General features: G+C 36.6%; 4 protein-coding genes and 2 long non-coding RNA genes across 6 annotated transcripts in view; 5 read left to right on the top strand and 1 right to left on the bottom strand.

Annotated features, from left to right (window-relative positions):
* LOC123923957 overlaps positions 1-19,486 on the top strand; it is a 22,641-nt gene extending 3,155 nt beyond the window's left edge. The window contains exon 2 of the long non-coding RNA XR_006814532.1: positions 19,219-19,486. This is a non-coding gene — a long non-coding RNA (uncharacterized LOC123923957). The remainder of the gene's footprint in view (positions 1-19,218) is intronic.
* A 6,417-nt stretch (positions 19,487-25,903) lies between these two features.
* LOC123919675 (protein starmaker-like) lies at positions 25,904-31,486 on the top strand. Its single transcript, XM_045971645.1, has 3 exons — positions 25,904-25,989; positions 28,269-28,618; positions 29,976-31,486. Exons 2-3 carry the CDS (start codon positions 28,287-28,289, stop codon positions 31,147-31,149), a joined length of 1,506 nt encoding a protein of 501 aa, XP_045827601.1. The 5' UTR covers positions 25,904-25,989; positions 28,269-28,286; the 3' UTR covers positions 31,150-31,486.
* Positions 31,487-34,889: 3,403 nt separating this feature from the next.
* LOC123922934 (protein arginine N-methyltransferase 1.5-like) lies at positions 34,890-37,343 on the bottom strand. The gene is made up of 7 exons (XM_045975591.1): positions 37,308-37,343; positions 37,156-37,248; positions 36,968-37,071; positions 36,230-36,278; positions 36,063-36,149; positions 35,717-35,822; positions 34,890-34,984 (listed from the first exon to the last, which is right to left on the bottom strand). The coding sequence occupies exons 1-7, from the start codon at positions 37,341-37,343 to the stop codon at positions 34,890-34,892; spliced, it is 570 nt and encodes a 189-aa protein (XP_045831547.1).
* A 481-nt stretch (positions 37,344-37,824) lies between these two features.
* On the top strand, positions 37,825-53,085 carry LOC123922933 (protein starmaker-like). The gene is made up of 4 exons (XM_045975590.1): positions 37,825-38,171; positions 40,673-40,747; positions 50,654-52,510; positions 52,547-53,085. Exons 1-4 carry the CDS (start codon positions 37,840-37,842, stop codon positions 52,878-52,880), a joined length of 2,598 nt encoding a protein of 865 aa, XP_045831546.1. The 5' UTR covers positions 37,825-37,839; the 3' UTR covers positions 52,881-53,085.
* Positions 53,086-54,292: 1,207 nt separating this feature from the next.
* Positions 54,293-54,994, top strand: LOC123919676. The gene is made up of 2 exons (XR_006813298.1): positions 54,293-54,518; positions 54,619-54,994. It is a non-coding gene; the product is annotated as an uncharacterized LOC123919676 (long non-coding RNA).
* Positions 54,995-57,058: 2,064 nt separating this feature from the next.
* Positions 57,059-64,970, top strand: LOC123922932 (serine/arginine repetitive matrix protein 2-like). Its single transcript, XM_045975589.1, has 3 exons — positions 57,059-57,097; positions 57,335-57,684; positions 63,353-64,970. The coding sequence occupies exons 2-3, from the start codon at positions 57,353-57,355 to the stop codon at positions 64,968-64,970; spliced, it is 1,950 nt and encodes a 649-aa protein (XP_045831545.1). The 5' UTR covers positions 57,059-57,097; positions 57,335-57,352.
* The last annotated feature ends 7,119 nt before the right edge of the window (positions 64,971-72,089 follow it).

Raw genomic sequence — 72,089 nt, 5'->3', positions numbered from 1 at the left:
TAATAGGTGAGAATTTCACACACTTCCCACGAACAAACACTTGCCTGTATTCAGGACTTGCTGGATCATTACAGTCTGAAGCCACATTAATCAAAAATTCCTTGACAAGTCTGTCATAGCACTTGTCCAGTCCAACAACAGTTTTCATCAAACCAGCATACTCAAGAGCTTCAACAAGACTTGGACATTCAAGAATATCATTCTTCAAATTCCTTTCTAGAGCTAACCTCCTATGATACACAAATTTCCATCTTGCAGATCCATTCTCCAGATGGAATGAGACATTATCTAAAGGAGCATAGGGAACAGTTTGAGGAACCTTCTTCCTTCCTATACTCTTTCTAGATGTGCTGCCAGATGCAGCAACATCTGTCTCAGGTTCAAAATCAGAATCACTTGTTGGAGGAGCTTTTCTTTTCTTGGTCTCTGACCTAGGGATCACTTTACTGACAGGTTTTGGAGGTCCATACACAGGCTTTTTACCAGTAGCCTTTCCAGCCTTAGAGGGTTTTGGTGTTTGGACAGGTGTACTAGCAGTCTCTACACCTTTATTAACCCTACTTCTAGTCCTCCTAGCCACACTAGTCTCAGAGTTTGTAGGGACAGCCTTATCACTAACAGTAGTTTCATTTTCATTAACAATTATTACCTCAGGAGCTTCATTCACAACTTTATCAGAAACAGCTTCTTTATCAGTATCCTTAGGTGGGGGACTCTCATCAGACTCAGAATAGTCCACCAGATTTTCTTGTGCCAAAGATGTGGGAACATCTGGCACCACATTTGGCGCAGCGCCATGTGTTGCAACATTTGGCGCAACATGAGTCTCAGGAGCAGTTTTCTGGAGAGACTCATCAGCAACAGCCTCATTGGTCTCAGTGGAAGCACCAATATTAGCATCAACAACAGTAGGGGGGTTAGGAACAGTTTTCCCCAATTTTTCAGATATAGCAGGGTCCTTTAAGCCTAGGGTTTCAGCAGGATTTTCAACATTAAGACCTAAATTAACAGAAGTCTTACCAGATGTGTCAACATTTTCTTCTGCAGTATCAACGACAGGAGTAGGAGCATTACTTGATGGCAGAGGATCAACATGCAGTTCTGACATTGTGTAACGACCCGTTTTTCGTATTCGTATATTTTATTAAATGTTATTTTATTTATTAATTGGCTTTTATTATTTTAGTGAGCGACGAATAATTATTTAGCCGATCGTAAGTTATTAGGCGCGAGAACCTTGTTTTGGGCTTAATGGGGCGTGAGGGGCATGGGCCTAAGCCACTTGGGCTTGGTTCATGACACATGAGAAGTAGTATAAGTAGCAAGTCCAACTTATGAATAGTATCATAAATTCATTTCTTGAGTTTGAGTGAGTAGAAGCAAGTTAGAGCAAGAGCTAGGGTTTGGCTAAGAGAAAGCTTGAGCAAGAGAAGGCTTGGATCATCATCTTTGCTTAAGGTAAGAGATTAGAATTCATGATTCTTGAGTGACAAGGAGGGAGGAGATTGTCTATGTCTCCGTTCCCGAACTCTCCCACTCAATTTCTTTTAGACTTTGATTAATCTTTTGCATGTGAGTATGATGTTTTTCATCATCACTTTGTATGTGTTAATCACTAGTTTGATTCCATGAAGAATATGTATGTGTTTGGATCATTTTTGGAAAGTTTGAGAAAGTTACTTAAAACTCAAGTAATTGCCATGATTTTGATTATTAGAGGTATTTGGATGTTTGGAAGGGATGATTAATGTTCCTTGATACCATATATGTTTGGAATGGCTGTTTATATGAATTTATAACATGTTTGGATGAATTTTTGAGTTGATTTGGTGTTAAACCGCCTTAGATAACTCAAGAACAGATTTTCTTTCTGGTGTTGTTCGCTTAGCGAATAGGAGTTCGCTGCAGCGAATGAGTTCGCTACGAGTTCGCTACCTGTTCGCCATGTACCTGTAATCCTCTGACGTAGTTCGCTACAGCGAATTGAGATTCGCTTAGCGAATGAGTTCGCTACCTGTTCGCTTTGGATTCGCTTAGCGAACAGTACTGAACCTGCAACTTTGGTTAATGTTTGTAAGTGTGATTTGGCACTTGTAAGATGGTTTAAAAGTATCCTTACATGATTGTTGATACATGTTGATGCTGTTAATGCTTATTGTTAATCGTTATATGAATGATAAACGTGTATGCAATAAGTTGTAGCTTAAAGTGAGCAATGTTATGTTTTGGCATTAATTTGCAATGTTAAGTGAATGTGTTAGGATTGTGTTCCCGCATTCATGATGAGTAGCTTCGAGCTAGAAATATCATATTGATGATATGTGCAAACATACATGCATTCATGTATATATATGTTGAAATTGGAAACTTGGGTTCCAATAGTTTTAAATGGATTTTTGAGTCCATAAGGAGGCCGAGGATCGGATTAGATGAATCCATAAGATCTAGAGCTGCTATCCAGCAGGATATAAAACTGTTTAACTTATCCATGAGGGATATGAAGGTTTGGTAAGTTCCGAACAATCCGGCAAGATGTAAAACTGTTTAACTTATCCATGAGGGGTAAAAGGCAATTGGTACCACATGCATTAGTCGTGTCTAGGGATGGCATGACATAGAATGATTGGCATTAGATACATTAGGGTAAATGCGCATATATTTGATAAATGGTATGTGACATTATCTGGTTGAACTGTGCTAAACTTTATTAATTGATAACTGTTTGGTACGATGATTTGGCGTGAGTTAGAATATGTATGATGTAGTTCGAAAGTGTGAGACCTTTCTTATACTCGTATGATATGCGGTTATGTTTTCTAACTCTCTGCTTTGTGTTATTTGCTGGACCTTTGGGGGTTCAGATATTCAGGCTGAGGACTGTGCCGACGTTTAGACTGCGGTTTTAGCGTGGCGTTGAAGTACCTTTTGGTGAGGAGACTTAGAATAGATTACTCCTCTTAGTACTAGCTTTTGACTAGGGTTTGTAAATAGTAAATGCTCTGGTAATGTAACATCGAGTCGGGGTTACGCTTGGATTTCATCGTATATCGGTGTTACCTTTTGATATGCTAGTTCTTGTATAAGTGACATCCTTAGGGATGAATTTGGCTTATGTATATATATATGTATATATATATGCATGCTTGGTTTGAAATGAATCCGCTGTTGCTTTTCATGTTAAATTTCATGATGCTCTGTGTGTATGCTTGTGTTTTAATTACCGCGTGGCACTCTGCCTTTACACTTGTTGAAAAGTTTTTAAAATTACGTTTTTAAGGGTAGTATGGGTTAGGGTGTTACAATAGTGGTATCAGAGCAGGTCGGTTCGTGTGAACCAATTAGGACTTTTCTTTTCCCCGTATGAGCATGTGTAGGGAACACTGTTAGTACTTTCTAACGTCTAGTTGTGATTCGTTCAGGAATCATGGCTGCTGCGAGAACGAATGCTCAGATTGCGGAGGCTTTGGCCGCACTCACCAACATTGTGGTTAGAGATCATCAACCTGGAAGAGAGGTAGAGATGAGGTTGGAAAGGTTCATGAAGCAGAAACCGCCAACATTTATCGGAGGTTACAACCCGGATGGAGCTCACAAGTGGCTGGAGGAACTTGAGATAATTTTTGAAGCAATGGATTGTTCCGAGGAAGGGAAGACAACCCTTGGAACATATGTGTTGCGTGAGGAAGCGAATGTGTGGTGGAAGAATGCTAAGTTGAGGCTAGGACCCGGTGGTATGGCTATACCATGGGCAATGTTTAAAAGAGAATTTTTGGTTAAGTATTTTCCTGTGGATGTGAGGAATAAGAAAGTGGTGGAATTCATAGAGTTGAAACAGGGAAATATGACGGTAGCTGACTATGCCGTCAAGTTTGAGACTTTGTGTGCGTTTAGTCCGCATTACAACACTTTGGAAGCGGAGAACGACAAGTGTGTGAAGTTTGAAAGTGGTCTACGTCCAGACATCAAGCATATGATTGGATTTTCACAGATAAGGGACTTTGCGACCCTTGTGAACAAGAGTAGGATTTGTGATGAAGATGGTATGGCAAAGGTGAACTACTACAAGGCTGTGAATGACCGAAAAGGGAAAGGACAAGAGCGCGGGAAACCTTATGATAACCGCGGTAGGGGTAATACAAGTGGTGGTAAGAGGCCGGTGAATGGGAATTGTTACAAATGTGGAGAGAGGGGTCATATGTCGTATGATTGCCAGAAGAAATTGGACAAGTGTTTGAATTGTGGGAAGTTAGGTCACAAAACTGAAGCGTGTAGAACAAGAGTGTTTTGTTTCAACTGTGGTGAGGAGGGCCACAAGAGTATAATCTGCAAGAAGCCCAAGAAGGTGATGGGCAAGGTGTTTGCTTTGAGTGGAGAGGATGCTAGCCTTGAGGACAATCTCATTAGAGGTACGTGTTTCATCTATGACACTCCTTTAATTGCGATTATAGATACGGGAGCGACGCATTCTTTTATTTCTTTGGATTGTGCGAAGCGTCTTAGTATTCCTTTAACGGATATGATGGGTAGGATGGAAATAGAAACTCCTGCTAATGGTTCAGTGATTACCCGACAAGTATGTCGTAACTGCCCCGTAACCATTTTTGGTAGGCATTTTGGTATGGATTTAGTGTGTATTCCACTTAGTGGTATGGATGTGATTTTTGGTATGAATTGGTTAATCTTCAACCGAATTCATATCAACTGTCGTGAGAAGGCCGTTGTTTTTCCGAAGCCGGAGGAGAACTTGCATTTGATGAGCGGGAAGGAAGTATCGAAAGCGTTGAGAGAACATGCCGAGATGTTCATGATGTTTGCATCATTGAAACTCGAAGGAGGAGTTAAGATAGAAGAGTTACCGATCGTTTGTGAATTCCCAGATGTGTTTCCGGATGACATATCTGACGTGCCTCCAAAGCGAGAGGTAGAGTTTTCTATCGACCTAGTACCTGGAACTAGTCCGATATCGATGGCGCCGTATCGAATGTCAGCGTCAGAGTTGAATGAATTGAAGAAACAACTTGAAGAGCTGCTTGAGAAGAGGTTTGTTCGACCGAGTGTTTCGCCATGGGGAGCGCCGGTATTGCTTGTAAAGAAGAAAGATGGAAGCATGAGATTATGTATAGACTATCGTCAGTTGAACAAAGTGACGATCAAGAATAAATATCCACTTCCGAGGATAGATGATTTGATGGATCAACTAGTTGGAGCTTGTGTGTTTAGTAAGATCGATTTGAGATCGGGATACCATCAGATTAGAGTGAAGACGGAAGACATACCTAAGACTGCATTTAGGACGAGGTATGGGCACTACGAGTATTCAGTTATGCCGTTTGGTGTGATCAATGCACCTGGAGTTTTCATGGAGTATATGAACCGAATTTTCCATTCATTTTTGGATAGATTCGTGGTGGTGTTCATTGACGACATTTTGATTTACTCAAGATCCGAGGAAGAGCACGAAGAGCACTTGAGGATTGTTTTACAAGTCTTGAAGGAGAAGAAGTTGTATGCCAAGTTGTCGAAGTGTGAATTTTGGATGAAAGAGGTGAGTTTCCTAGGGCATATAATTTCAAGTGGAGGAATCGCGGTAGATCCTGCGAAGGTTGACGCTGTGTCACAGTGGGGAACGCCGGAGTCTGTTTCAGAGATTAGAAGTTTCCTTGGTTTGGCCGGTTATTATAGAAGATTCATCGAAGGTTTTTCGAAGTTGGCTTTACCGTTAACCAAGTTGACGAGGAAAGATCAAGCGTTTGTTTGGGATGGTATTTGTGAGAAGAGTTTCCAAGAGCTCAAGAGAAGATTGACTACTGCACCCGTGTTGATTTTACCTGATGCCAAAGAGTCGTTCGTCGTGTATTGCGATGCTTCGAAGTTAGGACTTGGTGGAGTGCTTATGCAAGGGGGTAATGTGGTAGCATATGCTTCAAGGCAACTGAAGGTTCACGAGAGGAACTATCCAACGCATGATTTGGAGTTAGCCGCAGTGGTGTTTGCTTTGAAAGCGTGGAGACACTACTTGTATGGATCGAGGTTTGAAGTGTTTAGCGATCACAAGAGTCTGAAATACTTATTCGACCAGAAGGAGTTGAATATGAGGCAACGTAGATGGCTCGAATTCTTAAAGGACTACGATTTTGAATTGAGTTATCACCCTGGAAAAGCCAATGTGGTGGCCGATGCACTAAGTAGGAAAACTTTGCATATGTCATCATTGATGGTGAGAGAGTTGGAGTTGATTGAAGAATTCCGAGACTTGAGTCTTGTGTGCGAGGTTACTTCTACAAGTGTGAAGCTAGGAATGTTAAAGTTGACGAATCCTTTTCTTGAAGATATTAAAGAACGTCAGAAATCGGATAAGAGATTGATGGAGAAGATGGTACTCATCAATGAAGGTAAGGAGACCAATATCAAGATTGACGAAAGTGGAGTCATGAGATTTCAAGGAAGAGTTTGTGTACCGGATGTACCCGAATTAAAGAGAATGATCATGGAAGAAGGTCACAGAAGTGGTTTGAGTATACATCCTGGAGTAACCAAGATGTATCAGGATTTGAGGAAGTTATTTTGGTGGCCGGGAATGAAGAGGCAAATTTCTGAATTTGTTTATTCATGCTTAACTTGTCAGAAATCGAAGATTGAACATCAGAAGCCGTTTGGTTTGTTGCAACCAATGTTTATACCCGAATGGAAATGGGATAGCATTGCAATGGATTTTGTGGGAGGTTTACCGAAGACCAAGAAAAGTAACGAGGTGATTTGGGTAGTGGTAGATCGTCTGACGAAGTGTGCTCACTTCATTGCTATCAGGAAAGGTACTTTGGTGCCTAAGTTGGCCGAGATTTATGTGGAGCAGATTGTGAAGCTACATGGTATTCCAACAAGTATTATTTCGGATAGAGATCCGAGATTTACTTCCAGATTTTGGGAAAGCTTGCAAGAAGCTTTAGGAACGAAGTTGAGGTTGAGTTCAGCTTATCATCCTCAGACAGATGGTCAGTCGGAGAGGACGATACAATCCTTAGAGGATTTGTTGAGGGCTTGTGTTTTGGAGCAAAACGTGAATTGGGATTCTTGTTTGCCGTTGGTAGAGTTTACATACAACAACAGTTACCATTCTAGTATCGGAATGGCACCGTTTGAGGCTTTGTATGGGAGAAGGTGTAGGACACCTCTGTGTTGGTATGAAACTGGAGAAGGTGCAATTCTTGGACCAGAGATTGTACAAGAAACAACAGAGAAGATTCGGATGATTCGTGAGAAGATGAAAGCATCTCAGAGTCGACAGAAGAGTTATCATGATAAGAGGAGGAAGGACATTGAATTCCAAGAGGGGGATCATGTATTCCTACGAGTTAAATCGACTACTGGAGTAGGACGTGCGTTGAAGTCGCGAAAGTTGACGTCGAGGTTTATTGGGCCGTTTGAGATTTTGAAGCGAGTTGGGAAAGTTGCGTATAGGATTGCATTACCGCCATCATTGGCGAATTTGCACGATGTTTTCCATGTATCACAGTTGCGCAAGTATGTGTCTGATCCGACACACGTGATTGAATCGGACGATGTTCAAGTGAGGGATGACTTGACCATTGAGACTGTGCCTTTGAGAATCGAAGGTAGAGAAGTGAAGAGGTTGAGAAACAAAGAGATTGCATCCGTGAAAGTCGTGTGGGGAGGACCGGCTGGTGAGAATGCGACGTGGGAGCTGGAAAGCAAGATGAGAGATTCTTATCCCGATCTGTTTCTAGGTAATTTCGAGGGCGAAATTCTTTTAAGGGGGGTAGGATTGTAACGACCCGTTTTTCGTATTCGTATATTTTATTAAATGTTATTTTATTTATTAATTGGCTTTTATTATTTTAGTGAGCGACGAATAATTATTTAGCCGATCGTAAGTTATTAGGCGCGAGAACCTTGTTTTGGGCTTAATGGGGCGTGAGGGGCATGGGCCTAAGCCACTTGGGCTTGGTTCATGACACATGAGAAGTAGTATAAGTAGCAAGTCCAACTTATGAATAGTATCATAAATTCATTTCTTGAGTTTGAGTGAGTAGAAGCAAGTTAGAGCAAGAGCTAGGGTTTGGCTAAGAGAAAGCTTGAGCAAGAGAAGGCTTGGATCATCATCTTTGCTTAAGGTAAGAGATTAGAATTCATGATTCTTGAGTGACAAGGAGGGGGGAGATTGTCTATGTCTCCGTTCCCGAACTCTCCCACTCAATTTCTTTTAGACTTTGATTAATCTTTTGCATGTGAGTATGATGTTTTTCATCATCACTTTGTATGTGTTAATCACTAGTTTGATTCCATGAAGAATATGTATGTGTTTGGATCATTTTTGGAAAGTTTGAGAAAGTTACTTAAAACTCAAGTAATTGCCATGATTTTGATTATTAGAGGTATTTGGATGTTTGGAAGGGATGATTAATGTTCCTTGATACCATATATGTTTGGAATGGCTGTTTATATGAATTTATAACATGTTTGGATGAATTTTTGAGTTGATTTGGTGTTAAACCGCCTTAGATAACTCAAGAACAGATTTTCTTTCTGGTGTTGTTCGCTTAGCGAATAGGAGTTCGCTGCAGCGAATGAGTTCGCTACGAGTTCGCTACCTGTTCGCCATGTACCTGTAATCCTCTGACGTAGTTCGCTACAGCGAATTGAGATTCGCTTAGCGAATGAGTTCGCTACCTGTTCGCTTTGGATTCGCTTAGCGAACAGTACTGAACCTGCAACTTTGGTTAATGTTTGTAAGTGTGATTTGGCACTTGTAAGATGGTTTAAAAGTATCCTTACATGATTGTTGATACATGTTGATGCTGTTAATGCTTATTGTTAATCGTTATATGAATGATAAACGTGTATGCAATAAGTTGTAGCTTAAAGTGAGCAATGTTATGTTTTGGCATTAATTTGCAATGTTAAGTGAATGTGTTAGGATTGTGTTCCCGCATTCATGATGAGTAGCTTCGAGCTAGAAATATCATATTGATGATATGTGCAAACATACATGCATTCATGTATATATATGTTGAAATTGGAAACTTGGGTTCCAATAGTTTTAAATGGATTTTTGAGTCCATAAGGAGGCCGAGGATCGGATTAGATGAATCCATAAGATCTAGAGCTGCTATCCAGCAGGATATAAAACTGTTTAACTTATCCATGAGGGATATGAAGGTTTGGTAAGTTCCGAACAATCCGGCAAGATGTAAAACTGTTTAACTTATCCATGAGGGGTAAAAGGCAATTGGTACCACATGCATTAGTCGTGTCTAGGGATGGCATGACATAGAATGATTGGCATTAGATACATTAGGGTAAATGCGCATATATTTGATAAATGGTATGTGACATTATCTGGTTGAACTGTGCTAAACTTTATTAATTGATAACTGTTTGGTACGATGATTTGGCGTGAGTTAGAATATGTATGATGTAGTTCGAAAGTGTGAGACCTTTCTTATACTCGTATGATATGCGGTTATGTTTTCTAACTCTCTGCTTTGTGTTATTTGCTGGACCTTTGGGGGTTCAGATATTCAGGCTGAGGACTGTGCCGACGTTTAGACTGCGGTTTTAGCGTGGCGTTGAAGTACCTTTTGGTGAGGAGACTTAGAATAGATTACTCCTCTTAGTACTAGCTTTTGACTAGGGTTTGTAAATAGTAAATGCTCTGGTAATGTAACATCGAGTCGGGGTTACGCTTGGATTTCATCGTATATCGGTGTTACCTTTTGATATGCTAGTTCTTGTATAAGTGACATCCTTAGGGATGAATTTGGCTTATGTATATATATATGTATATATATATGCATGCTTGGTTTGAAATGAATCCGCTGTTGCTTTTCATGTTAAATTTCATGATGCTCTGTGTGTATGCTTGTGTTTTAATTACCGCGTGGCACTCTGCCTTTACACTTGTTGAAAAGTTTTTAAAATTACGTTTTTAAGGGTAGTATGGGTTAGGGTGTTACACATTGTATAGGACCTTCTCGATTCAGTTCGCGATTTCTTGCTCTTCTTCTTCGTTTTCTTAATTGAAGATGAGGGAGATGAAGGATTTATACTTGTTCGTGATGACCTTTCCTTCTTCGCAACTGACTTTCTTCGCATCTTTGGACTTGTGGCAGGTATGGTGTTGAGAGGAATAGCATTTATCGCCACTTGTGGTGATGGAGCATCATCATTCTTCGTTGGTGAGGACTTTCCAGAATCAGACATGATTATTGGGTAAGATTTTCTGAGAAATGTAAAGATTGGAGAAATGTTGATGAGGAAGTTGGAGAGGTTTTGAGCGTGAGAGAGAAGATGGATGAAAAGTAATGATTGTGGTGGATAGAAGTTATGGGAAGTTGAATGAAAACTCCCTTGATTAGCGTGTAACTTTAAATGAAGAGAGGTAGTTACACGCATTACATGCTGTAACTGCTATTTGTCTTCAAAAAGGCAAATTCCAAGTTTGCCTCTTAAATTTTCAAATTGACTTGCATCCAACGCTTTAGTAAAAATGTCTGCTAATTGTTCTTCCGATGCAATGTGCTCAAGTGTAACAATTTTTTCTTCTACAAGCTCTCTTATAAAATGATGACGTATATCAATATGCTTAGTCCTACTATGTTGAATAGGATTTTTAGAAATGTTTATAGCACTAAGATTGTCACAATAAAGTGTCATGACATCTTGCTCCACACTATACTCCTTCAACATTTGTCTCATCCATAGCAATTGAGAACAACTACTTCCAGCTGCTATATATTCTGCCTCAGCTGTTGATAGAGACACGCTATTTTGCTTCTTACTAAACCAAGATACTAGATTGTTTCCCAAGAAGAAACATGCACCAGAGGTGCTCTTTCTATCATCAGCACTTCCAGCCCAATCTGCATCACAATATCCAATTAAAGTAGAATCATTACCATGAGTGTAAAGAATTCCATAGCCACATGTGCCATTGACATATTTGAAGATCCTCTTTACTTGAGTCAGATGACTCATCTTGGGTTCAGATTGGTATCTAGCACAAACTCCAACCGCAAACATGATATCAGGCCTGCTAGCTGTGAGATATAGTAAGCTCCCAATCATACTTCTATAGAGACTTTGATCCACATCAACCCCTTTCTCATCTTTGGTAAGCTTCAAGTGTGTAGGTGCAGGTGTCCTTTTGTGACTACCACCTTCCATTCCAAATTTCTTCACAATGTTTCTTGCATATTTTTCTTGAGAGATAAATATGGTGTCTTCCATTTGTTTGACCTGAAGACCTAAAAAATAAGTTAGCTCACCTACAAGACTCATTTCAAATTCAGATTGCATTTGATGCACAAAGTGTTCCACCATTTGTCGCGACATTCCACCAAATACAATATCATCCACATATATCTGAGCTATCATTAGCTTCCCTTTCTCTTCTCTTACAAACAAGGTTTTATCATTTCCACCCTTCTTGTATCCATGGCTGACAAGAAATTCAGTCAATCTTTCATACCATGCTCTAGGGGCTTGTTTCAATCCATAAAGTGCTTTCTTTAGTTTGTAAACATGGTTAGGAAAGCTTGGATCTACAAACCCTTTTGGTTGCTCAACATATACCTCTTCATTTAGGTAGCCATTTAGGAATGCACTTTTTACATCCATTTGATATAGCTTGAATTTCAAAATGCATGCCACAGCCAAGAGTAATCTTATGGACTCCAAGCGAGCAACTGGAGCAAAAGTCTCATCAAAATCTACTCCTTCTATCTGGGTGTATCCTTGTGCTACAAGTCTGGCTTTATTTCTAGTAATATCACCATTTTCATCAGTTTTGTTTTTGTACACCCACTTTGTACCAATAACATTTATACCATCTGGTCTAGGTACTAGATCCCATACCTCACTTCTTTTGAACTGAGTTAGTTCCTCCTGCATAGCATTGATCCAGTATTCATCAGTCAAAGCTTCTTTAACATTCTTTGGTTCAATCTTTGATATGAAACATGAATTGGAGATTGCTTCTTTTGATCTTCTTGTTGCAATTCCTTGATTTGGATTTCCAATGACAAGTTCCAGAGGATGATTCTTCTGTGTTCTAGTAGATGGTCCCTTGGTTGGTCTAGGAACCTCTGTAGTAGACTCAGAATGTTGATCAGGTTCAGGTTCAGTTTGATCATCATCAGGTGTTGGGACAGGTGTTATGACATCTGTCTCTTCAGCTGGATCTGCACTTGTTGTATCACTGTCATCAACAACAACATTAATTGATTCCATCATAGTTCTTGTTCTGGAGTTAAAAACCCTGTACGCTCTGCTGTTGGTTGAGTAACCTAAAAATATCCCCTCATCACTTTTGGGATCCAATTTTCTCCTAGGTTCTCTATCTGCCAAAATATAACATTTTGACCCAAACACATGGAAGTACTTCACAGTAGGCTTCCTATTCTTCCATAGTTCATACAATGTTGTAGCAGTACCTTTCCTCAATGTTACTCTATTGTGAATGTAACATGCTGTATTCATGGCTTCAGCCCAGAACTTGTAAGGAACATTTTTGGCATGCAACATTACTCTAGCAGATTCTTGTAAGGTTCTATTCTTTCTTTCAACCACACCATTTTGTTGAGGTGTAATTGGTGAAGAGAATTCATGAATTATTCCTTCAGCAGCACAAAAATCAGCAAATTTAGAGTTTTCAAATTCCTTACCATGGTCACTTCTGATTCTTACAATACCACAGTCTTTCTCTTTTTGAAGTTGTACACAAAGATTTTTGAATTCTTCAAAAGTCTCAGATTTTTCCCTAATGAAATTCACCCAAGTATACCTAGAGAAGTCATCAACAATAACAAGAACATATTTCTTACCTCCAAGACTCTCAACTTGTATGGGCCCCATCAGATCCATATGTAGTAACTCAAGAACTCTAGAGGTGGACAAGTGTTGCAACTTTTGGTGCGACACTTTGGTTTGCTTCCCAATCTGACATTCACCACAGATATTGCCTTCCTGTATCTGTAAGATTGGTAGTCCTCTGACAGCTTCTTCTGATATGACTCTCTTCATGCTCTTCAGGTTAAGGTGTCCCAATTTTTGATGCCACAGCTTAACCTCTTCATTTTTAGTTAAGAGACATGTAGATACATTACCTTCTTCAAAGGGGATCCACAAGTAGCAGTTGTCCTTTGATCTAACACCCCTCATAAGGATGTCTCCTTCATTATTGCTGACCAGACATTCATTTTTTGTAAAGTTGACTTTCATGCCTTGATCACATAGTTGGCTTATACTGATTAGATTGGCAGTTAGTCCTTTTACAAGGAGAACATTTTCAAGTTTTGGTAGACCATGGTCAACAAGTCTTCCAATACCTTTGATTTCTCCCTTTGCTCCATCTCCAAATGTCACAAAACTTGTGGCATAAGATTTTACTTCCTTTAAATATTTTTCAACACCAGTCATGTGTCTGGAACAGCCACTATCAAAGTACCAATCTTCTTTTGATGATGCTCTGAGAGATGTATGGGCAATCATACTTTTCCCACTGCTTTCAGCTGTATACTCCTTGGTATTGGTTGCCTCATCTTTTTGCTTCCATTCCATCTTTGTTTTAGTGATGGATTGATCAGATTCTTGTGGAATTTCACTTGGATAACCATACAGTTTGTAGCAATAAGGCCTTATGTGCCCCTTTCTTCCACAGTGATGACATCTCCATGAATGGTACCTGCTTCTTGGTCTAGGTATAAACCTAGGTCTCTGCCATCTTTGCTGATGTGGTGCCACATGTGGCAACACTTGTCTCTGCTGTCTATGAGACAGGTGTGGCGACATCCTGTCATGCATTTTTGGAGACGGTTGTTTACTTATCTCAGGCATAAATTTCCCTTCTTTGTTGTAATCCATGATCCTATTAACATTTTTGTATTCATACCCAATGCCTGTTTTGGATCTACTAGGGATAGGCAAAGTTTCCAGGATTTCATCTAGATCACTTCCTTTGAATAGCCTAAGAACATGCTTCTTTAAATTCTCAAGATGAGTGTTTAATTCAGTTACCTCTTCATTCAGATGGGCTATCTCAGTCAGTTGTTTGATCTTGTCAGCTTCTAAGTTGATGATAGTTGCCTTCTGTTGCTCAATGATCTTTAAACTATCTTCCCATTTAGTACCAAATTCAGAGATTCTTGACAAATTAGCAGCTTTCTCAGTTTGCAACTTAGTGATTGTCTCTTTTTGCTCTTCAGAGACTCTGCAGACTTCTGCACTTTTCAGACACAGCTTTTTATATGATTCAGCAAGCTCATCAAAGGTTAGTTCTTCTTCACATGATTCAGTGTCAGATGTGCAAACACTTGTTAATACATGTATAGCTTTTGCAGTATCGGCTTCTCCTTCAGAATCTTCATCTGACCAGGTTACAGTTAACCCCTTTTTTTGTTTCTTCAGAAAGGTTCCACATTCACTTCTGATGTGACCAAACCCCTCACATTCATGGCATTGAACACCTTTATTTGAAGCTGATTTCTCATCTGTTACAGGTTTTCTGAAATTCCTGTAAGTGTTGCGACCAATGTCAGCTGCACCTGTCTTAGAGCGTTTGTCCATTCTCTTTAGCACCTTATTAAATTGTTTTCCCAAAAGAACCATTGCATTAGAGATGCTTTGTTCAGATTCTGTGTCACTCAGTTGATCTTCTTCCTCAGCATTTGAAACAAAAGCAATACTTTTGTTTTTCTTATCCATCTTTTCATTTGTGGCTACTTCATAGGTTTGTAGTGAACCAACCAGTTCATCTAACTTCATATCTGTGATATCCTTTGCTTCTTCTATAGCTGTGACTTTCATGTCAAACTTCTTAGGTAGAGACCTGAGCATTTTTCTTACCAGCTTTTCTTCAGGTATCTTTTCACCCAAGGCATCAAATTGGTTGTCAAAATCAAGTATGGTCATGTGAAAATCCTGAATGGTTTCATCATCATTCATTCTTAGATTCTCAAACTTAGTTGTTAGGAGTTGTAGCTTAGACATCTTCACTTTAGAGGTACCTTCATGAACAGTCTCAAGAATTGTCCAGGCTTCCTTAGCACAGACACACTTTTTGATGAGTCTGAATATGTGCTTGTCAACACCATTATATAGCGCATATAATGCTTTTGAGTTTGCAAGAGCAAGCTCATCTTCTTCTTTGGACCATTCTTCAGCAGATTTCAACTCAAGAGTTGGTTTACCATCTTTGTCCATCTTCACAGGTGGAGTCCATCCTCTCAGAATTGCCTTCCATGTCTTGCTATCAATTTGTTTTAGAAAGGCCATCATGCGGGACTTCCAATAGTCATAGTTTGAAGCGCCAACCAAGAGTGGTGGTCTGGTAACAAAACCTCCTTCTTTGTCCATCCTTGCCAGAAACGATTTCCCTGGAGCTCACCCTAAAATTCAGAACAGGGTGCCTGCTCTGATGCCAATTGAAATTCCTGGCACACAGTGGACAGGTGTTGCTCAAGGTGTAGCAACACTTGTCTGTTGTAGACAGATGTTGTCACTGGTGCGCCAACACTTGTCTATAGACAGAGTAAATAACATAAAACAATACAAACAGTAAAGTAAATAACACACGAGAGTTGTTAACCCAGTTCAGCCTAAAGCCTACTCTGGGGGATACCAATCCAGGAATGAAGTCCACTATCAGCAGTATTACTTCGAAGCTAAACTCACCCGTTTACAACTTCTCACTTAATCACTACCCAATGACCCTTCTACCTAGGAACTCCTAGATATGAGACCCCGTCCCAATTCCCACCTTAGCAACACAGACAGCGCTGCTATTCAATTCCACAAACACAACAGGTGGAGACACACTCCTAAGAAACTAGGATTCACTCTTGCTTAAAAGCTTGCGAGTAAACCACACAACACAATAGAACAATCTCCGTACTTCAAAGCTTAGGAGAAGTTCACACTTACAACTCAATAACACTCAGGTCCTAAGCTTGCATCAATGAGACACAAGATAGGCTCACAATTAACACTCTAAAATCCCTAAAACACACGCTTTGTAAGAACACGATTTTAGATGCTTGAAACCATATGCTTGCCTTCGTATTTATAGTAGTAGAACGACTTGGGCTTCAAGACAAAATTAGGGCTTCTAGAATTGCGGCAGCAGTGATATATTTTTGAAAACAATAGTTATATTTTTGAAACCGCAAAAATATATTTTCCAAAAATATAATTCTTTTGGAAAATAAAACTAGGGTTTAGCTGCCTCATGAAACACATTAAACACGTGCGCCTTCCTCTGTAAGAAACCTTGACATAATTCTTCAAACAGATCTTCACAAGATTGAGTAGAAAATAATAACATCCAGCTGGCGCGCGCAGAACAGAGTCAGGTGTTGTTCCAAAGTGTCACAACATTTGTCACAACACTTGGGGTCAGCCCACTTGTCTCAACACTTGGCTAAAATATGTTTTTGCAAAATGTAGCCAATATACAAAAACCCAACAATTATGGATACGGGGAAAAAGGTTTTGTTTTTTATTATTGTGCCCGACAAGATGTTGAATCCTGCTCCTACGTATTCCCAGGTGCAATGGGAAAATCAGGGTTTCGTAGTTCAAGGTAAAAAATGTTTGTGGGTTGGTTGCTTTTAGACGCATGACGTCTAAGTCGCATTCTCGTAGTTAAACGCTGCTTGTATGCTCGCACTTCGGAGGCTTAAGCGTGGTTTGTATTACGGAGAATGTCGCATTCTCGTATTTAAACGCTGCTTGTATGCTCGCACGGAGGAGGCTTAAGCGTTGTTTGTGTTACGGAGAAAGGACAAAAACGTCACCCGTTTTGTGAAAAGGGTTTTACTTTTACTGCGCGCGTGGGCAGAGAAAAGGTTTGAGTGTGTTGTGTTGATTTTAGGAGTTTTAATGAAAACGTCCGAGAATGAGGATAATCCGAGTCACGAGCCATACGTCAGGGCCTCGAATTATCCGGGGAAGAAAGCCATACGTCAGACTAACCCCTTTTCACTTTAATTATGCTTAAGTTCTTTTATTTGATTTAAGAAAATCAAAAGGAAAGATAAAGCGGATGATAAAGTGTTTTAATGTTTTTTAGCGTTGGGGAATGAGAATGATTCAAGTCACGAGCCATACGTCAGGGTCTCGAATCATTCGGGGAGAGAAAGCCATACGTCAGACTAACCCTTTTTCATTCCATTTATTTTAATTGTGAGGTTTTTTCAAGTAAAGAAGTGTTTTTGAGAAACAAACTTGAGATGAAAGTATTAAATCGAGTAAGTAAACCAAACATTAAATATGAACTTATTAAAATAAGCCTAAGAGGTTTTGATTAATTAATCACTTAACTAATAATCACTTATTTATGTGTTTAGCCATTTAAGCACCTAGTAATTTAAGCACTTTTAATCAAACAACTTAAATGGTTACTCACTTAATCAAGTGTTTAATTAATTGACTAATTAATCAATAACTCAAACAATCATTTCCAATGGATAAGCACTTATCTAAATAAGCACTTATGTGAATAAGCTCTTATTTGAATAAGCACTTATATAAATAAGCACGTAAAAGTAAATAAAACGCTTCTGGGGGTGCAAGAATGGGTTCTGGGGGTGAAGCAATAGCAATCTGCAACACCAGGCCCAGCCCAAGATCCAATTCGTCCAAACAAAAAAAACAGAAAAATAATCCAGTGTGGCATGAGAACAGAGGCGCACAGTAGGCGTCATGGATCTGAGCCTTTTGATTAAATCATGTGGCTGTGATTTAAAAACCACATAACAGATCTCAGCCCTTGGATCTTTAAAATAAAATCAAACGGTTTAAGGATCCAGTGTGGCATGAGAACAGAGGCGCACAGTAGACGTCATGGATCTGAGCCTTTTGATTACATCATGTGGCTGTGATTTAAATATCACATAACAGATCGTAGCCCTTGGATCTATCTAACAGTCACATTTTAAAATAAAATGAACCACTCACGGGATGACACGTGGTCATCCCTAACCTCCTTCTTCTTCCTCTTCGCGAAGAACAGGTACAGAGCGGCCATGGAAGAGCTTCTTGAAGCTCACGGCCAAACAACAACTTCGTCAAAACATCATCAAAAATTATAAATGAGTATACTATTTTGCTCAGTTTTTCGCGTAAATCACGAATATAAACCTAGATTTTTCAAAAGATGTTTATATCTCAAAAAAAGTTCGAAACTTTAAAACCCCCAAAAATTTGAAAATCTACATTTGTGCGATTTAGACAAAATGAAAGGTTGGAAAAGCTTCAGTAGGTACTCATGAGTAGAAAACGTTTAGAAACCTACTTGTTTTGTGCTTTGTTTCGGTGGGTTAACTCTCACTCTTTTATTGGCTATTTTTGAACCTTGTGTAAGCTTTTGTTGATGGTTTTTCTTCGTTTTCCTTGTGGTTTCAAGCTTAGGGAGGTGTTTGGAGTGATTTGGGTGAAGAAAATTGAAGTTTGAGGGTGGTTTGAATGGATTTCGAAAAATGGAAGAAAGTGATGAAAATGTGAGATTTTTGATCGTTTTTTCTTCTCTCTCCCTCTGATTTTTCACCTCTCTTCCTTCCCCTCTCCTGCGTGTGTTTTGGCTCTATTTATAGAGCTCTCAAGATCAAAGTTGACCTTTGATCTAGAGTGTGTGAGTGAACAAAGTTTATGGAAAATTACAAAAGCAAAATGTTTGGTCTGCTACTGTTTGAACTTGTTGATTAAAGTGGGATTTTTGCAGGAGAAGGATGGGTTGTTGCTTGTTGTGGTTAAAGTTGCAGCAAAAAGGTGAAGAGAAAGAAGAGGCAAGGAGGCGCAGCAGCTTGCTGTTGTTGCTTTTTTTTTTTTTTTTTGTCATTTTCTGTTTGACTTTTCTATTTTTTGTTTTGAAATAATAATAATAATAATAATAATAAAATAAAAATAAAAAAAAATAAAAAAAGGGGGTGGGGGACGCCAGCAACAGCTTTTGCTGTTGTTGTGTTATATTTTTTTTTAATAATAAAGAACATATTTTTGGATTTTTTTAATAAAATAATGGAATGTGGGAATAATGAAGAAAAAATAAAAATGAGATGGATAGTGTGTATTTGAAATGGGTAGGACAAAATTAGGGTATGACAGTATGAGTGGGGTGTTACATCTCCTTCTACATCTCTAGTTCACAACTGTAATGCACGTGCAGACTGTGTATGGCATTGAATTTACCTCAATAATTTGCAGTCTGCAAACAAGTAGTCATAGCATCCTCAGTCCTCACAGCTGACAATAAATTGATTTTTGGAACTAGTATCGGTATCAATTCAATTTGGGAAATCATGTATCTGCTTTTCAGAACTAGCATAGCATCTGAGTTAGTTCTCTTATTGTCAGTACATTTTATAAAATCATGCCGCATTATAAGATTGTCGAGATGATCATTCTATGTACGCTGTGTAAAGTTGTAAATAAATATGGATTTTTCTAGGAAAGTTTGGTGAGTTTTCTTTTAGTTTGATCTTTTACTCCTGAATTTTTTAACTATTTTAAGGTGATCTGTGTCTGTGTGTGTTACATCAACTGATAGATATTGTGAGCATTGAGTTACATCAGCTTGTTTGCCTTCATTTCTACAGTTTTTCGGGTCTTCTTCTTAGCATGGTAAACCACAGTAGATTGTTTAAAAACTATTGGTTGCTCTAATGCCAAATACAAGATAGCAAGAAAGTAAAGCAAGTAGCTCATGGTCCCAGGTTTTGAACCCAAACTACACATTCCAAAGTTCCTTGAAATGTTGCGAATGTGTCATGATGTGCATAGTAGTCTCATGGATCCCGCATAACTCTGATGTTATCACCACTTTTGATACGCCACCTTGCCTTAATTAGCTTTGCAACCAAAGTATTAGGATTTTGAACAATATTACAGCCTAGTTTCGCCACCATAGCCTAATTAAAACCTGGAAAATTAAGGAACCTCATACCACTGTTAGCCTTGGGACATGCAAGCCTCTCGCATGACAACCAAATAATCCCTTTATTATTATTATTACTTCCACTATCCCACAAGAACACATTAACCATTCTTTTTTAATTGGTTAAAATTTATGAATTCCACCAACCCATAATCAAGTGGTAAAAGGCATATGCTAACCAAGTGTTAAAAATGATAACATAAAACTTCAAATTTTAAACTTCTTTGACAAATACTTAAAAGGCTGCATGTTAGCATGCAGAATCTTTTTAAAATAGTACACGGTACATCAGATTGATTAAAAAAATGTTCTATTTGAAAATAAAATTTAGGAGGGTGTATTGAATTAAGATTTTAAATTTTTTTAAAAAACTTTGATTAAAAAAATCTTGTGATATTGACTTTTAAAAAATATAAATAAATTTTGTGGTATTTAATTGATATTTCTATTGTCAAAAAAATTGAAATTTCTCACAACTTATAAAATATCTCTTATGGCCCGTTAAGTAGGTTGTTAGGGGATTCGATTTTTTGCTCCTACATACATATGGAAAGAATTTTGTTAGAGAACTCACCTTGTCATTTTTATATTTGAGCGTTGTTATAATTTAGTGAACAAAACAATGGACATGATGAAGATGAGGATGAACCAGATATATGTTCATTACTAATTTACTACCTCCGTTTTTTTTATAGATATTTAATTTCATCAGATTTAACGTTTCTAATCAACTGTTCATTTAATGTTTTAAGGATAAAATTTGTCAATTGTACTATTTGTCAATTACTCTTATATTTAGTCAAAAAAAAAAATTACACTTATATTTTTCAATAGTTTTCAATAGGAAAATGTTAAATAGTGTACTATTTAACGTGAACCATAAATAAGTATAGGCTTAATTAGTATTTTGGTCCCTTAAAGATATTTTTGGTTTCATATTGGTCCCTTAAAGAAAAAAAGTTCTGTCTAGGTCCCTTAAAGACATCTCCGTTAATCAAAATGGTCATTTCCGTCAATTAAAAAAAAACTGTTAATTTTGGACAAGTCCACTGTTACTAATGGTGTACCACCAACATCCAATTTTTTTCCTTCCTTCATCTTCTCCCCTTCCTTTGTTCTTCACTTCATCATTATCCTCATACAAAAATCTCAGAAAATAAAAAAATCTGAATTAAAACCAATAAAATCTGATAATGAAGAAAATTTCTGGAAATTTTAAACCCATAACTATTCAACTTCACATGAACAATTTATGGGTTTTTTGCTATTTGTTCCCGGTGTTTCCAACACTTTCTCAATTTCTGACAAATCAAATTCAAATCAAGCTATTCACAAACCATAGTTTTGAACGATGGGTCGGATCCAATGCCCTGGGAAGTATTTCGATGATACTTATGAGTATAGGTATGTTGTTCTTCCTCCTGAAGTCATTAAATTGCTTCCTAAGAATTGGCTTCTCTCTGAAAAATGAGTGGCGTGCAATAGGAGTTCTGCAGAGCCGTAGTGAAGTAGCAATAAATGTCACAAGAAAGGGGGGGTTTGAATTGTGACCCTTTTTAAAATTATTTTATGTGAGTTTAAAATAACTCAAGACAATATTTCTTTTAATTGGTTAGTTAACAATTAACAAAGAAATATAGTTAGCAACAATAAAATAAACAATATATAAATGAACAAAATAAATACTGAGTTAGTTGCTGAATAAGTAAAAGTTTAAGGCCCAGAGCACTCTGGTATTACTCAGTTAGTTAGTTTAGTATGTTTTAAGGATTTTAGAGTCCAAGAGAAAAACACACAAAAGTTATCCTGGTTCACCCAACTTGGGCTAGTCCAGTCCTCACAGTCCTTGTGAGATTGTCCACTAAAAATGCTCAGATCAGAACCTTCTGCTTCGCATCAAAAACTTGATCACAACTGGATCAATACAAACTGCTTTTCTTCACTCGAAAAGACTTTTACACAAATGCTTTTCTTCACTTGAAAAGACTTTCACTCAAAATGCTTTTCTTCACTCGAAAAGACTTTCACTCAAAATGCTTTTCTTCACTCGAAAAGACTTTCTCTCAAAATGCTTTTCTTCACTCGAAAAGACTTTCTCACAAACACTCAATCTAACATAAAAGAAAGACTTGAGAGGGTTACAATATTTGTGGGGAATATGGGTTAAATCAACTCAAGTGAGAGATTGATAATAGCAAGCTTTGTCTATTTGTTTTTCACAAATTTATGATATATCTTTGATGATTTGCTTTGCTTTTGAAGAGTTTATAACTTGTTGATTTTTGCTTCAACTAAGTATATGATTTGATTCTTTTTGCAAACTCTTAATCTTCTCTTCATGTAGCTCCATTGTATTTATAGGCAAATATAACCTTGGAGGAGCGTATGAGAGAGGGATTTGAATTTCAAATCCAACTTGACATGTCACAATGTTGTGCTGTCAATTTGCTGTGAATAGTGCGTTATCGTTGCTTCAGTAACATTACCGTTATGGCAATCTGCACTACACTTTTAATCCAATGACAACCACTGCATTTACGTGGCCCATATATGTCCATAAGAAGGAATCTTTCCTAATTTAGGGTTGGACAACTTGTATGCAAGTGGGAAAAAATATCATGTAATTATTGTACTTTGTTTTGGTGACTCATTGTCCTTTGTTGTTTCCTTGTCCCCTCTATGTTCCCTTGAAGAGAATGAGGCATGCTACAACTTGGCTTATGGTGTGACTTCACCTTGTTGGCCAATTTTCGTCCAAGCCATCATTGTATGATGTGGCTTTCATTTGAATTTCAAATCTTCTTCAATCATTGATGGAAACTTCTTTTGTTTGTTCATGGGGCTTTTATTACTTTAGTCCAAAAAGGCTTTATGGCCCATGATTCAATTTATGCCATGTTTGGCATATTCCTTACATATGTGTTTCCTTAAAATACTACCACTTTTGATGAGGCAAAGGAATAATATCTTTGTGAAGCACTTCATCATTTAAGCCAAGACTTTAAGATGCTTCTGTTGTTTCTACTCATTGCTTATATGTTTTGCTTGTCCATTGGTTGTTCATCCATAACGTTACCGTTGACAGATGATATCATTATCGTTGAAACATTTCTCACAAAACACATTAGTAGATAACAAGATAATCATAATTAAAATTAATTAATATGTTTGTTATCTTTAAAACATCAAATAAGGATTTTGTCCTCAACACGTAGTTGGTTCCTAAGCATGATAGTTTCAATCAAATTTTTGGGTTTTAATATTTTAGGTTTTAATTTCTAAGTTTTTTGAATAATTATGAATGAAAGAAAATTTCTAAGTTCCGATTTTATTGATTTTTTCTGGATTTTTAAGATGGTGATTTTCATGAATTTGAAGAAAAAATTCTAGGTTTCTATGAATACGTCGGTGATGAAGATGAAGGAGAAGGGGAAGAAGATGAAGAAAAGTAAAACAAATCTAGTGTGGGTGGTTCATTATTAGATGTCATAGATTTGCAAGATCTAAAGGTCTAGATTTAAAGAAAAAGATCAAATGGTTATAATTAAAAATGTTAATGAGGTCTATGGTGGACCATTTACAGTGTTAGTCCACCTTATACATTTGGGGTTAAGTTTAACGGAAAGGACCTTTTTGGCTAACGGAGATGTCTTTAAGGGACCAATCCGAACCTTTTTTTCTTTAAAGAACCATTATGAAACCTAAAATATCTTTAACAGTGCGTTTGGATAAATCAATTTAGGGTGGGAAAGTAATTTCCCAGAGTAATTAAATTGATTTGGGTCAAAATCCACCGTTTGGATAAAAAAAGGAGAGAATTTTTAAATTGACAGAATTTTAAGGGGTAATTTTAAAAGACCAATTCCAGAGAATTTACAATTCCACCCAAAATAAGAAAATTTTGCAAATTCCTCGTCATTCTTCACACGCGTTCTCTCTCTCTCTCTCTCTCTCTCTCTCTCTCTCTCTCTCTCTCTCTCACGAAAATCTTCGTGTGTGTTTGGTTTGGCGGTGACAAGAATTGAGTTTGAGAGAATTGAGTTTGACAAAATTGAGTTAAACCAAACATGATTTATGTTTGGATACATTTACTAAAAGTGATTCTCACAAATTCATGTTGTTTGGATAGTTTAAATTAAAATTGCTTTTGAATATGTAATTACCAAAATGGGTTTTAAATGTATTTAAAATAAATGAATAACAAATCAATAAAAAAATAGTTTGGGTCTTCATAATAAAATAAATAAATAATCATTTTAAATGCAGTCTGGGCCATGTTTTACCAGCACTTGTTTTGTTTGTGGCTTTAATATTTTTTCAAAAGAAACTAATAGTCACAGCTCCACAATAATAAAAATATAATAACATATAAATAAATAAATAAATAAGACAAAAAAAAAGATATATATACACAATTTAATTGGGCCGGGTGTGGCAAAAACAATTAGCCCATATACTTGTTGTGTATGTTTGGTTTGACGGCGAAGATAATTGAGTTTGACAGAATTGAGTTTGAGAGAATTGAGTTTGGTTAAAAGTGAGTTGAACATAATTGATTTATGTTTGGATACAGAAATTTTAAAGTGATTCTCAACTTTATGTTGTTTGGATAGTTTGACCTAAAATTGATTTTGAATACATATTTAACAAAATGAACTTACACATGTGCATTTTTTTTTACACAAACTTACACATGTGTATTTAAAATCATGTTTAATTTAATTTTTGTAATATTAAATTTAATTATTTATATGTTTTTTTATTAAAATGCATATTGTATTATAGTTATGATTTTTTAATAAAAAAAACCAAACCATTTCTTTGCACACCAGTGTAAAAATAAAATAAAAAACCTAAGAGCAAAATGGGCCACTACCGGGTCAAAGTTGAGCCCAACTGCTTGCTTTTCTTCATCAACCTAGAATAAAGTACTGTAGCAGCCGCACCACAACAAAGAAACCAGTAGAAAATCAGTGAAGGGTAACATAAGAAGAAGAGAAATAATTATACCCGACACACCATTTTTCCATTTCTAAATACTTGTTTGATGACCTCAAGCTTTCAAAGGGGAAAGACAGATCCATATGACTTTGAATCTGAGTGATGTGAAGAAGAAGAAGTTTAAGGGTAAATAGGTAAGTTTCCATGTAACTAAAAATTAATCGCTTAGAATCAGTGTTTTAAAAATCGGATCGGACATCGAACCAGAGAGGATACTGGTTCACTGGTTCATTGGTCGAACCACTGAGTCACTGGTCGAACCGCACGACAAACCGGATTAAACTGGTAGAATGAATCGGTCTCTATAATAAAACTATATAGGTATCGAACTAGATGAATCTGTCTCTAATAAAATCATGACACCTAAAAATGTGAAAATTTTGAAACTATATAGTAATTATAAAAAAAAATTGATAGGAATTAATTTTTTTTTTGGCACAGATAGGTAATTACTATTATTATACATTATTATTATTTTTTTTTTAAGCAAAATACAGTATTATTATTATTAGTAGCAAAAATTGTGAAAAGTAATAATATATGGACTTTGCTTCAAAAATAAAATATGGGCTTATACAACCCAATACCCATCTCATAAAATAAGAATATCCAATTGTTACGACCCTAATCTCTCTCTTTCCTGTCAGCCAGTGGCGAGTATACCGCCGGGCATGCCTGACACGTGCCTGGGCTGCCATTCTTATATATATATATATATATATATATATATATATATATATATATATATATATATATATATATATATATATATATATATATATTTAAATGAAAACAAAAACAGAAAAAGGAAGAGTTAGAATTTGCTTTCGCTTTCTCGATCCCTCTCTCTCAAAATCGCTGATCCTCTCTCACCCACCGCCACCGGCCGCCGCTCTCAATCCCTCTCTCACTGCTCTCAATCTCTCTCCCTCACCTCGCCGTAACGCCGTTCAATCTTCCGCCGCAGCCGCACCACTGCTCAGCTCACCGCGCCGCACCACACCGCACCGCACTCACTCTTTCTCTTCGTCTCGTTTCAGGTAAGCAAACTAACATACTGCAATTAATTTTTAACAACCTAACCTTCTCAATCTAGAATCTTTGTTTGATGATTTGGTGTTGTTTTGAATTTTAAATTTATTAAGCTGTTTTGATTGTTAAGTGATTATATAAATAAGCTGTTTTGGTTATATAAATAAGTAGTTTTGGTTGGTTCTGCAATAGTGTTTTTGTTCTAAAATAGTGAGAATGAAGGGTTTTTGTTCTAAAAACTATTTGATTTCATGATGCCTCTTGTTGTAAACTAAGTTGGTGATTTTCTACTTTGTGATATTATTGTCATCGTAACTGCAACTAAAACTTTGTTTAATTGTGGACATTTGTGTTGTGTTCACTTTGATGGATCAAAATCACCTTTGTTGATGAAGCACTTTCTTTCTTTTATAAGCTGATGACAAACCTTGTATTCTTGATCTCAGTTTGATCTTATACACAATATTAAATAAGAATAAGATAGTCTTGTGATATTTGTATTCAGTTTGAAATGTAGTCTCGTTGATCAGATATCAGTTTCTTTCTCACAGTTGTTTGTTATGGATTTCTTTCATTAGGGGAAATTACATTATATTATGTTGATTTCATAATTGACCAAGCCTTACAATAGGCATACTACAAGTGTATATTGTGAAGAATATTTTCTTTTGCATAAAAAGAGAAGTACTAATGTAATTTAAATATGTTTTTGAATTGCAGAAACAACTTTGTCTTTTAAATATTATTGTATCTAGAAATTTGGTTGATAAAATTCCCTCCAAAATTTTGCCTAGGCTCTCTAATATTACTGAAATCGCCACTGCTGTCAGCCAGCCGCTACTTCTTTCTTCTTCTACTTCTTCAGAATTTTTTCCACCACTTTTCCCTTCTCTGTTTCTACTTTCTTCACAATTTTTTCCTCACTTCTCCCTTGTTTACTTCTTTTATTCCCATATATAAACATACATCTTTAATACTAAGTTAGAATTGATTTTCCTTTGACGCGAAGCTCCAATTTGTGGCTTTAAGGTGACTCGCGTTTGAGGCAGAATTCACTTTCCAGAGAATTTATTTTGCAAGTTATCCAAACATGTGAGAATTGGTTCAAATAGCTTCTGCAGTTGGTAACTTGCGTTTGGGGCTTGAAAACGCCAAACCAAACAGACACTTCATCGCTCTCTCTCAACAACTCCAACTTCATCGCTTTATCTCCATCGATCTCTCTAACTCCAAATCGATCTCTCTCTCCCTCTCTCTGAAGATTGTTTTCTGACTCGATTTTACTCTCTCCAAACTTGATCTATCTCTGGTAAATTCTACTCTCCCTTTTCCGATTTATCTCATTTTTGTGTGTTGTCAATTTCTCTGGGTTGATTTTGCATTTTGTGATTTCATCGGTTTTTGATTTTAAGCAATTATAATGATCAATTTGTATTTTCAGTGTTGTAAATGCATAATTTCATATGGTTTTTGCATTTTGCTTTCAGGCATATGTTTATTGTATGTTTTGGATGAGATTATAATTATCAATTTGTATATAAGTTCTGTACATACAATCTATATATCTATAAGACGCCAATGTGCCCTGAAAAAACCTAAAATACCCATATCTAAAAATTTGACACCACATCAAAAAACCTAAAATGCCCCTAACTAACAAAAATCAGAAAACAAAGTCTCTCCTAAATTTGGTCCAAGGTAAATTTGCAAGTTTTGGTTAGGTTTAGGGTTTGCAAGAGTTGATGCAAGCTTAATTAAATATTCTTAATAAAAATTTATCCAAACAATTTCATCGCTTTATCCAAACAATAAAATTTGAAAATGAAGGGAATTTAATTGAATCAATTGAATTGTCTTTTATTTTAAATCCCTTGAATTTCTAGAATTCCTCATCCAAACACACTCTAAGGGACCATTTAACTAATTAAGCCATAAGTATATGATAAAATATCAAATCAAATATCATCATCATCATAAATAAAGTATCAACAACATTGTGGCTTCTCTATTTCTTTGAGTCGCGATAATTCTTCTTCCACATCGATAACAGGTATTACTACTCTTCGTTTTCTTGTCTCGGATCACAGATTCAGACATATTCTTCTTTTTCTTCTACGCTCAGCTTTTTATCCGTTAATTGCCGTCGTTTAAATTAGGGTTTCTCATCTTTTTTCATTTTGCCGTTCAATTTGTTAATTGCATCAGATATATATTTATTTATTTAAGATCTGTGAATTTAAGTTGATATTAGGGTTTCTTATATGATTTTTTGGGTTTTCAATTGCAGTTGTTGCTTTGTCACAATATGTATAACGGAATAGGGTTACAAACTCCAAGAGGGTCTGGTACCAATGGCTACATTCAGAGCAACAAGTTCTTCGTCAAGCCGAGAACTTCCAAGGTTGCTGAGAATATGAAGGGCTTTGAAGGAGATCAGGGTACTGCTGGTGTTTCCAGAAAGGCTAACAAAGAGATTCTTGAGCATGATCGTAAGCGTCAGATTCAACTCAAACTTGTTATTCTTGAAGACAAGTTAATTGATCAGGGTTATACTGATGCTGAGATCGCTGAGAAACTCGAGGAGGCTCGCAATAGCTTGGAGGCTGCAGCTGACGAAAATGATTCTAATTTGGACAAGTGAGTTTTTGGATTTTAGATATTTGTGTATGAGTATGACATATGATTCCAATTGATGAATTTGTTGGTTCTGTCATTGCTTTACCAAAATTTTTGAAGTGTATTAATTGTTAATTGGTTTTTGTTGTGCATAGTTTTTTGTTTTTGATTATGGAGAAATTATTTTTATTGGTGTTATTGTTGTTGTAGGAGATTATATATATGATTATAATTATTAATTAAAGTTGAATAGTATGCACCCCCTAGAGCAGGATCCTAGGTACACCACAGCTGTTGTTATTGACATGATAATAGACTCTAGAAGGATGGAAAGCTCAAGATAGAATTACTGTTATATAATATCTGAATATTAAGTGTCAACTTCTTACAATAGCTATATAATATTAAGACAATGGATGGAGTAATCACTCCCTGCAGTGATGACAATTACATGAAATAGGAAAACAATATTCCCAAGATGAGAATACCACTACTGGTGTGAGGAAGGTTCTCACTCCTAGTCCCTGCTACCACTCCAATCCAATCCCCCTTGCATCATGCGTGACCTCCTCCTTTAAACACCTCTCTTTCACTCACTCCCATGCTTCCCTCCACTTCTTGACTGCCATGTGTGCTGTTAGTTATTCCCTCTGTCCCCACCAGCTCCTCATTCCCTTTTTTACCCCTCCTCCTATAAACAAACTTCACAGACCTATCATTGACATGATAATCTTTTGCTAAACCTGGATGATGGCTTATTAGGTTGTGATTTCTTTATGTAGATTTTGAAGAAAAGGTTTTGTAGTCAGAATACAGTTACAGATAAATAATAACCTATGTTCAGGAAATTATGAGCTAAAAAAGGAAGGACAATTTTTCTACTCTTAATTTTGCTGGAAAGCCTAGACTGCCCAAACATGAGGGATCTGCTTTAGATGTAAATTACCTAAACTGATGGAATAGGTTGTACATGATTATTAGCTGATAGAAATGAGTCAAATTGCAATCCTAATTGAGTTAAATTTCTCGCTCTTTCTTCTGTGTGTATATCAGCTATCCAGTCTTTCTTATTCCATATGATTATAGAAACTTGTGTCTTAATCTTGAATATTTGGCAAAACTGATTACTGATTGTTTTAGTTCATGTATGAGTATGACTGATGATTTGATCTTTACACTGCTTGTTGAATTGTCCATTCTCTCTGAATTGTTGGTCAGCATGACATTGTTTTTGTCCATGGGTTTGAATTAAGTGGTTCATATTCATTTTTGGGGCAGTTTATGAATTAATGAATTAATTATTTTCATGACAAAAAACTGAAATATACATATCCTCATTGAAAGCTGAACAATAATTTTTTTTTTTGTGGATTTTCAGGGTTTCTGATACACAGACTCATCAAATTGCTGCTAGAAAGGAAAGGCAGATGGAAACATTGAAAGCTGCTCTTGGCATAGTTTCATCTGAAGCTAATGAATTAAATGCAGAAGGGAATGATGAGGGGCCTGACAATGAAGGGAAAGATGTTTCTTTTGCTGATGCAAAACATATTCTGAAACCTGAACATTCCTTTTTGGACAGAGATTTCAGTCGGAAGAAACAACTGGAGGTAATTCAAAAAGAAGAAACTACTAAGAAAAAGGGTGTTAAAGACACAAAGCACCACAAGAAGGGTGGGACTCTCAAGAAAAAGTACAAGGATGATTCATCCGATTCAGATAGCAGTACGGATGATGAGAAGACAGGTAGAAGGAAGCACAGTAGGGTTGATACTGACAGTAGTGATCGAGCTGATTCTGATAGTGATGCTAAGAGGAAGGTCAAGGCCAAAAAGAAGCAAAAGACATCTAAGCACCACAAGAAAGGCAGGGTGGAGGACAGTGATGATACTGATTTTAGTTCTGATACTGATGACAGCATCCGTGCAAGAAAAAGTAATAAAAAACCAGAAAAGGGTAGTAAGAGGCATGATTCATATGGTGATTCTGATCATCATGAAGTCTTACCTAGGCATAAGACTAAAGAAGTGGAGGGACATATGAAGATGAGCAAACGTTATGATTCCGAAGAGGAATCTGATGCTGATAGTGGAGAGAAAAAGAGCTCTAGAGATGGGGAGGATCATAGAGAAACAAAGATCAGAAGGATTGAGGATGATCGCACGGGAAGAAAGACCTTGAGGAATGAAGATGATTATGAAGAAAGAAAGCACTTAAGGGATGAGGGTCGTCATAGAGAAGCACAAAGCAAAAGGGATGGGGATGGTCGCAAAGAAAGAAAGAAGTCAAGGGATGAGGATGATCGCAAAGAAAGAAAGAACTCGAGGGATGAGGATGATCGCAGAGAAAGAAAGAACTCGAGGGATGAGGATGATCGCAAAGAAAGAAAGAGCTCAAGGGATGAGGATGTTCGTGGGGAAAGAAAGCACAGAGGGGATGATGATTATCCTGGAGAAAGAAAGCGCAGAAGGGATGATGATGATCATGGAGAAAGAAGGCATTATCGAAGGGATGATGATGATCGTGGAGAAAGAAGGCACAGAAGGGAGTAGGAAGATGGATAGCCATGAGGGTTACTCCGAGAAAACCAAATACTATGTTTCTAGTTCAAGGGAGAGGCATGGAAACCGAATACTGCAGTCATGGATTCAGAATGCTTCTTTACTACTTTATTAGCCTTTGAATGTGGACCTGAGTATTATTTGTTGTCTTACGTTTCTGTTGCTTAAAGCATGTAATTTTTTTAGTGTGTTTGAACTATTTATTATTCATGTTTTGCCCAGATTTCAAGTTGAGTTCCATCCAACTAGTCAATTTTGTTGGTGTTTTTCCTCTTAAGAGTTAAATGAATTTTCAAGAGTGGAATACTGAACGTGCTATTTTCATGAATGATAGTAGACATTTTGCTTAATGAAATGTTGTCAGTCAGGTAAGGCCACCATAGTAGGATGGTGGTTAAATGTTCATAAATTCCATAATGATAAATAAATGTGTTCCACTCAAGCAATCAGGTTTTTGTATTTAGTCATTGTTGTTGGGTAGCTGTTCTACAGGAATGCTGATGGACTGTGACAGTGAATCAAAACAATGGGTTGAACCTTTGTCTTATGCAGAAAATGAAAACAAGCCTAATATGATTGTCTACTTAGGTTCAAATATAAAATAATGAAAACTGTTGGTTAAAAGAAATGTTAAATAAAATTTCTTCTTTAAGTTAATTTTAGGTTTCTTCTTTAAATTATAAACATTAGATAATTTGGTGTCTTAAATTTTTTTTGTTTCATTTTGATTACTTAAGTTGTGATTTTATTTTTTTTGTTTTCACCACCCGTTTAATCTGGTTCGGGGGTCAGTTCTGACATCAAGTGGTTCCAATCCCCTTCCGATCGCAACTTAAAAGATCAAAGTTACTAATATTCATAACTTAAACGATCAAAATGTAACAAAAAAAATGTCAAGTTGTATAATATTTATAATTTAAGGGATACTAAGATGAAAGGAAAAAAAAATAATAGTATTTATAACTTAAGGGACACTAAGATGAAAGAAAAAAATTGAGTACAAAGTAAAACTTAAAATTAACTTAAACAACTTTTTTAGAGAATTATTAATATTGTTTAAAATCACAGTATGATTAATATAACTAAAACAATTTTTTTTAGAATGATTAATATAAGAAATAATTAAGTTCATAGTTTTTACTCTTTGTTCTTTAATATAAGAGAAATTTTACTTTTTAGATAGATCGAGTAACTAATGTATTTGGACTATAATGTTCAAACAATGATGATATGATATTGGCAAAATTATCATCTTGAATTCCTCTTGAAAATCTTCCAGCAAGTAGCATAAATAGATATGATGAATTTGCTCTTGGTCATTTCAGCCACACTCTCTGAATTCTGTTTGCCAGATATTCACTAACAACTACAAATGATCCATCTCTGCTTACTGCCACACCAAATGGCACTGCAAGATTCCTTAGCAACATTGTTGTAGAAAAATCTACTAATTATAGGGAATTACCAATATAACTCTATCCGCTGCTTAAGTAACAAATTATATGTAGAAGAATGTTTTTTATAACATCCGTTACTTAAATAGCGGATGTTATAAAAATGAAATTTTTGAGAAAAAAAAACACCTATCAAGATTTTTATAACATCCGCTACTTAAGTAGCGTGCTAATAAAAATGAGAAATTTCAAGATTTTTATAATGTCAGCTAGTTAGCGGATTCTGTACGCTACTTAAGTAACATACGTTATAAAAATGAGAAATTTTGAGAAAAAACACCCTACCAAAATTTTTATAACGTTTGCTGCTTAAGTAGCATAAAAGTAAAATGAAAAATACGTAACTGGTAGGATGACATAAGTAATTCTCAACTTGTAAACCAGAGCTCTCAAAAGTATAGATGGTTTCGGGCCACCCTAAACTATGCTGCCTTCGACATTTATGAGGTGTACTTTCATCTTTTTACCTTTTCCGTTTTAAAATGAGTAATATTTATTGGAAACTGTTAAACGGTGACCTCGGAACACTTGTTAAACATACTAATATTAAAGTTTTGCCTCGAAACTTGTGCATTTAACACATTAAAAACATAAAAAGTCATCTTTTGAACATTAATTTTATCTATTATTTTTCTTTTTTAATATGCTTAACAAGTGTCATCGGCATATGACGGGAAGGGATTGTCTCCCATGAAGTTTTTGTCCAGTAAAATCTGGACCATTCATTACTTTTTTGGTGCTGGCAGACTTTGTATTTAAAAAATTATTGATGGTGTGGATTTGCACTGCAGGGCCTCCCGTGGAATTTGCACCGGAGAGGACCCTTGTCCGCAGATGACCCATATTTATTTAATATATCCACACCGCTGATTCAATCCAGCATATGAGTTAATTATATCGGTTTAGTTTGAACCAATTTTTTTTATGTGAAGCGTGATGCTAATGTTATGACTCATCGTTTAGCTAAATTTGCAATTCCTTTTGATGTTATGTGGATTCAGGATTATTGGAGTGATATAACGTCTTAGATAAAAATAGCAGTACTTTGAATTAAAAATCTGATCTTCTCAAGTGTTTCATTAGTATCAATGTCCATGCCCTTTGTATCTCTCCTATTGACCAATCAATGGTACAGTCAACTTTTTATTTTATTTTTGTGTAAATTAGGTATCATCTGCGCATAATTGTGGAGACTGAATTTCATGTCACATATATAAGAAGATCTATTCTCCCAAATTATCTTCTTGTGTAAAGTAGTCCTAAATTTTTTCATCGCAGGTGGAAAAATGTTGACATATTTCGAAATTGATAGTTGTGGGGATTGTAAAATACATATCCTCCAAGTTTCAGACATTATGGTAAAATAAATCTTGTGTCATGAATGTCAATATAAGCAACATAAGTAGTTATGTTCCTAAGTTACAATGTGAGGTTCAATAACTCAGATCCAATGCAGTCACTGACTGCATGCGGTCGTGCCGTCACACGTTTTTTACCGTCCGATCTTGTTCGGATGATATATAATAAACATATGTTTTGATTTTATAAAACGTAAAGTTTTAGTGTTTAAATTTTAAACCGTCTGATTAAGACCATATAGACTGCACAAGATCCAGATAGACCTCGCGCGAGCCGCTAATCAGTCTTTAAATTTCAAAGTTTTGACCGCCTGATTGAAAATGCCATTTGCATGTCTCAAAATCACAATTCTAAGAATCTTATACTCAATGACAGGATAGTAAACAGAGAAATCATCTCAACATCATTTTGTAAAGACTTCCAAAAATGATTTCATATTAATGATCTACTGAAATACTGAAATGACTTCCAAAAATGATTTTGTAAATGGTAACTACTGAAATACTATTTCACAAAATATCAGTATGAGGACTGTACGGTGTAGTTTTTCAGACATCATTTGCATTCTATTAAAGATCCATCCAGCATGAGCGACCATTACAATTGTGAATTGGAGATGAAGAAGGAGATGTAACACACCACTCATACCAAACCTGTTTCAGATTTTCAATATCCAAATCAATAATATGAAATGAAAAGAAAAATAAATCTATGAAGATAATGCAGGAAATGATATGGCACATAATCAACCTTTCTATAACCAACACAGCGCCAGAAATGAACTTCAAGGAGAGAGCCACTCTCCACACAAATTGGAGTCCTTAATGGAAAAAACATGGGAAACCTGCGAAAAAACCCCAAAATTTAAATTTCTTCTTTTATCCCAGACGAGTAAATCACTAAAGAGGGTAACAATGATCAATACCAAGTTTTCAACTTTGACGTCGCAGTTGACGATTCAGTTCTAAGAAACACATCCTTATAAAGTGTCGCATTAAAATATCCAGCAAATCCTACAAAGTGCACAAAAGATCAGTATCAAAATAACAAACATGGTTTACCAGATGATATTTTCACACAAGTAGCTAATTATACAAATGACTTGCACTATAACACAGCATAGAGAATTTGATAGATATAATTTGGAAGTTTGTATATTACTGGCATCCTGAAACTAAGATATGTGAATGCCCGGGTCCCAAACAATCCAGTATGTTACTTTTACACATCAGATCCCTACTCATCTGAAATCTAATTGGACAGACAACAGCAAAGGCATTCTACTTACACAACATTAAAAAAGGTTAATCAAAAGATTCATTTCAAGGAAACAAAACACTTCAAAAATATTTCCATTCTCGTGTACTTTTTTATGTTATTTCCAGTTTGAAACACCCATAAAATACCTATATCTTAAAGGTATATGCGTGCATCATCATTTACCTTCCCCCTTTATCCTTTATATCCAAATTAAAACACTGAGATTGTTATATTTTAAAGTTTCCACTTTCCCATGAAACAAATAGACCCCAAGGTCTTCATACATCTCAAACAAGGACAACATCAGTATATACAACTTCTGCTTCACTGAGATCATCAACAACCTTTAGGTGTGCAGAGTGCCCATATATAAGAAAATATTGGACCTCAGAAATGGCATGATATTAAGAGTAAAAAAATAGACTATAATTTATCATTTTTATGAAGACTTATTCACTCAATAGGAGTAGAAAGACCCTACATACCATGAACCATTGCTGACCCAGTGTCATTAGGTATCATGAAACACAACTTCTGATACCGCTGATTGCTTTCTCCAACAAAGGACTTTGGATGAGTAAAGGTAAAAACCTAAAAAAATTAATCAAAGCCGAACAGAATCAGCAGAAGCTAGTTGATCACAACATTCTGAAGCTATTTAAATCTAACAGAAATACTACTAAAAAAGCATTGTCAAACAGCAATACTGAAGTTATATAGGATCTTAGATAAAGATACCTAATTCTGGTCAAATGGGAAAAAATTGTGATAATACCAAAGAAATATGAAAAGGAAAATCAAGGATAGCAAACTGAATGGGAAGTTCCTCACCTCCTGAGATGGTGCAAGCCGGTCCACATTGTACATATTCACAACACAAGCAGATTCTGAATGTAAAATTTCTTTTATTTCCTTAGCCTGAAGTTTAACCAATAAAAGCCTGTTAAACGTACTGAATTTACAACGTAAATTTGATAGAGGGAGAACTAGAAATTTACATCTTTATATAACTTTGAAGCTGTCAATGGTTGGAGGAAACTTGTGTACCTATAAATTATTCGAATAATCAAAGCCTCAAATATACATGTGACTATGCGAGCAATGGAGTTAAACAGTATGAAAACTTAAAAGCACGAATGGGTATGAATACATGGAGGCGATATCTTACTTTTTGAAAAAAAAATAAAATCAAAACTAATAAAAATGAAAGCATAATTCTACTGTTGGCGTGATTTCATCATTTTTCGGTAAGTATTATGACGATCTATCTAGTCTTTTTTAATAATAGAACTCCATTTTATCTAAAATTCAAGCACTTTCTTTTTTCCTTTCAGGCTTTCACTGACTACAAACAGAACTATACCAGATAAATTTAACTCAAACATCTACCAAAACTATTAAGCTAATAATTGTATACGAAATGCATTCAATCATAGAGCGGGCATAAATGTATTACTCCTATAAATCACTTATACATATTTGGGGATATTACATTCTTAGAGGATCAAACCCCTTTCCAAAATGCATCGGTGAGCTAATATTCAGAAAATTGTATGTATTATACTCTCAAAACCATGTGACTCAAATTCACTAGTCATTCATATTAAATTAAGGCGAACCTATCAGAAGTTAGTCTTTATTTATACTAAAAGATAAAAGAAAAGACCATGCAAAAATTAGAAAACCTGTTAACAAACATAAATATAAAACTTGTGAAATGAAAAGAATTTACATACGAAGATGGTATTGAAATTCCATCTTTCTTTAGGAACCTCTGGGCGCCATCAAGGCTTTCAGGAGACAGCTCATTGTCACCAAAAGAACCTAACAAATCACTAACCTAAAATCAAGATAACAGCAATCAGTCAGCTTAAAGAAAACTTTAAACATGTGACTAAGTATTAAGTATGATTATACGAATTACCAATATGTCAGCTCTTTCAGGGGCCTTCCAGTCACGCACATCACTTGAGACTATGTAAACAAAACTAGACCAGTTGTTTGTCCTAATCAGTTCCTGTTCCAACAAATAAAAAATGGTCAAGCCGGTGATTATTCAAAAGATTGGAAGCTTACATTAGCAATGTAAAAACGTAAACGATAAAATAACATCTACCCCCTACTTTCGAGGAAGCTTACAGTGCGTTTGGATGCTAAAATCGACAAAATAACCTAAGTATATGATAAAATCCTCATCCAAACACACTCTAAGGGACCATTTAACTAATTAAGCCATAAGTATATGATAAAATATCAAATCAAATATCATCATCATCATAAATAAAGTATCAACAACATTGTGGCTTCTCTATTTCTTTGAGTCGCGATAATTCTTCTTCCACATCGATAACAGGTATTACTACTCTTCATTTTCTTGTCTCGGATCACAGATTCAGACATATTCTTCTTTTTCTTCTATGCTCAGCTTTTTATCCGTTAATTGCCGTCGTTTAAATTAGGGTTTCTCATCTTTTTTCATTTTGCCGTTCAATTTGTTAATTGCATCAGATATATATTTATTTATTTAAGATCTGTGAATTTAAGTTGATATTAGGGTTTCTTATATGATTTTTTGGGTTTTCAATTGCAGTTGTTGCTTTGTCACAATATGTATAACGGAATAGGGTTACAAACTCCAAGAGGGTCTGGTACCAATGACTACATTCAGAGCAACAAGTTCTTCGTCAAGCCGAGAACTTCCAAGGTTGCTGAGAATATGAAGGGCTTTGAAGGAGATCAGGGTACTGCTGGTGTTTCCAGAAAGGCTAACAAAGAGATTCTTGAGCATGATCGTAAGCGTCAGATTCAGCTCAAACTTGTTATTCTTGAAGACAAGTTAATTGATCAGGGTTATACTGATGCTGAGATCGCTGAGAAACTCGAGGAGGCTCGCAATAGCTTGGAGGCTGCAGCTGACGAAAATGATTCTAATTTGGACAAGTGAGTTTTTGGATTTTAGATATTTGTGTATGAGTATGACATATGATTCCAATTGATGAATTTGTTGGTTCTGTCATTGCTTTACCAAAATTTTTGAAGTGTATTAATTGTTAATTGGTTTTTGTTGTGCATAGCTTTTTGTTTTTGATTATGGAGAAATTATTTTTATTGGTGTTATTGTTGTTGTAGGAGATTATATATATGATTATAATTATTAATTAAAGTTGAATAGTATGTGATCACGGTCGTTTCGTGGTCAAATAATAATTTAAATAAAAAGTAATACAAGGCAGTTAACCTTGGTCGTCTCCGAAGACTCACAATCGGCTTATCTATATTAGAAACAATTCAAAAACTGTAAATTATGGGGGGGTTTGGTTTGTTAACAGAACGTAAGAAAAATGTGAAATTTAATTGATTTAAAACGATCAATTCATTGGCTTAGGTAACTCGTTCTTGATTCTATCATATGGTTCACAAAGAATAAATTCGTTATATGCTTATGTTCTGGTTGATTTATAAAACCGAATTAAACAAGCGTTACCAATTTTATACGAATTCCATTCAAACAAGCGTCAAATGCGTTCAACTAATCATAGGCAATAGTAAACAAGCGCTACTAATGACAGAATAATATCCTTACTGAATTCAATCAACACTTTTTGCTAAGCGCTCAAAGTTTATGTCAATTCATATTCAATGTAATCTATGCAAGCGATAAACTAATTGAATAACACGGTGCGAATCGAATTAAAGTGATTAAGCATCATTATAATTCAACTTCATACTGAAATAAAGAACATGAAAATTGCATAACAGAACATAAATATAAAACAGAATTTGCTATTAAAACAGACCTCAAGAATTTAAAACGAGTTCCTTGCACCAACGAATTGAAAGAAAGATTTAGTTCTCCATGTAAGTGGTGGCTGCTCTAGGGTTTTCTAATTTCCGTGAACAGTGAATGAATAACCCTAGCTGCCTTTTTTCGGTTTAAATAATACATGGAACGGGCCTTAAAACAATTGGGCCGAAAAATATAAAGTTGTGCTGAAATTAAATTCGTCTGGAACATAAACGCAATTGTTTGACACACTTGCGCTCCGAACTGGGTTTTGGCCTCAACATGAAAGTCGTAGCTCTTGATCTCAGCTTTCCAACGCATCTTCCCGCGTCTCAATCCGATATTTGTAACTCCAGTTATGTCCTGCGGACCGGAAGGGTGTCAAAGTGCTATCTATTCATAAATTAAGTGCGAAAATAAAATAGAGTTAGAAATAAACTTAAATATAAAAACACCTTAAAATAGTGAAAATAGTAAATTAAACCATAGGAATACACTAGTACAATAGTAGAAGAATGTGCATTAAAATGCACTGATTAGTATGCACCCCCTAGAGCAGGATCCTAGGTACACCACAGCTGTTGTTATTGACATGATAATAGACTCTAGAAGGATGGAAAGCTCAAGATAGAATTACTGTTATATAATATCTGAATATTAAGTGTCAACTTCTTACAATAGCTATATAATATTAAGACAATGGATGGAGTAATCACTCCCTGCATTGATGACAATTACATGAAATAGGAAAACAATATTCCCAAGATGAGAATACCACTACTGGTGTGAGAAAGGTTCTCACTCCCAGTCCCTGCTACCACTCCAATCCAATCCCCCTTGCATCATGCGTGACCTCCTCCTTTAAACACCTCTCTTTCATTCACTCCCATGCTTCCCTCCACTTCTTGACTGCCATGTGTGTTGTTAGTTATTCCCTCTGTCCCCACCAGCTCCTCATTCCCTTTTTTAACCCTCCTCCTATAAACAAACTTCACAGACCTATCATTGACATGATAATCTTTTGCTAAACCTGGATGATGGCTTATTAGGTTGTGATTTCTTTATGTAGATTTTGAAGAAAAGGTTTTGTAGTCAGAATACAGTTACAGATAAATAATAACCTATGTTCAGGAAATTATGAGCTAAAAAAGGAAGGACAATTTTTCTACTCTTAATTTTGCTGGAAAGCCTAGACTGCCCAAACATGAGGGATCTGCTTTAGATGTAAATTACCTAAACTGATGGAATAGGTTGTACATGATTATTAGCTGATAGAAATGAGTCAAATTGCAATCCTAATTGAGTTAAATTTCTCGCTCTTTCTTCTGTGTGTATATCAGCTATCTAGTCTTTCCATATGATTATAGAAACTTGTGTCTTAATCTTGAATATTTGGCAAAACTGATTACTGATTGTTTTAGTTCATGTATGAGTATGACTGATGATTTGATCTTTACACTGCTTGTTGAATTGTCCATTCTCTCTGAATTGTTGGTCAACATGACATTGTTTTTGTCCATGGGTTTGAATTAAGTGGTTCATATTCATTTTTGGGGCAGTTTATGAATTAATGAATTAATTATTTTCATGACAAAAAACTGAAATATACATATCCTCATTGAAAGCTGAACAATAATTTTTTTTTGTGGATTTTCAGGGTTTCTGATACACAGACTCATCAAATTGCTGCTAGAAAGGAAAGGCAGATGGAAACTGTTGGATATTTGAATTGGCTTAATTTTGCTAAAACAAATATACTAACAAGATGTTGGAAAACATGTTACAACATCATATTTATTCAAGGAAATCTCGCGCATTTATGAGAGCATCTGCTATTTATGGAAATCCACTTAAAGAGCACGCTCAATGGAGATTTGATCTGATCAGGAGCTTTAAGGATAAAACAAACTTAATGAAATAGCTGGATGACTTATCCTATCATATAAAGTCCTTTAAACACTTTTGGAAAGTCTTGATATATCCTTAATGAAGATTGAAAAAGTATCAGATCATCCTTTATGATTCTCAAGGAGCGTCTGAGCATTTGTGAAGAAAGAGGAGCGTGCCTAATCATTATATATATGAAGACCAAGCTCAAGACTAAGTATCTCATTTGAAAAATATTAGTTACACATATTGAGTCTTTGTTGAGTCTTTTATTGTTTGATTGTAATTCTTGCTTGTGGATTCTATAACACGAGTTAAGAAGTAAGTTTATTATTTTAAGGTGGCTCCTAAGCTTTGAAGTACGGAGTTTACCGTGTGTGATTCACTTGAAGCTTTTAAGCAAAAGTGAAGTGTTGTCTTGGCAAGTTGTCGCCACATCATTCCTAACATTGTTTAAACAACACAGGTTGTGTTGTGTGAGTGGAAGTGAGATGGGATCTCATGTCTAGGAGTTCCTAGGCAGAAGTTGCATGAGTAGTGTCGAGGTTATAAGGCGTAAACCAGGGGTTTGCTGAAGGTCTTAGTTTAAGGCGTAAATCCTAGGGTTTGCTGGAGGTCTTAGTAACTAGAGCTATTAGTGGATTTCCTTCCTGGATTGGTATCCCCCAGAGTAGGCAGTTGGCTGAACTGGGTTAACAATTACTTGTGTCATTTATTTATTCTCTGTCAGTTTTTATATGTTATATAAGATGTGCCAACAATAGAAAACCACATTATTCACAAAGTAGTTGTTGGGACATCTTAGGCAACATCATTCTAGTGATACCAGAATTTCAATTGGCATCAGAGCAGGCACCCTGTTCTGTTATTTTGGGTGAGCTCCAGGGAGAGTACTTTCTGGTACAATGGATAAAGAAGGAGGGTCAGTGTCTAAACCCCCTTTACTGACAGGTCCTGAGAACTATGATTATTGGAAATCTCGTATGGAGGCTTTCATAAAATCAATTGACAGCAGAACATGGAAGGCTGTGTTACGTGGATGGGAACCACCAATGGTTCTTGACAAAGATGGCAATAAAACTGATGTTAAGAAGCCATATGATGAATGGACAAAAGATGAGGATGATCTGGCACTTGGAAACTCCAAAGCCTTGTATGCTATTTTCAATGGTGTGGATGCTAACATGTTCAGGCTTGTAAAGAGATGTATTACTGCTAAGCATGCCTGGGAAATTTTGAGAAAGGCTCATGAAGGAACATCAAAAGTAAAGCTATCTAAGCTTCAGATGCTCAAAACTAATTTTGAGAATCTCAGAATGAAGGAGGAAGAAACCATTCATGACTTTCAAATGAATGTGCTTGATTTCGCAAATTCATTTGATGCGCTTGGAAAACCTATCTCAGATGAGGAGTTAGTTGGAAAAATACTCAGATCTTTGCCTAAAAGATTTGATATGAAGGTGACAGCCATTGAGGAGGCTCGTGATCTCTCCAGCCTAAACTTAGATGAACTCATAGGATCACTTCAGACCTATGAAATTGGCTTGAACAGGAGGAATGAAAAGAAAGATAAGAATCTAGCTTTTTCCTCAAAAAGCAATGTTGCTGACTTACAAGTTGAATCTGAAGGAGAAGAAAGCTTAGCTGAGTCTATGGCTATGCTAGGGAGACAATTCAACAAGTTGATGAAGAAAGTAGATCAAAGGTCCAAGCCAAATGGTCGATTCAACAACAACAAACAGTCCAGTTCTCAGAAAAAGGCAAATGAAGATGAAAGAGGAGTTAGATGTCATGAATGTGAAGGTTTTGGCCATATCAGACCTGAATGTCCAACCTTTCTAAAAAGGCAAAAGAAAAGTCTTGTGGTTTCATGGTCTGATACAGATTCAGAGGAGGAAGAATCTGCCAAATTTGTTAATGCTTTAACAGGGGTTTGTGTATCTGACTCAGAATCATGTGATGAGGAGGTAACTTATGAAGAACTAGCTGCTACTTATAAAGATCTTCATAATAGAAGTATAGAAGTTTGCAAAGCATTAGAGAAACAAAAGAAGATCAATGGTAAACTACAAGCTGAGAAAAATGACTTACTCATGAACATTGATAATCTCAACATTAAGGTTGAAGATCAGAGTAGTCAAATTCAACAGTTGGAAATGGAGAAGTCTAACCTCCTGTGTAAAGTTGCTGAACAGAATGAAGAAGTAACCAAATTAAATGCTGATTTGGATCAAGTCACAAAAGTGGCTAAAATGATGACCAAAGGTACTGATGCCTTTGAGGAAATGTTACAGAGACAAAACTATGGGAAACCTAAGCCCATTGGTTTTGAACATGAAAGAGTAAAGCAGCAGATGAAGTTCAACAATGCTACTATACATACTCCAATCAGCAGCACGTTTGTGTCAGGAGGATTGTCGCAACATCTGATGGGACATCCTATGCCCAGGTTCTATAACTGGACATGTCATCATTGTGGCAGGAAAGGACACATTAGGCCTTTCTGCTATAGGTTGCACGGATATCCAAGGAGAGTTCATCAAGAAAGCTATACACCTGCTTTCCCTAATGTTACAACCAGAATGGAATGGAGAGAAAAGAAGAAAATCACAGGTCTAATAGCTCATACATCCTTGAGAGCTTCATCAAGAGAAACCTGGTACTTTGATAGTGGCTGTTCTAGACACATGACAGGTGTTGAACACTATCTTGAAGACTTGAAGTCATATGCTACCAGCTTTGTGACCTTTGGAGATGGAGCCAAAGGAGAGATCAAGGGAGTTGGTAAACTTGCAAACCATGGCTTACCAAAGCTAGATAATGTGCTGCTTGTAAAAGGGCTTAAAGCTAATCTAATCAGCATAAGTCAACTTTGTGATCAAGGCATGAAAGTTAACTTCACAAAAGCTGAATGCCTAGTTACAAATGAGCAAGGAGAGCTGTTGATGAAAGGAGTAAGGTCAAGAGACAACTGCTATCTCTGGATTCCTAAAGAAGAAGATGTACCAACATGTCTTATTAGCAAAGAAGATGAGGTAAAGTTGTGGCACCAAAAACTTGGCCACCTGCACCTCAAAGGCATGAAGAAGGCAATAGCTAAAGAGGCTATCAGAGGACTTCCAAAGCTCAAAATAGAGGAAGGAAGTATATATGGAGAATGTCAAATAGGGAAGCAGACAAAGATGTCGCATCCAAAGTTGCAACATCTTACCACAACAAGGGTACTAGAATTGCTGCACATAGACCTGATGGGGCCAATGCAAGTGGAGAGCCTTGGAGGAAAAAGATACGCGTTCGTCATGGTAGATGATTTTTCAAGGTTCACATGGATTGAATTTCTAAAAGACAAATCTGAAAGTTTTGATGCATTCAAAGAACTTTGTCTTCAACTCCAAAGAGAAAAGAACTCTGCTATTGTAAGGATACGAAGTGATCATGGTAAAGAGTTTGAGAATGCAAGCTTTCTGAATTCTGCATCTCTGAAGGAATCAAGCATGAATTCTCAGCTCCAATCACACCTCAACAAAATGGTGTTGTTGAGAGGAAGAACAGGACAATACAAGAGTCAGCCAGAGTGATGTTGCATGCAAAACATCTTCCATATCAATTCTGGGCTGAGGCCATGCATACTGCTTGTTATATTCACAATCGTGTCACACTCAGAACTGGAACTTCTACTACACTATATGAACTGTGGAAAGGCAGAAAACCAACTGTCAAACACTTTCATGTGTTTGGAAGTAAGTGCTATATCCTATCTGATAGAGAGCACAGAAGAAAAATGGATCCTAAAAGTGAAGAAGGATTGTTTCTTGGATACTCAACAAACAGCAGGGCCTATAGAGTTTACAACCAGAGAACCAAGGTAATAGTAGAATCTATCAATGTTGTGATAGATGATTTGACATCTGCTAAAACATCTGATACTGCAACAACTTTGCCAACATCTGAAGAAGCTGTAGCAGAGAAAGAATCTGATTCAGATGATGAATCAATAATTCCTACACCTGGTCCTGTGAGAAAAGTTCCTTCAATAAGAATACAGAAGAACCATCCCAAGGATCTCATCATAGGAAATCCTGACCAGGGAATTGCTACAAGAAGGACAAATGAAGTGGTTACTAATTCATGTTTTGTCTCAAAGGTTGAGCCTAAAAATGTAAAAGAGGCTCTCACTGATGAGTTTTGGATAGAAGCCATGCAAGATGAACTAACTCAGTTTAGAAGAAGTGATGTGTGGGATCTTGTTCCTAGACCCAATGATGTTAATGTCATAGGCACAAAATGGGTGTTCAAGAACAAGTCAGATGAAAATGGTGTTGTAACAAGAAACAAGGCAAGATTAGTGGCTCAAGGGTATACTCAGGTTGAAGGACTTGATTTTGATGAAACATTTGCGCCAGTAGCAAGACTGGAATCTATTAGGCTACTTCTTGGTATAGCATGCATCTTCAAATTTAAGCTGTACCAAATGGATGTCAAGAGTGCCTTTCTTAATGGGTACCTACATGAAGAAGTTTATGTGGAGCAGCCAAAAGGTTTTGTGGATCCTGCTAATCCTGATCATGTGTACAAGCTGAAGAAGGCTCTTTATGGACTGAAACAGGCTCCAAGGGCCTGGTATGAAAGGCTGACAAATTTTCTTGTTAGTCAAGGATACAGAAAAGGAGGCCATGACAAAACCCTGTTTGTTAAAGAACAAGAAAAGAAGCTGATGATTGCCCAGATTTATGTTGATGACATAGTATTTGGTGGAATGTCTGAAAAGATGGTGCAACATTTTGTACAACAAATGCAATCAGAGTTTGAAATGAGTTTGGTAGGTGAGCTGACATATTTCCTTGGTCTGCAAGTCAAACAAATGGAAGACACCATATTTGTTTCTCAAAGCAAGTATGCGAAGAATATGATCAAGAAGTTTGGAATGGACACTGCAGCACACAAGAGAACTCCAGCTGCTACACATCTGAAGCTAACCAAAGATGAGAATGGCATTGATGTTGACCAAAGACTATACAGGAGCATGATTGGCAGTCTCTTGTATCTTACAGCTAGTAGACCAGACATCACCTTTGTTGTGGGTGTTTGTGCAAGATATCAAGCCAAGCCAAAGATGAGCCATCTTGTACAAGTCAAAAGGATTCTGAAATATATAAAGGGCACCAGTGATTATGGGATTCTGTACTCCCAGACAAAGAATTCTACTTTGGTAGGGTATTGTGATGCAGATTGGGCTGGAAGTGCTGATGATAGGAAGAGTACCTCAGGAGGATGCTTCTTTTTGGGTGACAACTTGATCTCATGGTTCAGCAAGAAGCAGAATTGTGTGTCTCTATCCACTGCAGAGGCTGAATACATAGCTGCAGGTAGCAGTTGTTCACAGTTGATGTGGATGAAACAGATGCTGAAAGAATATAATGTCGACCAAGATGTCATGACATTATATTGTGACAACTTGAGTGCAATCAATATATCAAAGAATCCAGTTCAACACTCAAGAACCAAACACATAGACATCAGGCATCATTTCATCAGAGACCTTGTTGAAGAAAATTGTGTGGAACTCAAGCACATTGGTACAAGTGAACAGCTAGCTGACATTTTTACAAAGGCGCTTGATGCTAATCAGTTTGAATTTTTAAGGGGCAAATTGGGAATTTGCCTGCATGAAGAAGCATAGCAGTTACAGCAGTTGAGGCGTGCAAAAGGAAACCATTTTCTCTCCCATCAATCAATGCACGCTAATTTAGGGAAATCATTACAAACTTCCCTTAAATGTGTCTGTACACGCAATCAATACACTTCCACTCAAATCCTAATTTTTTATCGTGAACCCTATTCTTCCACTTCCAACTTCAACTTTCATCCATTCAACTTCCTAAACCTCAAAAATCATCATCCAAACATGTCTGAATCTTCCCAAACTACAAAGTCCGGTCGTTCTACTCGATCAAAAGCAAAGATCGAACCCTCAAAAATCATCAAGGATGCTGTACCGGTTACAACTGTTCGTGCTTCCAAACCCAAAGTTCAATCAAGTGTTGCTGAGAAGAAAGGGAAGGGAAAATCGGTTGAAAAGAAGAAAACTTCAAAAGTAAGTGATGCTATCTCTCCATCTGATAATAAATCTGAGAAAGGAACTTCTAAAAGGAATAGAAGGGATTATAAATCTAAGTTTGCTCTTTCTATGTCTGATTTGGTTTTTGAATCAAATGTTAACACATCTGAGAAAGCAACTGAAGTAGAACCTCAAAACCCTAAACCTGTGTCTGAAGTTGTTGAAACAATTATTTCTACTGCTGGTAACCCTAGCCAAGAAAATTTGGGATCTGAAGCTGAAAAGAGAGATCTTAATTCTATGCCTGTTGAAACCGAGATGGAAGACACCCCTACAGAGGTTGAGCCTCATATTGCTGATAAATCACCAACTATTGCTGAGATGGTGGCTGAAAAATCAACCCATGAGGTAACTGAAGAGGTTGTCATGAAAGATGTTGAGACATCCTTGAATGAAAATGAAGAAGTTGAAACTGCTGAGGAAGAACCTGTGAAGGAAGCTGCTGCTGAAAAAGATGTTGAGACAACTGTCACAACATCTGAGACCTCAGATGAAGAAACTGGAACTGCTGGTGAAGGTACTTCTGATGATGAAGGGGACACTCAATCTGAAGAGAGCAACCAGTCCATCCCCACAGAAGAACCAGAGATTGAAGCTGACAAATCTGCAGAAGCTGAGAAGGAAAAAGAAAAGGATGTAGTAGATGTTGATGATTATGTCACCACCAAGACTGCTGTAAAACCAACTGGTGGTATAACAAAAAGGTTGAGAAGCTGTACAGGGAAGGCTGTGGCCACTGCAAGCAAGACTCCTGCACCAAGAGTGAAAACAAAAGGTGTTGGACCAGTCAAAGGTTGGAGTAAGGTTCTCTCCCCTCCTGCCAAGAAAAAGGAGACACTGAAGAGAAAGAAGGAGTCATCCAGTGACTCAGATTATGATGCTGCTGAAGATGTTGCTAACATCTCATCTCCCAATCCTAAGAAGGCTACTGCAAAGAAGGTTCCTCAAGGTATTGAAGAAGCCCCCTGTGATAACATCTCCTTCCATCGTGCTGCCTTTGCACTGAGATGGGACTACATTTACCAAAGGAGATTGGCTGTTGAAAGGGAACTGACCAAAGATGCTCTCAAATGTCAAGACATCTTTGACTACATCAAGGAAGCTGGTCTGATGAAGACAGTCTGTGACTTCAGTCCCTGCTATGAGCTGCTGGTGAAAGAGTTTCTTGTAAACATCCCTGAAGAATGTGATAATCCACTGAGCAAGGACTACCACAAAGTTTTTGTCAGAGGTAAATGTATCAATTTTTCTCCTGTTGTGATCAATAATTACTTATGAAGATCTGTAGAACCTAAGGCTGAATTAGAGGTTGCTAATGATGTTGTGAGTGCTGAAATAACTGCTGGTAAGGTTAAGGTCTGGCCCACAAAGAAGCTGATACCCACTAGTAAATTGAATGTCAAATATGCCATCCTCAATAGGATAGGGTCAACAAATTGGGTGCCAACCAAGCATGCAACCAATGTTGCTACAAACCTGGGTAGATTTATATATGCTGTAGGAACCAAGTTTGACTATGACTATGGAACCTTTATTTTTGATCAAACTATTAAGCATATTAGATCAACTGCTGTGAAGATGCCAATAGCATTTCCATCTTTGCTATGTGGAATTATCTTGGCCCAATATCCAGACATCAAGGTTGTGACTGACACACCTAAGAAGAGGGAATCTGGCTTTACTTTTCATCACAAACTCTTTGGTAATCACAATGTTACTAATCATGTTGGGACATCTGCTGCTGGAGCTGGTGTTATGACCAAAAAGGAGATTATTGCTGGTTTAAAGGTTCAATGTCAGGAGATAGATAAACAGCAGGCTGAGCTTGAGGAAAGAAAGAAAGTGTTCCTGAAAATGATTGAAGGATTGGAAGCTGATGAAATACCTGTCAAAGCTAGTGCAAATGTGGCTGCTGCAGATGAACAAAACAATGCAGATGAGGATGAAGGTTATGATACTGCTACAGATGAGGATGAAGACTCTGATAGCAGTGATGATGAATGATTTTGTAATCTTTTTAATGTTTTTACAGTACTTTGTTTTGTGGGTGTTTTTGCCCTGGATTTTAGCACCTTCTGAGTGCATGGTCTGTACTTTGTTTTAATTCTGCACTTTGGATACTTAACTTTCCTGTTTTGGCACATTTTGTGGCTAAAAAGGGGGAGTAGTACTTTGATTTGTTTGTTTCTGCTACATGTTGTTGTGTCTTTTGTGATGACATGTTTTACGTAGCAGTAAGCAAGTATTCAGGTGGAGTAAAATTTTTTTTACCCTGAGATGATGCACAAGCTGATGAAGTCAGGGGGAGTTTGCTACTGAATGGATGCTGCCCTGATTGGACGAACAGGTGCTAGAAGATGTGCTCCCATATGTCACAACACCTTTGATGACATATGACATATGATATGATTAATCATTTGCTCTGATACCACGTTTTATTTTTGCTCGAGGCTTTTTGATGATAACTCCGCTGCTGCTGCCTCTGATGCATATATTTTCACCTATGTGAAATTTTGTTTAAATGATGCTCTAACATTCCTTCTTTTGTGTGACCATGGTGATTTGAAGGATTGCGCTTTTTAATCTCTCAAAGGTAATGGCCTGAAATTGTTTTAGCCAAAAATTGCCAAAGGGGGAGATTGTTGGATATTTGAATTGGCTTAATTTTGCTAAAACAAATATACTAACAAGATGTTGGAAAACATGTTACAACATCATATTTATTCAAGGAAATCTCGCGCATTTATGAGAGCATCTGCTATTTATGGAAATCCACTTAAAGAGCACGCTCAATGGAGATTTGATCTGATCAGGAGCTTTAAGGATAAGACAAACTTAATGAAATAGCTGGATGACTTATCCTATCATATAAAGTCCTTTAAACACTTTTGGAAAGTCTTGATATATCCTTAATGAAGATTGAAAAAGTATCAGATCATCCTTTATGATTCTCAAGGAGCGTCTGAGCATTTGTGAAGAAAGAGGAGCGTGCCTAATCATTATATATATGAAGACCAAGCTCAAGACTAAGTATCTCATTTGAAAAATATTAGTTACACATATTGAGTCTTTGTTGAGTCTTTTATTGTTTGATTGTAATTCTTGCTTGTGGATTCTATAACACGAGTTAAGAAGTAAGTTTATTATTTTAAGGTGGCTCCTAAGCTTTGAAGTACGGAGTTTACCGTGTGTGATTCACTTGAAGCTTTTAAGCAAAAGTGAAGTGTTGTCTTGGCAAGTTGTCGCCACATCATTCCTAACATTGTTTAAACAACACAGGTTGTGTTGTGTGAGTGGAAGTGAGATGGGATCTCATGTCTAGGAGTTCCTAGGCAGAAGTTGCATGAGTAGTGTCGAGGTTATAAGGCGTAAACCAGGGGTTTGCTGGAGGTCTTAGTTTAAGGCGTAAATCCTAGGGTTTGCTGGAGGTCTTAGTAACTAGAGCTATTAGTGGATTTCCTTCCTGGATTGGTATCCCCCAGAGTAGGCAGTTGGCTGAACTGGGTTAACAATTACTTGTGTCATTTATTTATTCTCTGTCAGTTTTTATATGTTATATAAGATGTGCCAACAATAGAAAACCACATTATTCACAAAGTAGTTGTTGGGACATCTTAGGCAACATCATTCTAGTGATACCAGAATTTCAGAAACATTGAAAGCTGCTCTTGGCATAGTTTCATCTGAAGCTAATGAATTAAATGCAGAAGGGAATGATGAGGAGCCTGACAATGAAGGGAAAGATGTTTCTTTTGCTGATGCAAAACATATTCTGAAACCTGAACATTCCTTTTTGGACAGAGATTTCAGTCGGAAGAAACAACTGGAGGTAATTCAAAAAGAAGAAACTACTAAGAAAAAGGGTGTTAAAGACACAAAGCACCACAAGAAGGGTGGGACTCTCAAGAAAAAGTACAAGGATGATTCATCCGATTCAGATAGCAGTACGGATGATGAGAAGACAAGTAGAAGGAAGCACAGTAGGGTTGATACTGACAGTAGTGATCGATCTGATTCTGATAGTGATGCTAAGAGGAAGGTCAAGGCCAAAAAGAAGCAAAAGACATCTAAGCACCACAAGAAAGGCAGGGTGGAGGACAGTGATGATACTGATTTTAGTTCTGATACTGATGACAGCATCCGTGCAAGAAAAAGTAATAAAAAACCAGAAAAGTGTAGTAAGAGGCATGATTCAGATGGTGATTCTGATCATCATGAAGTCTTACCTAGGCATAAGACTAAAGAAGTGGAGGGACATATGAAGATGAGCAAACGTTATGATTCCGAAGAGGAATCTGATGCTGATAGTGAGGAAGAGAAACATGGTAGACTTGAGAAGCAGAAAACGAGAAGGTATGGTTCTATTAATGAGGACTCTGGTAGAGTCGGTGTTAAGCATGCTTCAGGACAAGACAAACGTGTTAAAAGGCGATCATACTCTTCCTCTGATGAGAGTCGCAGTGATAGTGATTCGGGCAGCAGTGATAGTGATCGCAGGTATGAAAGAACTAGAAAAAGTGGGGTTGTAGCAAAGAGAGGTCCACCAAAGGAGCAAATAAATGTCAGAGGTAATGCTGCAGAAAAAGAGAAAAATAGTGCTAATGTTGATGGATTGGATTCTTTAAGAAAATCTTATAGGAGAGATTATAAAGAGGGTTCAAATTCTAGAAGTCAGGCAATGGCAAAGGGTGACAAGATTGATGAAGACAGAGATAGGGAGACTGTCAAATTGGCTAAGCATGGTGGAGAGGATAGGAAGTTTGGTAAAACAGAGTCTGAGTCAAAATCTCGAATTTATCAAAATGAAAATCAAGAAAGAGATGATTATTCTAAGTCAGCTAGGCTCGGAGGGAATGATAATGAAACTGAGCGGAGAGGCAGAAATTATAACAGGGATGTTGAATCACAATCTGTTGGACGAATTGATCGGAATAGGGAGGATTATGACACAAGAACAAAAGGAAGAGATGATAATGATTATAAAAAGGATCAAGATGACCATGGAGGAAAAAAACATGGAAGGAATGAATATGACCGCACAGGAAGAAAGCAGTTAAGGGATGAGGATGGTTCAAAAGATCGAGTGCTTAAAAGGGATGGGGAAGACCATCCTGAGAAAAAGAGCTTAAGAGATGAGGATGGTCGTGGAGAGAGAAAACATGGAAAGGATGAAGATTATCCTACAGGAAGAAAGCACTTGAGGGATGAGGATGATCATGGAGAAAGAAAGATTAGAAGGATTGAGGATGAACGTACAGGAAGAAAGACCTTGAGGGATGAAGTAGATTATGGAGAAAGAAAGACCTCAAGGGATGAGGATGGTCGTGGAGAGAAAAAGAGCTCTAGAGATGGGGAGGATCATAGAGAAACAAAGATCAGAAGGATTGAGGATGATCCCGCGGGAAGAAAGACCTTGAGGAATGAAGATGATTATGAAGAAAGAAAGCACTTAAGGGATGAGGGTCGTCATAGAGAAGCACAAAGCAAAAGGGATGGGGATGGCAGTGGAGAAATAAAGAAGTCAAGGGATGAGGATGATCGCAAAGAAAGAAAGAACTCAAGGGATGAGGATGATCGCAGAGAAAGAAAGAACTCAAGGGATGAGGATGATCGCAGAGAAAGAAAGAACACAAGGGATGAGGATGATCGCAAAGAAAGAAAGAACTCAAGGGATGAGGATGATCGCAAAGAAAGAAAGAGCTCAAGGGATGAGGATGTTCGTGGGGAAAGAAAGCACAGAGGGGATGATGATTATCCTGGAGAAAGAAAACGCAGAAGGGATGATGATGATCATGGAGAAAGAAGGCATTATCGAAGGGATGATGATGATCGTGGAGAAAGAAGGCACAGAAGGGAGTAGGAAGATGGATAGCCATGAGGGTTACTCCGAGAAAACCAAATACTATGTTTCTAGTTCAAGGGAGAGGCATGGAAACCGAATACTGCAGTCCATGAATTCAGAATGCTTCTTTACTACTTTATTAGCCTTTGAATGTGGACCTGAGTATTATTTGTTGTCTTACGTTTCTGTTGCTTAAAGCATGTAATTTTTTTAGTGTGTTTGAACTATTATTCATGTTTTGCCCAGATTTCAAGTTGAGTTCCATCCAACTAGTCAATTTTGTTGGTGTTTTTCCTCTTAAGAGTTAAATGAATTTTCAAGAGTGGAATACTGAACGTGCTATTTTCATGAATGATAGTAGACATTTTGCTTAATGAGATGTTGTCAGTCAGGTAAGGCCACCATAGTAGGATGGTAGTTAAATGTTCATAAATTCCATAATGATAAATAAATATGTTCAACTCAAGCAATCAGGTTTTTGTATTTAGTCATTGTTGTTGAGTAGCTGTGACAGTGAATCAAAACAATGGGTTGAACCTTTGTCTTATGCAGAAGATGAAAACAAGCCTAATATGATTGTCTACTTCGGTTCAAATATAGAATAATGAAAACTGTTGGTTAAAAGAAATGTTAAATTTTTTTTCTTCTTTAAGTTAATTTTAGGTTTCATTTTCTTTAAATTACAAACATTAGATAATTTGGTGTCTTAAATTTTTTTCGTTTCATTTTGATTACTTAAGTTGTGATTTTATTTTTTTGTTTTCACCACTCGTTTACTCTGGTTCGGGGGTCAGTTCTGACATCAAGTGGTTTCAGCCCCCTTCCGATCATAACTTAAAAGATCAAAGTTACTAATATTTATATCTTAAACGATCAAAATGAAACAAAAAAAAAATGTCAAGTTGTATAATATTTATAACTTAAGGGATACTAAGATGAAAGGAAAAAAAGTAATAGTATTTATAACTTAAGGGACACTAAGATGAAAGAAAAAAATTGAGTACAAAGTAAAACTTAAAATTAACTTAAACAACTTTTTTAGAGAATTATTAATATTGTTTAAAATCACAGTATGATTAATATAACTAAAACAATTTTTTTTTAGAATGATTAATATAAGAAATAATTAAGTTCATAGTTTTTACTCTTTGTTCTTTAATATAAGAGAAATTTTACATTTTAGATAGATCGAGTAACTAATGTATTTGGACTATAATGTTCAAACAATGATGATATGATATTGGCAAAATTATCATCTTGAATTCCTCTTGAAAATCTTCCAGCAAGTAGCATAAATAGATCTGATGAATTTGCTCTTGGTCATTTCAGCCACACTCTCTGAATTCTGTTTGCTAGATATCTCTTAGCAATGTGGGACTAAATCCACCCCTTCACACCCAACACAATGAAGGAAACTATATGTTCACCTTGTATTACGATTTATGACTTGCGAGGATGCCTTATTATATGTTGTTCCCTTTTCTAGTAGGAAATCGCAGATAGATGAAGAGGAATTGGACACGGTTTTTAACCCTCCTATACTTTTTTGTTCTTTTCTGCAGGGATGAAATGTATTTTCCATTAAGGGAACCTATTTGTGTGCATCGTGGCTCTACCCTAGAAGTACATTTCTGGCGCTGTTGTGATTCTACAAAGGTTGGTTTTTGATCATTTGTTGTTTTCCATCATATTTCTGTTCACCCTTGCATCTATTCTCTATTTCATGCATTTCAATATTTTGTGGAATCTAAAGCAGGTTTGGTATGAGTGGGGTGTTACATCTCCTTCTACATCTCTAGTTCACAATTGTAATGCACGTGCAGACTGTGTATGGCTTAATTGAATTTACCTCAATAATTTGCAGTCTGCAAACAAGTAGTCATAGCATCCTCAGTCCTCACAGCTGACAATAAATTGATTTTTGGAACTAGTATCGGTATCAATTCAATTTGGGAAATCATGTATCTGCTTTTCAGAACTAGCATAGCATCTGAGTTAGTTCTCTTATTGTCAGTACATTTTATAAAATCATGCCGCATTATAAGATTGTTGAGATGATCATTCTATGTACGCTGTGTAAAGTTGTAAATAAATATGGATTTTTCTAGGAAAGTTTGGTGAGTTTTCTTTTAGTTTGATCTTTTACTCCTGAATTTTTTAACTATTTTAAGGTGATCTGTGTCTGTGTGTGTTACATCAACTGATAGATATTGTGAGCATTGAGTTACATCAGCTTGTTTGCCTTCATTTCTACAGTTTTTCGGGTCTTCTTCGTAGCATGGTAAACCACAGTAGATTGTTTAAAAACTATTGGTTGCTCTATTGCCAAATACAAGATAGCTTGAAACCCAAACTACACATTCCAAAGTTCCTTGAAATGTTGCGAATGTGTCATGATGTGCATAGTAGTCTCATGGATCCTGCATAACTCTGATGTTATCACCACTTTTGATACGCCACCTTGCCTTAATTAGCTTTGCAACCAAAGTATTAGGATTTTGCAAGCCTCTCCCATGACAACCAAATAATCCCTTTATTATTATTACTTCCACTATCCCACAAGAACACATTAACCATTCTTTTTTAATTGGTTAAAATTTATGAATCCCACCAGTGGCGGAGATGCCACCCGGCATGCCCTGGCACGTGCCCGGGCTGCCCCACCCCAAATTATTATTATTTTTTTTTAAAAAAAATAATAATAAAAGAAACAAGAGAAAAAGAAGTACAGTAACGAGTTTGCGTTTCTCCTACTCTCTGTTTCATTCATTCCTTTCGCGATCGATCACCGCAGCACCACTCTCAAATCCGGTCTCAAATCTCTCTATTTCTCATTCTCTCAGTCTCAGGCCGCTCTCCGCCGCCGCTCTCAGCCTCTCTCTCTCGCAGTCGCAGCGCACACAGGTAAACTAAGCAACCCTAAAATTGAGAAATTGCATAAAATACTTAGAAATTGGTATTCCAATTATTATTCTATGTCTAACTTGATGATATTAATCATTATCCTTTGATGTTGGGTTGTAGTATGAGAAAAAAATATGATTCCTGTTTTAGGTTATTTAGAAAAAATTGGGATTTCAAGGTCTAAACTTGGTGAATTTGTTAAGAAAAAATTGGGATTTCAAGGTCTAAATTGGGATTTTAATGCTCCTTTTATTAAGTTTCTCACAATTGAGTGTTGAATTTGGGAAAAAAAATAGGCCGTAGGTTATTTAGAAAAAACTGGGATTTTAACACTGTTTCCATTCATTTGCCTCCTAATTTTATGTAGTAACTATTGGTATGTTATATTTCATCTCTCTTATTTGATTATGTTTTGCTGGTTTTTTCTTATTTGACTCATGCTAGCCAAAAAAATATTGCGGTTAAAATTGTGCCCAGGCTCCAATATAATCCTGGCTCCGCCACTGAATCCCACCAACCCATAATCAAGTGGTAAAAGGCATATGCTAACCAAGTGTTAAAAATGATAACATAAAACTTCAAATTTTAAACTTCTTTGACAAATACTTAAAAGGCTACATGTTAGCATGCAGAATCTTTTTAAAATAGTACACGGTACACCAGATTGATTAAAAAAATGTTCTATTTGAAAATAAAATTTAGGAGGGTGTATTGAATTAAGATTTTAAATTTTTTTTAAAAACTTTGATTAAAAAAATCTTGTGATATTGATTTTTAAAAAATATAAATAAATTTTGTGGTATTTAATTGAGATTTCTATTGTCAAAAAATTGAAATTTCTCACAACTTATAAAATATCTCTTATGGCCCGTTAAGTAGGTTGTCAGGGGATTCAATTTTTTGAACTCACCTTGTGTGTCTCACACCATTTTTATATTTGAGCGTTGTTATAATTTAGTGAACAAAACAATAGACATGATGAAGATGAGGATGAACCAAATATATGTTCATTACTCCCTCCGTTTTTTTATAGATATTTAGTTTCATCAGATTTAGCGTTTCTAATCAACTGTTCATTTAATGTTTTAAAGATAAAATTTGTCAACTGTACTCTTTGTCAATTACTCTTATATTTAGTCCAAAAAAAATTACACTTATATTTTTCAATAGAAAAATGTTAAATAATGTACTATTTAACGTGACCCATAAATAAATATATGATAAAATATCAAATCAAATATCATCATCATCATCATAAATAAAGTATCAACAACATTGTGGCTTCTCTATTTCTTTGAGTCGCGATAATTCTTCTTCCACATCGATAACAGGTATTACTACTCTTCGTTTTCTTGTCTCGGATCACAGATTCAGACATATTCTTCTTTTTCTTCTACGCTCAGCTTTTTATCCGTTAATTGCAGTCGTTTAAATTAGGGTTTCTCATCTTTTTTCATTTTGCCGTTCAATTTGTTAATTGCATTAGATATATATTTATTTATTTAAGATCTGTGAATTTAAGTTGATATTAGGGTTTCTTATATGATTTTTTGGGTTTTCAATTGCAGTCGTTGCTTTGTCACAATATGTATAACGGAATAGGGTTACAAACTCCAAGAGGGTCTGGTACCAATGGGTACATTCAGAGCAACAAGTTCTTCGTCAAGCCGAGAACTTCCAAGGTTGCTGAGAACATGAAGGGCTTTGAAGGAGATCAGGGTACTGCTGGTGTTTCCAGAAAGGCTAACAAAGAGATTCTTGAGCATGATCGTAAGCATCAGATTCAGCTCAAACTTGTTATTCTTGAAGACAAGTTAATTGATCAGGGTTATACTGATGCTGAGATCGCTGAGAAACTCGAGGAGGCTCGCAATAGCTTGGAGGCTGCAGCTGATGAAAATGATTCCAATTTGGACAAGTGAGCTTTTGGATTTTAGATATTTGCTTATGAGTATGACATATGATTCCAATTGATGAATTTGTTGGTTCTGTCATTGCTTTACCAAAATTTTCAAGTGTATTAATTGTTATTGGTTTTTATTGTGCACAGTTTTTTGTTTTTGATTGTGGAGAAAATATTTTATTGGTGTTGTTTTTGTTGTTGTAGGAGATTATATTATATATATGATTATAATTATTAATTAATGTTGAATAGTATGCACCCCCTAGAGCAGGATCCTAGGTACACCGCTGCTGTTGTTATTGACATGATAATAGACTCTAGAAGGATGGAAAGCTCAAGATAGAATTACTGTTATATAATATCTGAATATTAAGTGTCAACTTCTTACAATAGCTATATAATATTAAGACAATGGATGGAATAATCACTCCCTGCAGTGATGACAATTACATGAAATAGGAAAACAATATTCCCAAGATGAGAATACCACTACTGGTGTGAGGAAGGTTCTCACTCCCAGTCCCTGCTACCACTCCAATCCAATCCCTCTTGCATCATGCGTGACCTCCTCCTTTAAACACCTCTCTTTCACTCACTCCCATGCTTCCCTCCACTTCTTGACTGCCATGTGTGCTGTTAGTTATTCCCTCTGTCCCCACCAACTCCTCATTCCCTTTTTTACCCCTCCTCCTATAAACAAACTTCACATACCTATCATTGACATGATAATCTTTTGCTAAACCTGGATGATGGCTTATTAGGTTGTGATTTCTTTATGTAGATTTTGAAGAAAAGGTTTTGTAGTCAGAATACAGTTACAGATAAATAATAACCTATGTTCAGGAAATTATGATCTAAAAAAGGAAGGACAATTTTTCTACTCTTAATTTCGCAGGATAGCCTAGACTGCCCAAACATGAGGGATCTGCTTTAGATGTTGTCATACCCTAATTTTGTCCTACCCATTTCAAATACACACTATCCATCTCATTTTTATTTTTTCTTCATTATTCCCACATTCCATTATTTTATTAAAAAAATCCAAAAATATGTTCTTTATTATTATTAAAAAAAAAATATAACACAACAACAGCAAAGAGAAACTCTTCCTTAGGAATAGATATAACCCATCAATTTTAGGCACAACCAATACAATTGTGACAGCTCATAAAAGCTGAAGTTTAGATTTTTTTTCATTTATCATTCTCTCTCTTCTTCTTGTCTCTATGCCCAGATGATGATGCCGCATCACCACCACCATCAACAACAACACAGAACCTTATCATTTTCTCCTCTCTCGCCTATTTTTCCATCTTCCATTAGCCTCACTGCTTACTCCCTGTTTCTTTGTTGCAACAAAGCATAGAACTCTAATGGAAATATTAAACTAAAAAAATATGTTTAAATTATTTAGAGAACCCAAAATGCAAATTGTTAACAAAGGAAATTTTTTTAAATGGAAATAATGATCTTTGTTCAGTTTATTGGTTTTCCTTTCTATAATCTTCAAGCTAGTTCATTCTCTTTTTCATATTATTTTTCTACTTTTTTATTTTGAAAAATCCCATATAATTGGTTTAGTTATTGATTATTGAAACCCATATTTGAAGTGAAGAAAGAAACTACATGAAGACAAATTTGTTATATCATGAATTCAAGTTTTTGTGATGAACTCAATTAATCTAGACATACAAATTGGGTACCACATTCTTGAAAAGCTATCAAAACAAATTGGCACAGTTTCAACAAGATGATGTTTTTGTTGTATTAGATTGGGTTTGATTTTTTGGATCTGGGAATTTTAATTTTAATTTGCCTGTTTTTCAAAATAAAACCAAACAATCTAATATAGAAAAACAGAAAGTAATTGGGGATTTGGAATTTCTAGGTTTGGGTTGTGTGGTTTTCAATTGAGGGAAATGGAACATTTTTTTTTTTAAGGCAGAGGGAAATGGAACATGTAATCATGTAGATCTGTATTGCGGGTCAGATTGAGTGTTGGTGTTGATGGTGGTGGTGGACTGGTGGTGATGCAGAATCTGGGCATAGAGACAAGAGAGAGAAATTATAAATAAAAAAAGATTTAAACTTTAGCTTTTATGAGCTGTCACAATTATATTGATTGTGCCTAAAATTGATGTGTTATATCTGTTCCTAAGGAAGAGTTAAGCTGTTGGAGGCGTCCCCCACCCCCTTTTTTATTTTTATTTTTATTTTATTATTATTATTATTATTATTATTATTATTTCAAAACAAAAAAAATAGAAAAAGTCAAACAGAAAATGACAAAAAAAAAGCAACAACAGCAGCACGCTCCCCCTCCCCTGTTTCAGCTTTTTCCTTCACCTCACCATACTTTCTTCACCTTTTCTCACCAAATTCAATTCTCACACTCAATCCAATTCAAACACTTCAATCCAATGGATAAAGAAACCCTAAATTTGCCTATAAATTGATCCAGCAGAATTGAAACAGGGAGAGGTGAAAAATCAGAGGGAGAGAGAAGAAAAAACAATCAAAAATCTCACATTTTCATCACTTTCTTCCATTTTTCGAAATCCATTCAAACCACCCTCAAACTTCAATTTTCTTCACCCAAATCACTCCAAACACCTCCCTAAGCTTGAAACCACAAGAAAAACGAAGAAAAACCATCAACAAAAGCTTACACAAGGTTCAAAAATAGCCAATAAAAGAGTGAGAGTTAACCCACCGAAACAAAGCACAAAACAAGTAGGTTTCTAAACGTTTTCTACTCATGAGTACCTACTGAAGCTTTTCCAACCTTTCATTTTGTCTAAATCGCACAAATGTAGATTTTCAAATTTTTGGGGTTTTAAAGTTTCGAACTTTTTTTGAGATATAAACATCTTTTGAAAAATCTAGGTTTATATTCGTGATCTACGCGAAAAACCGAGCAAAATCGTATACTCATTTATAATTTTTGATGATGTTTTGACGAAGTTGTTGTTTGGCCGTGAGCTTCAACAAGCTCTTCCATGGCCGCTCTGTACCTGTTCTTCGCGAAGAGGAAGAAGAAGGAGGTTAGGGATGACCACGTGTCATCCCGTGAGTGGTTCATTTTATTTTAAAACGTGACTGTTAGATAGATCCAAGGGCTAAGATCTGTTATGTGATTTTTAAATCACAGCCACATGATTTAATCAAAAGGCTCAGATCCATGACGTCTACTGTGCACCTCTGTTCTCATGCCACACTGGGTCCTTAAACCGTTTGATTTTATTTTAAAGATCCAAGGGCTGAGATCTGTTATGTGATTTTTAAATCACAGCCGCATGATTTAATCAAAAGGCTCAGATCCATGACGTCTACTGTGCGCCTCTGTTCTCATGCCACACTGGATTATTTTTTCTGTTTTTTTTGTTTGGACGAATTGGATCTTGGGCTGGGCCTGGTGTTGCAGATTGCTATTGCTTCACCCCCAGAACCCATTCTTGCACCCTCAGAAGCGTTTTACTTACTTTTACGTGCTTATTTATATAAGTGCTTATTCAAATAAGAGTTTATTCACATAAGTGCTTATCCATTGGAAATGATTGTTTGAGTTATTGATTAATTAGTCAATTAATTAAACACTTGATTAAGTGAGTAACCATTTAAGTTGTTTGATTAAAAGTGCTTAAATTACTAGGTGCTAAAATGGCTAAACACTTAAATAAGTGATTATTAGTTAAGTGATTAATTAATCAAAACCTCTTAGGCTTATTTTAATAAGTTCATATTTAATGTTTGGTTTACTTACTCGATTTAATACTTTCATCTCAAGTTTGTTTCTCAAAAACACTTCTTTACTTGAAAAAACCTCACAATTAAAATAAATGGAATGAAAAAGGGTTAGTCTGACGTATAGCTTTCTCTCCCCGAATGATTCGAGACCCTGACGTATGGCTCGTGACTTGAATCATTCTCATTCCCCATTGGAAATGATTATTTGAGTTATTGATTAATTAGTCAATTAATTAAACACTTGATTAAGTGAGTAACCATTTAAGTTGTTTGATTAAAAGTGCTTAAATTACTAGGTGCTTAAATGGCTAAACACTTAAATAAGTGATTATTAGTTAAGTGATTAATTAATCAAAACCTCTTAGGCTTATTTTAATAAGTTCATATTTAATGTTTGGTTTACTTACTCGATTTAATACTTTCATCTCAAGTTTGTTTCTCAAAAACACTTCTTTACTTGAAAAAACCCCACAATTAAAATAAATGGAATGAAAAAGGGTTAGTCTGACGTATGGCTTTCTCTCCCCGAATGATTCGAGACCCTGACGTATGGCTCGTGACTTGAATCATTCTCATTCCCCAACGCTAAAAAACATTAAAACACTTCATCATCCGCTTTATCTTTCCTTTTGATTTTCTTAAATCAAATAAAAGAACTTAAGCATAATTAGAGTGAAAAGGGGTTAGTCTGACGTATGGCTTTCTTCCCCGGATAATTCGAGGCCCTGACGTATGGCTCGTGACTCGGATTATCCTCATTCTCGGACGTTTTCATTAAAACTCCTAAAATCAACACAACACACTCAAACCTTTTCTCTGCCCACGCGCGCAGTAAAAGTAAAACCCTTTTCACAAAACGGGTGACGTTTTTGTCCTTTCTCCGTAACACAAACAACGCTTAAGCCTCCGCCGCGCGAGCATACAAGCAGCGTTTAAATACGAGAATGCGACATTCTCCGTAATACAAACCACGCTTAAGCCTCCGAAGTGCGAGTATACAAGCAGTGTTTAACTACGAGAATGCGACTTAGACGTCATGCGTCTAAAAGCAACCAACCCACAAACATTTTTTTACCCTGAACTACGAAACCCTGATTTTCCCATTGCACCTGGGAATACGTAGGAGCAGGATTCAACATCTTGTCGGGCACAATAATAAAAAACAAAACTTTTTTCCCCGCATCTATAATAACATAAATAATAATAAAAACAAACTTTTTTCTATCGATGAAGCAAGAAACGAGTAATCAAGCAAACATTAAAAAACACATTAAAGCAAACAAACAATTTCCTTCTAAAAGGTTCCCGTTGAGTACAACGGATGTGAGGGGTGCTAATACCTTCCCCTCGCATAACCAACTCCCGAACCCATTTTTCTCACCACTTAAGGTTTTCTCGATATTTTCCTTTCCCTTCTTTGGGCTAAATAAAATTCGGTGGCGACTCTGTTTCTTTTCGAGTGTTCACACTCGAGGATTTTTCGCGCCGCGACAGATGTAAATTACCTAAACTGATGGAATAGGTTGTACATGATTATTAGCTGATAGAAATGAGTCAAATTGCAATCCTAATTGAGTTAAATTTCTCGCTCTTTCTTCTGTGTGTATATCAGCTATCTAGTCTTTCTTATTCCATATGATTATAGAAACTTGTGTCTTAATCTTGAATATTTGGCGAAACTGATTACTGATTGTTTTAGTTCATGTATGAGTATGACTGATGATTTGATCTTTACACTGCTTGTTGAATTGTCCATTCTCTCTGAATTGTTGGTCAGCATGACATTGTTTTTGTCCATAGGTTTGAATTAAGTGGTTCATATTCATTTTTGGGGCAGTTTATGAATTAATGAATTAATTATTTTCATGACAAAAAACTGAAATATACATATCCTCATTGAAAGCTGAACAATAATTTTTTTTTTGTGGATTTTCAGGGTTTCTAATACACAGACTCATCAAATTGCTGCTAGAAAGGAAAGGCAGATGGAAACATTGAAAGCTGCTCTTGGCATAGTTTCATCTGAAGCTAATGAATTAAATGCAGAAGGGAATGATGAGGGGCCTGACAATGAAGGGAAAGATGTTTCTTTTGCTGATGCAAAACATATTCTGAAACCTGAACATTCCTTTTTGGACAGAGATTTCAGTCGGAAGAAACAACTGGAGGTAATTCAAAAAGAAGAAACTACTAAGAAAAAGGGTGTTAAAGACACAAAGCACCACAAGAAGGGTGGGACTCTCAAGAAAAAGTACAAGGATGATTCATCTGATTCAGATAGCAGTACGGATGATGAGAAGACAGGTAGAAGGAAGCACAGTAGGGTTGATACTGACAGTAGTGATCGATCTGATTCTGATAGTGATGCTAAGAGGAAGGTCAAGGCAAAAAAGAAGCAAAAGACATCTAAGCACCACAAGAAAGGCAGGGTGGAGGACAATGATGATACTGATTTTAGTTCTGATACTGATGACAGCACCCGTGCAAGAAAAAGTAATAAAAAACCAGAAAAGGCTAGTAAGAGGCATGATTCAGATGGTGATTCTGATCATCATGAAGTCTTACATAGGCATAAGACTAAAGAAGTGGAGGGACATATGAAGATGAGCAAACGTTATGATTCCGAAGAGGAATCTGATGCTGATAGTGAGGAAGAGAAACATGGTAGACTTGAGAAGCAGAAAACGAGAAGGTATGGTTCTATTAATGAGGACTCTGGTAGAGTCGGTGTTAAGCATGCTTCAGGACAAGACAAACGTGTTAAAAGGCGATCATACTCTTCCTCTGATGAGAGTCGCAGTGATAGTGATTCGGGCAGCAGTGATAGTGATCGCAGGTATGAAAGAACTAGAAAAAGTGGGGTTGTAGCAAAGAGAGGTCTACCAAAGAAGCAAATAAATGTCAGAGGTAATGCTGCCGAAAAAGAGAAAAATAGTGCTAATGTTGATGGATTGGATTCTTTAAGAAAATCTTATAGGAGAGATTATAAAGAGGGTTCAAATTCTAGAAGTCAGGCAATTGCAAAGGGTGACAAGATTGATGAAGACAGAGATAGGGAGACTGTCAAATTGGCTAAGCATGGTGTAGAGGATAGGAAGTTTGGTAAAATAGAGTCTGAGTCAAAATCTCGAATTTATCAAAATGAAAATCAAGAAAGAGATGATTATTCTAAGTCAGCTAGGCTCGGAGGGAATGATAATGAAACTGAGCGGAGAGGCAGAAATTATAACAGGGATGTTGAATCACAATCTGTTGGACGAATTGATCAGAATAGGGAGGATTATGACACAAGAACAAAAGGAAGAAATGATAATGATTATAAAAAGGATCAAGATGACCATGGAGAAAAAAAACATGGAAGGAATGAATATGACCGCACAGGAAGAAAGCAGTTAAGGGATGAGGATGGTTCAAAAGATCGAGTGCTTAAAAGGGATGGGGAAGACCATCCTGAGAAAAAGAGCTTAAGAGATGAGGATGGTCGTGGAGAGAGAAAACATGGAAATGATGAAGATTATCCTACAGGAAGAAAGCACTTGAGGGATAGACAATAGACTTTATATACAATATAAAACCCTTTCCCGTGTCACAATCAGAGCAGAGCTTCACCGACGACTCGACATCGAATACCACAAAATCCTGTAAAATCTGGACCCCCAACGGTGCAGCACATAACACATAAAAGAGAGTTAGATAACATACTCAAAATATAAGTGTAAGTAAATGGTACTTAAACACTTCTTCATAAAAACATGCATAATCATACATTATACATATACATCACCATCATTCATGCATATCCATATATCATGCATATACTTCATTTATCACATAATCAATCATTCACAAAATACACCAAACATATAGTTTCACGTCGTCTCGGACAATACCAAAACATCAACAAATATCACATAACTCAATTACAAATAGGGATATACATAAAGTTCCTAATGTAATCTAACACCACAAATACATTGTTCAGATTATGGTCATGACGGACCCTGCGTTGTTCATTTTATAGTCATGACGGACTCTGCTCCTCACATACGGATTAACAATCAACATTTACCAAGTACGTGTCAAACATCATTTATCATAAAATGCACACATAATCCCTAATGCAATCTAATGCTTCACATTCATGCTATGTCCTCTAGACACCTCTAATGCATGTGGTACCATCTTCTTTATTAGAGTATCTCACCTCTAATATCCTTCTTTATCGGATAAATATAATCCGATATCCTTCTTTATTGGAATATCCAATATCACATATATTCATGAATGCATGTATGTATTTCATGAATTCACTCACAATCAATAGCATTAAGCTCTTCATTTACTAATGTGGAACACTATCCAACATTACTTCATTATTAAGATAACACTATACCTTAATATCCTTCTTTATCGAATAACATAATTCGATATACTTCTTTATTAAGTTAATTAACACCTTAATATACTTCTTTGACATTTTAACAAACATCATCAACACAATCAACAACAATTATATTCCACACATATAATCAACAACTATCATCACAATACAATTAATCATGGTTATAAACACCTAATTGCATGTTAGGATACCTTAAATCCATGTTACAAGTGCCTAATTGCACTTAGAACAACTATCAAAAAGTTGCTGGTCCAGTACTGTTCGCTAAGCGAAGGCTTAGCGAAGCTCACCAGAGGATCACCTGCTCATGGCGAGCATGCAGCGAGCTTGTGGCGAGCTGTTCGCCACACGTTCGCTGAGCGAAGGCTTAGCGAGTGCCTCCTGTCAGGACAGTTCAAAACTTGCGTTTTTTACACCAAATCACCCAAAAATCCCATTTTTCATGTTATAAACCCCAAATGAGTTTGTATTCAAGCATAACAAACATATCTAAACACAAAAGGACGGTTCATTTCACCGATCTACCATTTTTACTACGAAAAAGTAGAGATTCAACACTTTTACTCAAAACTCTCAAGAACACAAAGTTCTTGAGTTTAATCCTTTATAAATCTCGTTTTTAACCATTAGATTCGTTCATACATCATGATAAGAGCATGTTAAACATGTTATGAACCTTAGAATCGATTTCCATTAAGAAAATCCATCCAAACTAAAACGAAAATGGGGTGGAGGAAGTTCGGGTGAGGAGAAATCGACATTCTCCCCTTCCTCGGGTCACCCACGAATATGAAATCTACTCTCTTACCTGGATTCGAAGAAAACACGACGAAGCTCTCGAATCCCTAGCTCTCCTTCTTGCCCTAGCTCCTCAAGCTCTCTCCTCCTCTCTCAAGAACACAAAAGAATCATGAGAAATGAATTCTCTCTTCCCTCACTATGCCCATATGGGCGCTCCACACACACACAAGGCCCATTGGGCCTCAAGCCCAATTGGCTTGGCCCAATAACACGTTAACTCTCTCTACTCGCTTAATAACTAAAGTACTCGATAAATAACTCAAGTTATTAACTTAATTAAAATGCCACGTTAAATAAAATATTTTAACACATAAAAATAATAATATGAAAATTGGGTCGTTACATATAAGGCGAGGTACTTTCCTAACTCTTATTTTTTAGCATCTCATCTCGGAAACAATCCAAGCTATGCTTGGCGTAGCATATGGAAATCACGTCAAGTACTTACAAAGGGTTGTAGATGGAGGATAGGAGATGGTACTAACTACATAAATAATAGCAAAACTAGACTCTAAACACAAAACATGATAAAAACACTAAAATAGCGGGAGAAGTCATAAAATTGCCATAGCACAGAGTGATTAAAAAGTGCACCAAAATGCACTGATCAAGCATCACGCGCAGCGTAATGACCTGTTAGAAGATGGATTTGCCACTGCCTTGGTCACGCGCAGCGTGAGATGCAACATGCGCGGCGTGAAGGAAGAAAGCAACTACGCGGGGGGCGTCAATGCACCTACGCGTGGCGTAATACGTATGCTGAAGATCAGTTTCTCCTCTGCCTTGATCACGCGCGGCGTCAGGCAATTTGACCCGCGGCGTAGTATAAGAGGAGCAACCACGCGCGGCGTGATATTCGAATCTTATTCCAACTTATCACTTGATAAATCAATTCCAACAATCACTTGATGACCAACATTCTCAAATCTTCCTCGACACATCCTAGAAATTATCGTTTCTAACCGTCAAATTCCTTTTCTCACATTGAGTCGAATCCTATACGACTACTCTGTTCCCAAGTAATCTCTCAACCAATATTTGCATTCCTTAACGCAAACATTTTCCAATACCACTTCTCCTTAATCCCTTAGCAATTCGCCACTTCAAAATTAGGCTACCGCCTAAAATTGGTTCTCCGAACAATCATAACCTATATCTCGTTGATTCCAAACGACATCTTCAATTTGCCCATAATCCATCTATCAATCATCATCTCTCTTTGGATAGCTATCTTTAAACTCCTCTTTAGTACATTCGATACCAAAAATCAAACTCTTGAATTAAATCTACAAAGCCCCAAATATTCGTCATACAATCTAATTTGTGACTTGTGAGGATGAACACGGTTTTTAACCCTTCTATACTTTGTTGTTCTTTTCTGCAGGGATGAAATGTATTTTCCATTAAGGGAACCTATTTGTGTGCATCGTGGCTCTACCCTAGAAGTACATTTCTGGCGTTGTTGTGATTCTACAAAGGTTGGTTTTTGATCATTTGTTGTTTTCCATCATATTTTTTATAACATCCCAAGTTAAATATCTAGAATATAATAGGTTTGTACATAATTAATACTTGGTACATTAAGTTTACAATTCCTGACATAATTAAAATGGCACACATAGGTGCTATAACATAAGTATAAAGTCATATACAGTACATGCCATGATCAAAATACATGATAGAAGTACAAAAAAGCATCTAAACATAATTCATCTAGCTGCAGCAGCTACTCCATAGCCTGCTTACCATGTGATTTCTGCTTATCTGAAAAAATTAATAAGCGTGGGATGAGACTACTAAGCCTCAGTGAGTTCTACTACCCAACTAACGGTGACTACACCGGTGTACCTGAATGTCAGTCCATAGCATAATTTTCATAACATAATTCATAACATAGCATAAAATCATAAATGTGTATCACAATTTATCATCTTGTTCATTTTAACATAACTAAGACACTCTGAGGTGAGCCATTCTCAGAGGCCTGACATATCCGTCGTCGATGATTATACGCATCGGCACGGCATGAAGCTCACAATTATAACATGATTGGATTCATCGAATCCCATAACGTGGTACAAAAGTATCCACCATGATTGACTGACTAACTAAACTGTCCTGAGTTTTTATCCTGCCCATGATTCCCTTCCGGGGCATAACTAACATATTCTAATTTCTTGATTATCGTATACTTAACGTGTAATTAACATTGTAATTATGTATTTTACTTGCAGTAGTCACATAAAATAGCTAGAAGGCTTAGGGATTCAAAAAGAGTGAGATTGTTGTGTTTAAAGAATTCTGCAGGTACTGACCTGCTACTTTGTTTTCATATTTTTCACCAAACTTTTGCAGCAACTCTCACCACAATCCTTTTTCCTACTAGCCATGAATATTACAGCATATAATACATATTTAAAATGGAGAGAAGCTTTGGGATTAAGCTCCTCTCATACACAATTTGATCCTAAACTTATGTTGGCATACAAAGTTCATAATTTGGGGCAATTAACTAACTAAACTTAAGAACCCACCTGATAAATGGAGCTTAATCCTAGCCTTGAAACTTGGTTACAGATCTGAAATGAGAGCTTCAGCTCCCTCTTGAGCTTTGGCCTTCAATTCCACTTCCTAAATCACCACATAAAAACAAATAAGCCCCATTTCATTACATGTATGTAAAGGTCATAATTTGGGTCTTTAGAGAATGAATGAACAGTGCACGAATCCAAGAGATTGAAATTGAATTTGGAACACATGAACTTACCACTAGTGAGATTGGAGCTTGAGGAATTTAAAACACTACATACATGTGAGTTTTATGAGGAAGTTTAGAGAGATTGAGATGGTTGGGTGTTGTTGTTTTGTTAAACGAGAGAGATGAGATGAGAGAAGGGAGTATTCTGATTATGCAGGAAAAGAAAATGAAAGTGAACTAAGGGGTTTGGTACTTTAGTAATAGCGTGGGGTCCACTATAGGTTATCTCATTGGTTACACTTGGTCTTTATTTTCTAGTATTTCGTCATGTCATAATATGATACTCATAATATCTCTAATTGATACATAATACTCATAAAGAAAATGAGGATGTTACAACTTACCCTCCTTAAAGAAATTTCGTCCGCGAAATTTAAAATTTACCTGAGAAAAGATAAGAATAGTTTTTCATCATTTCGGATTCTAACTCCCAAGTGAACTCGCCATCCGGTGACTGAGCCCATTGAACCTTAACTATTGGAATTGTCTTGTTCCGAAGAGTCTTAACATCACGGTCTACAATACGAACGGGGTTGGGCTGATACGTTAAATCTGGTTTCAAGTCTATGGTTTCCAATTCTACAGGCTGGAACGGATCTGGAATGAATTTCCTGAGTTGAGACACATGGAATACATCATGCATCCCTGACATAGATGGAGGCAATGCTAACTGATAGGCCACAGGACCGACACGCCTAAGGATCTGATATGGTCCAATGTACCTTGGACAAAGCTTCTTAGTTTTGAAAACACCGCGCAAACCCAATTTAGGCGTTACGCGTAAGAAAACATGGTCACCCTCATTGAACTCTAAAGGTCTCCTTCTGTGATCAGCATAACTCTTTTGTCTACTCTGAGCAATTTTCATATTCTCCTTGACTGATTTGATCTTCAAAGTAGTCTCTTGAATAATATCCGGTCCTAACAGTCCTTTATCACCTACTTCCGTCCAACACAACGGTGTCCGACATTTTCTTCCATAAAGAGCTTCATATGGTGCCATTCCGATACTAGCATGATAACTGTTGTTGTATGCAAACTCAATGAGATGCAAATGTTTACTCCAAGTACCACCGTCCTCTAAAACACAAGCTCGGAGCATATCTTCCAAGGTCTGAATTGTTCTTTCCGATTGACCATCTGTCTGAGGATGATACGAAGTACTCATCTTAAGTCGTGTCCCCAATGCTCTTTGGAAAGCATGCCAAAAGTGTGAAGTGAAGATGGGATCTCTATCTGATACAATACTGAGTGGCACACCATGCAGCTTCACAATTTCCTCTATGAAAAGTTCTGCATACTGTGGAGCCTTATAGGTTGATTTCACTGCAATGAAGTGGGCTGACTTCGTTAAACGATCCACAATTACCCAAATTGAATCTTGTCCCTTTTGATTGCGGGGTAGTCCGCTCACAAAATCCATAGTAATGTGTTCCCACTTCCATTCGGGTATCTCTAAAGGTTGCAATGGACCGGCTGGTTTTTGGTGTTCAATCTTAACTTGTTGACATACGATACATCTTGACACAAACTCCGCAATTTCTGCCTTCATGTTTGGCCACCAGTAATTCTTCCTCAAATCATGATACATTTTGGTGGAACCGGGGTGAATTGAAAATCCGCTCTTATGTGCTTCTTCTAAAATTAATCTCTTTAATTCAACATCATTAGGCACACAAATTCTTCCTTCAAACTGAATTATACCGTCTTCAGATACGGTGAACTCTGGTTTACCAATTCTATTTTGCAAGTTCATATCAAACGCTTGTGCACGGCCTATCATAGATCGTAGATCACATGATAACTCAATTCTATTCAGCCTAACTCCATTCTTCTGGTAAGTGACATTCAAATCAAGGTCTCTAAATTTCTCGTATAATCCACACCGATGCATTAATAACTCTGACGCATACAGTGCCTTTCTACTCAAAGCATCAGCTACCACATTTGCTTTTCCCAGGTGATAGTTCAATTCAAAATCAAAGTCCTTCAAGTATTCCATCCACCTTCGTTGTCTCATATTTAATTCTTTTTGATCAAACAAATATCTCAAACTCTTGTGGTCGCTGTACAAGTCAAACTGCACACCATACAAATGATGTCTCCAAATTTTCAATGCGAAAATAATGGCTGCAAGTTCCAGGTCATGGGTGGGGTAATTCTCTTCATGTGGTTTCAACTGTCTTGATGCATACGCCACTACTGCACCATCTTGCATAAGCACGCATCCCAGTCCTTTATTTGAAGCATCACAGTACACGACGTACTTCTTGTTTGGATCTGGAATAACTAACACCGGTGCACTGGTCAATTTCTTTTTCAACATGTTGAAACTTTGTTCACATGCTGCATCCCAATCAAACGAAACTCCTTTTCTAGTTAGATGTGTTAAGGGCAACGCCATTTCCGAAAATCCCAAAATGAATCTTCGGTAATAACCTGCCAAGCCTAGAAAACTTCTAACTTCTGAAACATTTCTAGGTCTTTCCCAATTAAGCACTGCTTCCACTTTCGACTGATCCACTGACACACCTCCTTGAGATATGACATGGCCTAGGAATTTAACTTCCGTAAGCCAAAATTCACATTTACTGAACTTAGCATAAAGTTGCTTCTCTCTTAGAATTTCTAGAACTATCCTTAGATGTTCAGCATGCTCCTGAGAATTTCTCGAATAGATTAGAATATCATCGATGAAGATTACGACAAACT

The sequence above is a fragment of the Trifolium pratense genome, linkage group LG4 (assembly GCF_020283565.1).
Source record: "Trifolium pratense cultivar HEN17-A07 linkage group LG4, ARS_RC_1.1, whole genome shotgun sequence".
In the NCBI taxonomy this organism is placed as follows: Eukaryota; Viridiplantae; Streptophyta; class Magnoliopsida; order Fabales; family Fabaceae; genus Trifolium; species Trifolium pratense.
Note: the sequence above shows the minus strand (reverse complement) of the source record. Positions and strands in the feature narration are given on the sequence as shown.

Coding starts and splice junctions, on each gene's coding strand:
- LOC123919675 (XM_045971645.1), top strand. CDS start 28,287: ATGTATAACGGAATAGGGTTACAAACTCCAAGAGGGTCTGGTACCAAT. Junction 28,619..29,975: donor AATGATTCTAATTTGGACAA/GTGAGTTTTTGG, acceptor GTGGATTTTCAG/GGTTTCTGATACACAGACTC.
- LOC123922934 (XM_045975591.1), bottom strand. CDS start 37,343: ATGTTATTTTATCGTTTACGTTTTTACATTGCTAAT. Junction 37,072..37,155: donor CTGAAAGAGCTGACATATTG/GTAATTCGTATA, acceptor TCTTGATTTTAG/GTTAGTGATTTGTTAGGTTC. Junction 36,279..36,967: donor GGAATTTCAATACCATCTTC/GTATGTAAATTC, acceptor AATAATTTATAG/GTACACAAGTTTCCTCCAAC.
- LOC123922933 (XM_045975590.1), top strand. CDS start 37,840: ATGTATAACGGAATAGGGTTACAAACTCCAAGAGGGTCTGGTACCAAT. Junction 40,748..50,653: donor ACTGTTGGATATTTGAATTG/GCTTAATTTTGC, acceptor ACATCATTCTAG/TGATACCAGAATTTCAGAAA. Junction 52,511..52,546: donor AGAGAAGCACAAAGCAAAAG/GGATGGGGATGG, acceptor AAAGAAGTCAAG/GGATGAGGATGATCGCAAAG.
- LOC123922932 (XM_045975589.1), top strand. CDS start 57,353: ATGTATAACGGAATAGGGTTACAAACTCCAAGAGGGTCTGGTACCAAT. Junction 57,685..63,352: donor AATGATTCCAATTTGGACAA/GTGAGCTTTTGG, acceptor GTGGATTTTCAG/GGTTTCTAATACACAGACTC.